The following is a 72,089-nucleotide window of genomic DNA, read 5'->3' as shown; positions in this document are numbered from 1 at the left end:
AAGTGTTTCACTAGTTCTTTGGGATCCTTTTAGAAAAAATAAGTGTAATATTTGAAAAAAAAATGGGTTTGCCCATAAATGGTTGGGATTGGGGCTCCTATGGACCATGATGGGTCAATTTACTATGCAAATTAACACAAGTATTTAATTATCAATCCAAGCTTCTAAGCTTGGAAGCATGTCCAAAATATATGGATTTCAGTTGTAGTCAATTTTAGAAGATGAAATATAAAGATTGAAAGAAATGCATATTACAAATATAAACTCTAATTAAGTAATTTCCAATTCACTTAAATAATATGTGGGGTGAGGCTCCTAACTTAGGAGAACCTGGTTGTCCTTCCCTGCGATACTATTTCCATGAAGATAAATCCAAAAGCACTAAATAACAATGCTTTATGATGCAGAAGATGTAAAAGAAGAGGCTCACAATTCTTGCTTCAAACCAGAAATGCAGAAATAACTTCAAATAAGAAAAGGAGAATGAAATTTAGTTTTAGTTCAAGATCAAATAGAAGGGGAATTTAACTTAAATTCCTGTGTGTCCCTTCATATGTAGATTATAATTAAACCAATATTCATTCAGAAATCATCACACATCTAAATACATTTGAAACAAGAACTAATTTATGAAAACTATGAAAATTTAACCAAGAAGTGCACTTAGCTTGGTGTGGGGGCCCTCCACCCTTGCCTTGCACACTTGAAGAAATATCAACTACAACAACTTTAGTAAATCAACCAAGCATGAACAGCAAATTGAAATGAAATAGGTTCTTCAATTAACTTTCAGCCTTCAAAGCGTCTCAAAATCAAATTACATAAATTCTACATGCTTAAGCCTTCAATAGTCTTGGCTTAAATAGAGAAATAATAACAAACATGACTAAAAAGTCTCTAAGAACCTTATCAATCCTAATCCCATCTATCCTCGTCGAATCCACCCATTCAGTTACACAAAATTTGGAAAAATACCAAAAATCACTAATTTTGGCCTATTTCCTAGGGATTTCCTAAATGATTGGTCCTGTTTGACCAGCTTTGACTGGGCCAGTTTATGCTCGGTTTGACCAAACCAATAGGTACACGTCCATCCTTAGTTCCTAAGATTTCCATATCTATGCTTAGCTCGTGCCCAGGTATCCTGCAAGTATGACTTCAATGGAGCCATTACGAGAATTTTCAATTATGTCCAAAAATACACTAAAACCCCAATTTTTACTAAAATTTCTAAAGATTGAAAAACTTAATGTAAGTACCTGATTATGAAAAATAAGGGTAAAATGAGTCATAAGTAAGTGGAATGAGGTGGAAAATGATGGTAAATAAGTGGGTTTATGATAAACAAAAATGACCAAAATTGAGGGCCAACATCTCCCCCTTGCTGATGTTCAAGCATGTCCTCATGTTTGCCTCTGCCTCTTTGATATTTTCTCCCTGTATGCTGACTGGCTTGCTGATGTCCGTTGTAGTATAGTGGTAAGTATTCCCGCCTGTCACGTGGGTGACCCGAGTTCGATCCCTGACAACGGCGCCAAAATGTTGGGCCAATTTACTATTCAAATTAACACAAGTATTTAATTATCAATCCAGGCTTGTACGCTTGGAAGCATGTCCAAAATATATGGATTTCAGTTGTAGTCAATTTTAGAAGATGAAATATAAAGATTGAAAGAAATGCATATTAAAAATATAAACTCTAATTAAGTAATTTCTAATTCACTTAAATAATATGTGGGGTGAGACTCCTAACTTAGGAGAACCTGGTTGTCCTTCCCTGCGATACTATTTCCATGAATATAAATCCAAAAGCACTAATTAACACTGGTTTATGATGCAGAAGATGTACAAGAAGAGGCTCCTAACTAAGGAGGACCAAGTTGTCCTTCTTCACAATTCTTGCTTCAAACCAGAAATGCAGAAATAACTTCAAATAAGAAAAGGAGAATGAAATTCAGTTTTAATTCAAGATCGAATAGAAGGGGAATTTAACTTAAATTCATGTGTGTCCCTTCATATGTAGATTAGAATTAAACCAATATTCATTCAACAATCATCACACATCTAAATACATTTGAAACAAGAACTAATTTATGAAAACTATGAAAATGTAACAAATAAGTGCACTTAGCTTGGTGTGGGGGCCCTCCGCCCTTGCCTTGCACACTTGAAGAAATCTCAACTACAACAACTTCAGTAAATCAAACAAGCATGAACAAAAAATTGAAATGAAACAGGTTTTTTAATTAACTTTCAGTCTTCAAAGAGTCTCAAAATCAGATTACATAAATTCTACATGCTTAAGCCTTCACTAGTCTTGGATTAAAAAGAGAAATAATAAACAAACTTGACTAAAAAGTCTCTAACAACCTTATCTATCCTAATCCCATATATCTTGGTCGAATCCATCCATTCAATTACACAAAAATTTGGAAAAATCCCAAAAATCACTAATTTTGGCCTATTTCCTAGGGATTTCCTGAATGACTGGTCCTGTTTGACCAACTTTGACCGGGCATGTTTAAGCTCGGTTTAAACAAAACAATAGGTACACATCCATCCTTAGTTCCCAAGATTTCCATATCTATGCTAGCTCATGCCCAGGTGTCCTGCAAGTATGACTTCAATGGAGCCATTACGGGAATTTTCAGTTCTGTCCAAAAATACAATAAAACCCCAATTTTTACTAATATTTCTAAAAATTGAAAAACTGAATCTAAGTACCTGATTATGGAAAATAGGGGTAAAATGAGGCATAAGTAAGTGAAATGAGGTGGAAAATGATGGTAAATAAGTGGGTTTATGATAAACAAAAATCACCAAAATTGAGGACCAACAAACCATAAAGGAGATTTGAAGACATATAAGAGTAGATGATAACACTTGGAATACAAGAGGACAACACTTGCCAACCTAAAATATTGATAGAGTTTGCAATACAAAGGGATGAAATGACTTAAACTTAGATGGAGAAAATGAAAAAGCCAAAGATGAATGAAATACCTACTCACGATTGATAAAGGGATCTATCTCCTAGTTACTCGTTGATGAAGGCCTTTTATGTTGGTCACCTTTGTGCAGTTTAAAAATTGTATATGCTTCTTTACGAACTAGATCAGTTATAGTAATTAGAGCTTTCTTTAACCATTCATCAATATATCCTTGTAATGGAGAAATCGTCAGTTCTGTTTAATCTTGAGATGGAATAGTTCATCCTCAAAATTTCTAATTTCAAATCCTATTTGTTCCACCATTTCATTATATTATTCATTTTATTCACCAAGTGGACTATCCAATTTTCAATTTCTTCTTCTGAGAAGTTCTTCAATTTATTTTCCTTGGACTTTTTTAGTATGTCTGGTTGTTTTAATATTATATCTTTGGTTAGCAATGTGGAGTCTTCTTTTAGGTGTGGGCCATCTCATTCCTTAACAATATAAATATTTTCTATGGATATGTTACTTTTGTTTGAACTAATATTTCAAAATTCATAAATAATTTATTTTAAACACTTGATTTTTCTTAACCAACATGCATTTGTTTGTTTTGGTTGATTTTTTTAAGGGAGTTCTTGCTCCCTTACCTAAACAAGATTAATATTTGAAACCTATAAGATGAATATATTCAATGAACCCTCATATAAATTTTCATTATTTTATAATTCCTTCTCCAAGGATTTCTTGAAATTTATATTCATGTTGGCAATATAAGTGTTGGAATCTATAGCAAGTTCCGAATTTTTTAGGATGATCTAAATCCTCTTCACAATGTTATTAACAAAATCCTTAGTTGTAGTGTTGAAAAATATTATTCCTCATTTTAAATTCAAACTATATTCATGAATCTCCTTAGTGCTCTAAACATGATTGGTATCAAATATGGGTTATGGGAATGGGGGTATGGGGAAGAAAACATCCTCTTAGTCTTTATTCATTTGTTCAAATGGAGATTCTCTTTCCCTTTCCAATTAATGGAATAATTTAGTGCATCTCCAATAACTTCATGGAACTCAAAGGCATTGGAAGGTCTTACCCCCACAAAGTCAAGGGCAAAGTTCCATTTTTTAACAGTCACTTTATTATGTAGGTTGACCTTTTCAATTTGTAACTTTTTGGAATTTTGGTTGAAAGACATAATATGAAGCAATTATTGATTTGTCCTCAAATGTCACTATTTTTTCATTCAATTCCTTGGAAACATCTATTATTTCCACCATCTATTGTTTTACCTAACTAAGGGTAATAATATTATCATCAAGTTCCATCTCATTGGGAACAATTTCATGAACCTCAACTTCAATTTAGACTCCCTAATATTATCTCTATACCTTTTCAAATTGAAGGAAATTTTATGTGATTTATCAAGGGGTTTCTTAGGGAAATCATTCTCTCCTCCATCCCTAGAAGTACTAGTGGTTCTTATCCTTTAATAAGTATCAAAAGAAGTGCATGCCCTACTTATTGAAATAAAAGCACTTCTTTGTGACAAAATAGGAGAGCTAGTTCCCTTATGATTACCTATCTATCATTTCTTCTTGTATGGATCATTAGTGCTCTCAAGAGTATGAGCATCATCTTGAAAAAGATGACTATTGAGTGCCAGAGACACTATCATGATATTTTTGAGTAGTTGCTTCTCCTTCATCAAGTATGGATGCTCTATTAAATATCATAGGGTATCCAATAGAGATAAAATGTGCAAAAAATAAACCACTTGTGTCGAAACCATCATAACTTGGAGCATCTTGCATCTAGGAGTTGTTAACGTGTTCAAAGAATTCATTAATGTGGGAACTGTTTGTGATTATGATCTCCCCTATTGTAATAAGAAATGTGATAAATTTCTTCTTCTTTATTTGATTGAAGAAGTGGAACCAATACTTGTATTTTTTGCATATTTCTTCCCATCCTGAGGTGTTGACTGTGTCAAGGTAATATGGATCTCTTCATCTACTCGACATGTTTGTTTTTATAAGCGTAACGAATAAGTGGCATCGTTTATAAAATGATATTTTGTTCATCGACTACTGATGAGTACAACATAATTAGTAAATATGCCTTGATTTTGCATATAATAAAGTTCCTTTTATTAACTCAAACTACCATGTCTTCGATATCATAAGCCAAGTGAAGAGATTATGATTAAAAACACGGTGAGCGATATGATGGAATGGAGACTTTAATAATACTAGAAAATAGTATCTCTTTTCGATGGGTTCGAGACGAGGAGAATGACACATGGATAATGGGATGGTTGGTGAGGTGTATAACATATGGATGAATAATATGGATGGTACATGGGTGAGGACATAGAGCACAATGTTGGAAGTCATAAAAATGGCTAAGTGTTTGAAACTCACTACTAATGCAATATGTATTGCAGACTGGTGGAACTTTGGAACTTCAAACTTACTAGTTGCATAAAGGAGGTCCATGATTATCGTATATGAAATACAATTAAGTGTTAAAGTAGTGAAAAATGTGGGACATTGAGCATAAAGTGAGTGTTATGGAACTTCAGGTGGGTAAACTTCATAAGTAAATGATCAATATTTCAAGGAGTTCAAAATTAGTGGTTCAAAATGGGTGTTGTAGGATTTTAGGCATAAAGTGAGTGTCGCAAAACTTTGGGTGGGAAAAAATTGAAGGAAATGCATGCCTTATCTCAAGAATGTTGCCTTAACAAATGCACACCCTACCTTAGGAAATGCACACCCTTCCTTAGAAATGCATGACTTGCCTCCAGAAATGAACACTTTTCTTGTGATGCTTCAACAAATTAAATTTTGACAAATTTTATCTAAACATATTTTAGCAATGATTCAATCCATAGTTGTCCACTAATGACCAAATCAGAACCTAGTCCTCTTGTAAAATATTCATAGAATCCATTTGGAACTAAAAATTGCTTATTGCTTATTATGAGTTGTGGGTATCCCTTAGAAACCTTCTTAAATTATTTTACGCGAATCCATGAATAGTGGAGGTAAGACATTGAATTCTACTTCACTATTACATACTATTTGATTATTGTTTTAGTTGAAGTCCTATAGGTTGAATCTCATCATTGTTTAGCATTTGATGGTCTCATTTAGCAATCTAAAATGTTATTAACCTCGGATAGGAGATTAAAATATTTGATCAAATGAGGGTAACTACATATGCCACAAGGGTCTAGTTTTGTTCATGGAATCAATAACTTAAAATGAAATACAACAACACGTCTACTACAAATTCAGATGCCTAAAAACTAGTTAGGGGCCCTATGTCTAATGCATCATAAGAATGACTTTTAGTGTACAACATAAATTTATTTTATTTTTAACGCTTTTCTCTTGTGTTGTAACTTTGATGTGATCATTGAATATCTAATGGAACATGCCCTCTTGTTTGTCTCTATTTTGATGAAGGGTTGTCGAGATGTCAACACTCTTCCAATGGGCAACATAATTCAACAAGTTCAAAATTTCCTTCCTTTCGATAGTTTTAACGTCAGAGTTAACATCAATATTGAGATAGACATGCAACAGGTCAAGCATAACCAAAACACCATGTGGTAGGCTTGATTAGTTTTCAATACAATAATGAGACATGTTTGCTGTTAAGAATTAACATAAGCAATAAAAGACAAGCAATGTAGCAAAAAATTCTAAATTCCATTGTATTATTTTGTATCGATCCCAGAATATGAATTCATAATACATCAATTTGACATTCAATATCTTCTAGATCTCACTGAAATATCATTAGTGGATCATGACAACATCTCATCAATATAAGGATTAAAACTCATGAAAATATAGTCACACACTTTTTTATTGTTAAGGGACTCACAATGTAACATTCATCTACATTCTTATGGATGAGCTCATCAAAATTTAGCAGATAAATTTCTCCACAACTACCACATGGTAGTTTTGATGCATTAGAAGTATGACTAGTTGTTGTGGTTGTTAGAGTTTCAGTGCCACGGACTTCGGTATGGAAACATGTAGGTGATCGAACAATGCTTCCCTGAAAAATCCACATGGTTGTTTGTTTTGTCAAATGCATGAGAGCTATATGTTTATATTGGAGGTCCAATGGAAAGGATCATTGAAATTTTAGTGTGATCAAATCACTCCACAACTCCTACATGGGACGTTTATACGTTGAATATACAAAAACAAAGTATGAGGGTTGTTATGTGGAATCTACTACTCTGGACAACAATATCTTCCCTATGCCAGGTGGACTAACGTAAAACAACAGAAATACAAAGGCACTAATGTTTTCCATAAAGTAAATAGATAACAGGATGAAGCCTACCTGGAATCTGTTGCATGCTTCGCTCCTTCTTTGACTTGAATGCTCCAATCTTAGCTCCAAATGCTATTTTAGAACCTGCATAGTCAGATAAAACAAGCCAAGGATCCACGAAATCTGTGCAACATCCTCTAATCAATTTATTCAATAGATCAACATGGTATCGAAATATATGAAACCATAATATCATATATAGGAAAACAAAGAACTCTTTGCATTAATAGAAATGGAGTGAGTTATAGACAAAAATAGGTGTTGATCCTATAATAGAGCTCCTTCAAGTTGACTTGTCCTTTCCTTGTCACAAAGTGCACCTCTAATCACCCTAATGCATGGAAATTTATCTTTCACAACAACAACATAAGGGTAGAATCACTCTCCAAAAGCCAACAACAACCCACCAGGTTCTTGTGAAATGAGGTAAATATATAGGAAGGAGAGGTAGTTCATGAATTCTTATCCATTTACCAATCTAGGCTTGAGATCCAACAATATTTGTAAAATTTTGCTACTGTAGAAATCAAAATTATGCAAACTCTGCTTATAGGCACGATTTCGTGGCAAACAGGATGCTACAGTTTTTTGTAGCAGATAGGTTGCTACAGGTTTTTTGCAGCAAACAAGTTGCTACATGCTTTTGTAGGAAACAAACCACTACAGGTTTTTTTCAAGAATATCTTAGCAATCATTACAACATGGGAATAATGCTTTCTGACCATGTTGGACTCCCAAAAATGCTACAAAAAGTCACCACAATGCATTCACATGAGGTAAGACGTGTGTGGATGGGATGAACTTGTAAATATGGAGTTAGTGGCTAACAACAATATGTCATTTTATGCATTCACTATAGTTGGTGCCTATGTAGCAAGATAGAGTTATTGTGCGAATGGATTGATCACCATGTCCTCCTCTTACTATCTTTATTTCTACGTTCCCACCATTATAATTTCCATTGAACAACAATGATTACATAACAAATATAAATATTTTTTAAAAGTAGATTAGATCCTAAATTATTAGACTTTCGCACACACACTAATGAAAAAATTATAACTAAGTAATAGCAAAAACTACATCTATAAATACAACATTGTGTTTTAAAAAAAAAGACCCTTTCTATGTAAGATCCTTAAATTGCTTGCTATTAAATACTTTGATTGTGAAATACAACTGAAATTTTAATTTTCTTTCCAAATTGTGTTGTCAAATGCATTTATTAAAATATAGTTTAAAAAAAATACAAAATATAAAAATGAGCTAAATTAGTATTGATAATTTATGGCATATTTATACTCTAATAGATGTATGGCAATCAATATAAATCCATCAAAATTTTATTAACTCTGAATAAAAAGTTATATCGATAACTTTAGTTAATCCCAAGATTATATTGATAATCAAAAGATTATATCGATAACTTCAATTAATCCCAAAATTAGACTTTTTTTAATGAAAAAGTATACAAAAAATGAATGCCAATGTAGCAAAAGTGAGGTCTTTCGTATCCCAAAATTAGAATTTTTTAATCAAAAGATTACATTAAAAAAATGAATGCCAATTTTGCCATAGCCATATGTTATAGACATATTTGGGCATTGCAACCCCAAACACATATGTCCATAAAACCAAGGGCTTCCAAGTCCCTAAAAGTGTTGTTTCATACCCTAAAGGAGCAAGGTCAGCTGATTACATCATCTCCCAGAAGTTCTCCATGAAAAACTACTCAGAACTGGTCAAAACTGGACCATACAGACTGCTCAGTGCTAAGGGTGCGATGCATCTCACCTGCCACATGCAAAAAGTGCGATGCATATTGGAAATCCCTTCTGTAGGGTGCGATGAGCGAGAGCAGACAAATGGCAGAAGCAGTTTGCTAGGTGGAGACCCTGAGAATCTTCTAGAAGTTGCTCATTTGACACTTGCCTCTCTGAATTCGCCCAGGGATGAGTAAGAGATCATGAAATCTCCAAGTGGAACCAAGAACTATCAGAGAGATGACACTAATCAAAATCCTAGAAGCTGACTCACCCCCCTGCAAACATCTATATATGGATCCCTCATCCTAGAGATCCAGAGGTTGGAATCTTGTATTTTGCAAGGAAGTGTTGTTGGTTTCTCTGTGCAACATCGTATTGTTGGGTGATCTAAGCTTTTCATGAGGTGAAGAGGGCTTTCATGCTGGGAGGATGGCGCTGGGTCAGACCAATGGGTTGTAATCCTCTCTTCTACTACTTCTATAAATAAAGCTAATTAAGTTTTCCTCCATATTCTTGTATTGATATATGCATTTGTATGGTTAATGTACATCTGATCCTATATTGTTTATGGTTATAGATCTCTATGCTTTGATGGTATTATGCTGCTTTGACTCTATAGGTGCTCTTTGAAGCGGGACAAGTAAGGAAGGAGTGGCGAATTTCTGTCAAAGGGGAAAGGAAACAAGCGAAAGACTAAGGTTGGTACTCTCTGCTTCTTTCTCATCTATCTCTCATAAAGGAAAACACAAGTGACTTTAGTTTTTTTGTTTCTAAGATAGCTACCCGTCTTAGTGGGACTAGCAGCTCTGAATGGACACTAGTTTTCCCGATAACAAAATGGCGACTCCGCTGGGGAGTGAATAATTTGTTTGCTTGTCTCTAATTGTTTTCTTTATAAACTACAGACGGAGCCTGAAGTTAAGCCAGCTAGCCTTCGAACTGCATTTGCTATGCAAGTGCAAAGTAGATCAATGTTGCTTCAGTCTATCTCCGGGTTTTGTTTATAAACTGAACAACCAACTTGCAAACATCCTAAGTGCCCTGGTGGTAGCTCAAGTAACCTCATTAGATCAGCCCCTATACTTTGTGTTTACTGCCTATCATTAGCTCAGCCTAAATCCCTAAACTAAGATGCAAACTGTGACCAAAAACCAAGTGAAAGTCTCATCCCTGGATCATCGCACTGTCTCCTTTTGACATTCTGGATGCATCGCACCTCCCGTGTGCAGTAGGTGGGATGCATCCCTGTTTCCCTGTGTTACAGGTGCGATGATCAGATAAGATTGTTTCTGCCTCCAGATTTTGGTTTTTTCTTCATTGTCTTCAGCTTTATTCAGGAGTTTTGCTGTCTGTGATCAGTATACCACTATTGAAACTCCCTTCCTTTGCATTATTCAACCTCCATTGTACAAAGAATTGTGAATGTTTTTATGTATTTTTGGCCATTTATAGTTATCTTTAGCAAATAGTAGCTTAATTAAACTGTCGTCTTTCGATTTGAAAGTGTCGCAAGTGTCGTTTTCAGTCAAAGAAAAGAGTCTTCCTCTTTTTGATAGTCGATTACACTTTTGCCATTGTTTTTGGTTTGAATCATCTTTTCTTTGAAGTGTCGAAAGAAGTTTTCAAATTGAAATTGAAAGTGTAGCTCTTAGTCCTACTTTCGTTTTTTGAATTTAAAATCGCAAAGTGTCGTCTTCGACTTCCTTTCATCTTTTGAAGAGAAAATTGTTAGTATTGTCGCTTTGAAAGAAAAGATAGTTCAGATTTGTACTTAGCATTCTTTTTGTCATTCACACATTAAGAAAGCGGAAAATAAATACATGCATGTGCATTTACATTTAGACTGCTTGTTAATTTTGATTTAGGAAAGTGCATCTAGTGTGTGCTCTTTGCTCTATGTTGAAGGAATTTCGCTTCTCTTTCCTTAGTAGCTAGGATTTTCATTGCAAAAATAAGAGTAAACGACTGTTTATCATCTTAGATTGCATATTTAGGAGTTGTATATCTACATCACATGGTGAACCTTAAAGGCAAACTTCTTAAGAAAGATCAACTGTAAAATAAATTCAATGAACATAAAAACGCTTTGGAACCTAACGCACAACATTTAGAAGTCTAGGCTAGAGATGTATTTCGGCGTCGTAAAGCCTGGTAACTGTCGCTTTCATCATAGGTTGGGTGATTACTCCTCTTTGAGACGACAAGTACCAGTACGGACTTGTGCTCCCACGTACCATCGAGTATATATTGGAAGACCACAATAGGTTATATCCTTTATCCTTAGGAAGCCGTGTCTGCCACCCTATCAATCGCAATGCACTAAACACTACATTTGGGAAGATTGACTGCCCTACCGTAAAAAGTATTTTGCGATTGGTTTGGTAATCCCTCTGTCTAGATTTCTAGAGTAGTCACTTTCATTCCTTTTCAGACTCCTTAAAAGAAAAGGTCCATCTGAGCACTTGTCACTTCAGGCTCATTAAAAATCGAAGGCGACTAGAGTCATCTTTAGCTTTTTCTCGACTCTTAAAAATTGAAAAAGCAAGTTGTGTCAAAGCATCTAAAATTCATTTAATTCAGAATAACATTCCCCCCCTTTTATTTTGAGTTGATCAAGTAATCTGCAATCGTGGAAGAAAGTCAATCAAAACCCCGTCGTTCGCGGAGACTAGCGAGTCAACCATCTTTGACCCCAAAAACGAAACCATCCTAGTCAAGACGGTCTCGTTTAACTGAGTCCAATTCACTTGATTTATTTGAAACTTGTGTTTCAAAATCGTCAGAGACTACAGTTACTCCAATTATCTCTGGTACATCTGCCTTTACAGAAGAAGTTCCGTAGTTACAAGAGGACATTAGAACTGATCCTAGTGTAATAGTAGACACCTCTATTCCTGAAGCAGCTCCACCTAGGACTGATCAAGAAACTGAAGTTCACTTACCTGAACATCTAGAAGTTGAATTCCAAAATTCAGAAGGTGTCACCCCTCCAGTATCTGTCGTTGCAGAGTCTGTACCTTCTTCGGCACCAGAAATATTTTATGGACCTGACGGTCTACCTCTTCCACCTGGATTGATTGCTATAGAAGAGATAGTGGAGGATCTTCCACCCAGTACTCTAGTGCATTTTGGAACTGGGATCCACTTACATACTTCTACTACAGAAGTTAGTTCTTTTTCATCGCAAGTTCCTGTCGAATCGCTAGGAAATCTTTTGGATAGACTAAACATGTCTGAACAACCATCAACATCTAGGACTGTGTCGACCGACACAGCTACGGCAGAGCTTCCTGCTGTCATTCCTACAATGATTGTTGGTATACCATCTGTCCCGGAAAGTTATCAACAACAAGCCGGAGTCCAATCAGGGACTGTTTCGACGACATGGTCAGTTCCTATTTCTTCATCCAGATTCTCATCTGGTATTTCTTATGTTGAAACTCAACAAGTCGATCCAATGTGCCTTTAAAGGCCAATGTACCCTTTAAGTACCGGATTGCCACCATATGGGGGGAAGTATGCCTTTTCATTGTTCCCTCCAGGAGAACAACCATATGAGAGTTTACAACAAGGTTCAGGTCAAATTGGAATTACATCCAGTGGTTGGGTACCAATACTACCTCAACAACCAAGGGTTGTATATTCAATGCAACCAGTCCATCCTATGTCAAATATTCCCACTACACCTGCTATTGTGACTGTATCACAAGTACAAGCAATACCTATTGTATGTCAACCTCAAGTTTCTCGGGTTGCAATACAACAACCTCTTGTCTCAGCGATTCAATCACAACCTCAGGTTAGTGCCTCCTTATCTGGAGTGACTCAGGCTCAAACAAGTACTATGACTCCTCATCTTGGTCAATCATCCAATATTGGACAACAGCAAATGGTTCAGCAACCATGGCTGGTTCAAAATCAACAACTGCAATTCCAGCAATCATATCAATGTCCTGAGCAACAAGTCTTTGTAAGTAATGGGCAACTGCATTTCCAAAGCGGTTATCAACAACCATACTATAATGGTTATGCCCATCAACCTTATCAAATTTACCAGCATCAAATACATTATGATGATATGCAAATACCCACTGCTCAGGCGATTCCATCTTATCCTCGGTATGCTTTGCCTAACCTAAATCAACAGTTGCCCTTTGTAGCAACTCTAGAATTACCAGATCTAAACCGGTTGATGAATGATCCAATTGCTTACGCCCCTTGGTGGCCTGCGATTCCTCATAAACTTCCCTCTGATATTCCTAAATTCAATGGAAATCCAGGTGAAGATCTGTCGAATCATGTGATGACATTCCATTTGTGGTGTTCATCCAACACCCTGAATGATGATTCAATCAGGCTTCGCCTTTTTCAGCAAACATTAACAGGTCCGGCAGCTAAATGGTATATAGAATTGCCTAGAGCTTCGTTTGATAACTTCAACACCCTTGCCACTACCCTTTTAACCCATTTTCAGCTACCCATAAGGTACGAAACAGGGATAGAGCTCCTTACCAACTTTAAACAAACGACAACCACTCACATATTTGATCATATTCATGAGTGGTGGCGTCATCGAAGAATGGTAAAGATGTACGTTCCTGATCAACTTTTATCTAAATGGTTTATAAAGTCGTTGTTACCCTCTATTACGGAGGATGTGGCTAAGGGAGGAGTTGTCATCGAATAGCAAGTCATTGCTCGTGCACAATATTTAGATCTGATCTATACTCAGTCTGGCACACTCTACGACAAAATTCTTGACGCTCCTAGACCAGAATTTTCCGTTCCTCCTCCTCCTAAATCAAACAAAGACTCTCATGCTGGCGATGGCGTGATAGGTATGAAAAGCACGAAAACTGCAAAGGCTACATCTAAGAAAGCCCGTACGGTTTCTAGTCAAAAAGCAGATGAAGAACCTCTCGCCTTGGAGGTCAATGTCGTGTCAACTGACAAGGGCAAAAATCCAAAGCAACCAGGGGGCAAGAAGAAAGGGAAAAATAATAAGAAGAAATAGGAAAATTCACCTCATGAAAAATCTTCTGAGAACCATATTGGGCAAAAGAAACCTCATTATCCATGTTACATATGCGACAATGAGCATTTCATGAAAGATTGTCCACATAAAGCTAAGGTTATGAAATTTTTAAAAACTTCAAATACCCTAGCGGTGTTGACTAATCCGTTTCCGAACCCAGAAATAAACCTGGTTGCTAGTGATCGTGCTTCCCCATCCCAAGTGCTTATGTTATCCATCTCAAAACAGCAAAATGATGCTTTGATATCAACAAGGAATAAAGATTATGGAAATCCACAGTCGTCGAACGGCAAGGCTACAGATCAACCCGGTAGTTCGACAACAACTTCGCCAGAAGTTGTTCCACCAATCATTCCTGAATTAACAATAAAACTGCCTAAGGGAGTAGTACATAAATCGACGTTTAATCCTTGTGCTCGAGTAGCACAGAATTATAATATAGTGGAGGATCTGGCCCAATCGCCATCCGCTATGTCGACACTTGAAGTACTGTAGAATTTCCTCTCCCAAAAATAGGCTTTGTTATTAGCGATAGGTGGGATTAATCCAGCAAATTCCAATCTAGTGGCCTTTAATCATAAAGGATACGAACCTCAGTTACCGGCCTAGCTCCCTTTCTTCATACAGGTAAAAGCCCTCAACAAAATTGTTCATTGAACAATCGTTGATGAGGGGGCATCTACCTGTATTATTTCAATGAGTTGCTGGAAAACTTTAGGCTCTCCACCCTTGTCACAATCATCAACGACATTAAAAATGTTCGATGGAAGAACATACACGCTGTATGGGATATTAAGTAACTTGCAAATCGAACTGGGGGGCAAGATAGTAGAAATTGAAGTCGAGGTCATTGATGGAAACCTTGACTACAATATCCTACTAGGCAGGCCCTAGATTTATGCTATGGCTGCTATTGTGTCAACATATTTTAGAAAGATTGCATTTCCCTTCCAAGGTAAAATTACAATCGTTGACCAACTAACCTTTTTCCCCAATAGTTCGCAAGTTACTGGAAGCATTCCATTGATCCATGGAAGTTCTCAATCACTTCAAAATATCGGAGTAGGTCTCCTAAAAGACCCTTCCTTAATGGGTACTTTTACCCTCCCGCCTCCAAGTAATCTAGCAGAAGTGGCCACGGTGGAAACCTGTCACATGATATCTTCTACATCAACAAAGATGAAGAAGAACTATGACCATTTTGATAGTGTGGATCATAGTGAGGTATTGCCCACAAGCCCTACCATACCTACATCATTTGACAATCAATTCAGTGATGTTGTACATTATGTACTGGGGGCATTGGAACCAGATCTTTCCTTCATGACCCCTTATGAGTTGTGATCAAAGGTCGGCAAAGGATATTTCGTTTACTGGTGTCAACCTTGTTAAAAAATGAAACCAAGGATCTAAGCAGAATTCCTTGTCTTGTGTCAAGCTCGTTAAAAAATGAAACAAGGCTGAGCAAAGTTCCAAGTCGAGTCTTTCACTTGATCTCGTAAAGGAACCTTCATTACATCCACTTAATTACCGCGAGTAGTCTGGTGAATGTAACGAAGCTTAGGGGGCATGCACCCTTGTCTATTTTGCGGAAAACCCCAGTTGTAGAGATAATTTTCCCTGTAAGTTATGTGATCGGTCTCAGTGACCTTTCACCTTTGTCTATTTGGCAGACAAAGTGCAGGAAGTGTTTTGTCTAAGTATTGACAGAAAATCATCCTGCTTAACCACAGTAAGTTTCCATATGGTTACTGAAGACTTTTTATGCTGGGGGCATGCAAACCTTTTTTATACAAGCAAAAACGACCAATTTCATTTTTAGCTTTTTAGCTTTCTAGTTTGGTCGTTCCTAGCTTACATAAAAAAGGAAACCACAAGCAGTTTTACGCAAAGTTCAAGCTCGTTAAAAAATAACCTAGCAATGAGCCTATGTTCCACCAGAGTTTAAGCTCATTAAAAAATGAACCCACCTTCGGTAAATGACCATTGCGATCGCATAATTATCAGCTTTTAAACCTTGGTCGTGTTCTTACCATCACCTCCACTCTTTTTTAGTTGATCATACGCCTCCATTTGATTGTTTACCCCTTTTGAGGAACAACTGCGATGAGTGATCCTATTAGCCACTTTCTCTACACTGTCGTGATTGAAAAAGTTCCAAACCTTATCTGGAACCAGCTGCTATCCGAAAAACATCACTCGTTCCTCAAAAAACGAGTCTCCTTTAAGCTCTTTTCATCTGACTCGTAAAATATGAAAAGATTGCCAAGCAATTGGCCTCTCCAGCTCATTAAAGCGATCGGAAGTGCTATCCCTCCTCTAGATTTTAATCTTTTTGGACCTGAGGGATTATTACACAAAAAGATCAAGCGTTTGTCTTGTTCGGCTCGTTAAAACTATCAAAAAGTCATCCCTTTCGCATTGTTTTATACTTTTTTGGACTTAACGGATTATATTACGAAAAAGGAACATTGGAGTTTCCTTTCCGTCTCTTTTCAGACTCTCGAAAATTGAAAAGAACCGAGTTATCCTTGTTGTTAAACTTGTTAAAACAATAGCGACAAACATGTCCATGCATACAAGAGCGAGTCTCACGGTCGCTAGGCTCGTTAAAACATAGCGACGAGTTTGCCCGAAGGGAAAATTATAGAACAAGCATATGCTATCCTCCTCAAGCTTGAAAAAAATAAAGAGGTACTGGTCAGAAATGACTAGGGAAAAATTGGGAAGAAAACTTGAAGAAACTTTATTGATAGCGGGTCGCTCTTGAACATGACACTTCCACTCCATCACCATGATTGATTCAAGTTGGGTTATTCCGTTCATCGGCCATATTACCATTGGTCCACCGTACCATCCATTTTTGGGGTTAATGCTACCAATCCATTTCAGTATCGCTGATATGTTCAAGAGAAGTCACTTAGAGAATTCACCAACCCAGCTTGTGTCTCATTCGCTACAATACCTTCACGCTTCATTCTTTCATGACCGCCACCCTGAACCTTGTACCATCAGATCATTTTCACCTCCACAAAATCATTTGCTTTGTTTTGTGTCATAGATGTGGGATTCATTAAGGCCCTCCTACGACGGGTCACTTCTTGTCGACATCAGCTCATTATCCAAGAAGTCGACCTAGGAACAACCCTTTCTGTACTTTGAAGCTTGGATGCCTCAATGGCAAGTTTCTCACTTTCGGCGACAGGTTTACATTAATGGCCTTCGACCAAAAGATTTTGCGTGGTGTTTAACATCGACTCATGTATTCACACCATGTGAATTGTACTGCAATACCTTGAGGGTCATTATCATTATCGGTGATTCCTCTCGCGCCTGTTAATAGCTTACATCATTAGCTGGTAATCAGGCGATGTCTTTCCATGTTCGACGCCAGAATATCTTTTCACATGGACCGACTTGTACTTCGAGCGAAGTTTGAACGAGTTTTGAAGACCCCAGATCTAGTTTCATCCATCCGGGCTGCGATATATTCAGGAAAATAAAGACATCAAATGTAGATCATTGCTGCAGAGATAATCATCCAAGCCAAAGGATGATGGCTCTACCAGAATCATCAATCTGCCACACAGACGGTTGTATGTCCTATGTACATGAAAATGAATTTATAAAGTTGAGCATGGGAATGCCCGCCTCAGCTAGATCATGAAAATATTATGAAGATAATGTAATGTATTGTATTGTATCTTATTACAGGTCACCCTCTAGTTCAAAAAACCTCGGATCCTCATGATAAAGCATTTCACCCGACATCAAAAAGATTTACGACCTCATGCTTTAGGGGGAAACTGTTATAGACATATTTGGGCACTGCAACCCCAAACACATATGTCCATAAAACCAAGGGCTTCCAAGTCCCTAAAAGTGTTGTTTAATACCCTAAAGGAGCAAGGTCAGTTGATTACATCATCTCCCAGAAGTTCTCCATGAAAAACTACTCAGAACTGGTCAAAACTGGACCCTACAAACTGCTCAGTGCTAAGGGTGCGATGCATCTCACCTGCCACATGCAAGAACTGTGATGCATACTGGAAATCCGTTCTGTAGGGTGCGATGAGTGAGAGCAAACAAATGGCAGAAGCAGTTTGCTAGGTGGAGACCCTGAGAATCTTCTAGAAGTTGCTCATTTGACACTTGCCTCTCTGAATTCGCCCAGGGATGAGTAAGAGATCATGAAATCTCCAAGTGGAACCAAAAACTATCAGAGAGATGACACTAATCAAAATCCCAGAAGCTAACTCACCCCCCTGCAAACATCTATATATGGATCCCTCATCCTAGAGATCCAGAGGCTGGAATCTTGTATTTTGTAATGAAGTGTTGTTGGTTTCTCTGTGCAACATCATATTGTTGGGTGATCTAAGCTTTTCATGAGGTGAAGAGGGCTTTCATGCTGGGAGGATGGCGCTGGGTCAGACCAATGGGTTGTAATCCTCTCTTCTACTACTTCTATCAATAAAGCTATTTGAGTTTTCCTCCATATTCTTGTATATCTCTGAATCTTGTATTGATATATGCATTTGTATGGTTAATATACATTTGATCCTATATTGTTTATGGTTATAGATCTCTATGCTTTGATGGTATTATGTTGCTTTGACTCTACAGGTGCTCTTTGAAGCGGGACAAGGAAGGAGTGGCGAAGTTCTGTCAAAGGGGAAAGGAAACAAGTGAAAGACTAAGGTTGGTACTCTCTGCTTCTTTCTCATATATCTCTCATAAAGGAAAACACAAGTGACTTTAGTTTGTTTGTTTCTAAGATAGCTACCTGTCTTAGTGGGACTAGCAGCTCTGAATGGACACTAGTTTTCCCGATAACACCATAGTGAGGTCTTCTGTATATCTTGGAGCAATATACTCAAGAGAAATGTGGTACTCTCAATGTCAGCTAAACGACTCGTTGTGAAGTGGATGTAACTAGAGATACATCAAGCTTTATATTTTTCCAATCTCATCTCAACTGAGCACGTCGTCATTGGTAGGGAAGAATATCGTTGGTCGTTTGTTTGATTGCAGGGTGCTATTTCTACTGGTAGTTGGTTGTTCTTGGATTGCGGGGTGTTGCTTGTACTGGTGGTGATAAACAATACTGCATTAGGGATGTTGAGCAACAGGTGGATGTTGGGGATGAGTGTGGAGGTGCGGAGTAATGAGTCCAAGTATCGGGGTGCTTGGTTGTAGGGAGCCATGGTGTCCATCTATGTGCCACATGGGCGAGCGCATAGTTACAAGATACGCTACCAACAAGAATTTCAATTCCTCATGGACAACAGACAACCCTTGACACAAGATGATGTGTCATTCACCCAAGTCAGACCCATTCCTCCCCTCTTGTCAGAAACATGCTCTTACTCCATTAGGGATATTGTTGAAGTTTATGAAGATCATTGCTGGTGGTCGGGCTTCGTCATTAAAGTGTTTCATGCTGCCAATTGTTTCTTAATTCATAATCCTCAGACGGGCTGCTACAACAAATTTCCTCTCTCCAAACTACATCATCCTCTACAATGGTCCAAAGGAAGTTGGTCGCTCTTGTACTCAAAGGTTACACCTTTATTGCAATTATATTTTCATATTTTTTCTTCTTTTCTATCATTTTTTCTGTGATGAACTTTATATGATATGGAATTTCAAATTTTGTATGATATGGAGTTTCCAACTTTGTAAACTTCTTTTTGTGCCTAATAATCATGAAGTTACATTTGAATTCTAAGTTTTTACCCAATTAAAATCAAAATCAATGGCTATTTACTTTTCTAAATATTGTGAAATATGCAATACATTTTACTTTTGTAGCCACTATGAAATATGTAATACATTTTGTTTGAAGTTGAGTTAAGGCTTTAGAAAATGATAACGATATTGTTAATTCATGCAATGTTGTTGTCCATTCTCACAAATTTGAAACTCTGTCCATTCTCACAAATTTAAAACTCTGTTGCATCCTTGTACACGATGGGCATCCAACATACAAGTATGGTGGATTATGATTATGGTTCATATTTTCACATCCCTGCCTTGCCCTACCCTGCCCTGTCCTGTGTGCAAGCATTAATCCTTGCCTTGTAAGGTGAATGTAATTTACTTCAACTACTTGTGTAGTGTAGGAGAGATGGATGATTTAATTGCAAAATTTTAGCCTACTAATTTTTTTCTTAGTTTTACTAACTCTCTCTCAGGAGCCAACACTTGTATTATTATGTTTCATAGTCAAATTATGAGGACCTTGAGTCCCTCCATAATATAATGGATAATGTATTTTTTCCGAGTCTTATAGCATTCAAGTAATGTCATCTACGATGGAAACTGTCCTGTGGTTGAAAATAGTGAGCAAAATTCCATAGCATCATGTCTTGGGGATATGCAAACTAATGTGCAATCCCAAGAGCAACCTGAAGAAGAAGTAAACTAGCAGAGAAGACTGTGTGGCTTGATAGGAACGAGGGTAACACAAGAACGTTCAAATTTACCTACCAATTAAATGTTGTACATTTATTCCTTCCCGCTAAATCGATCCGTTTCCAAATTAATGGCTCCCCATGCCTGAACAATTATTATTCCGTTATAATCCCTCGCCATTTCCACTATAAAACCATCATAGGAGCTGACTTTTCTTTCCTTTCATGATTTTATTTTATGTGTGGTTAGTTACAAGGCGAATTTACAATGATTAGGTGTTGTTTGTCAATCATTTTCACGACATAATACATTCAATTTATAAATCGGGTGACCTATTTCCTGATCATCCTTAGTTCAAAATGTCTACGCAGAAGGGAAAAGGAAAGATGGTTGAAGAAAACCCCATGAATCCCCCAATCCCAAACCTTGACAAAACTCCTTTGATTGACACCCAATTCAAGATTTCTAGCACTGATTGTGAGTTTGATTTATACAAATTTCATAATTGGGCAAAGCAAAAATACCTCAACCACAACGATGATTTGAGCATCTGGGAATCCTTTCTCCCTCAATTCATTTTTTCCCAAACCCATTTCTTCCCTGAATTCTCCACCTGGTGTCACCTTCGATACCTCCCTAGCAAGAAAGCAGTCATTGCCCAGAATAACGAAATTATTTTCTCTATCTCTCCTGAAAGCATTTTCCAAGGTTTACAAATAAATCCCCAAGCCTCCCTGCATCCCTTTTGCTTTGACTCATTGATGGATTTATACAAACAACTTACATTTCCCCAGAGAGCTCATATTTTTTAGTGTTTTCTCCATGAAAATGTTGAATTACCTAGAACGAACCCCCCATACCCTGTTTCCATTTTCCCAAAGATGTCAAAACAGGTAATTTCGATGGTCGCTCAACTACTTGGTTATTATACAGATCATTGGGTAGATGAAGTAGTTTTAGGATTCTTGTCATTTTTCTCAGTGGGACAAAAGCCTTCAGTTTTGTTTAATTACAGTCAATTCTTATCTAATGCCATCCATGATCAATTTATGAAATTTAAATTTGAAGGAGTGTTTAAGTATCAGTCATTGTTAGTGTACCTTTTGTTATATTGTCAGCAGACATATTCAAATTCCAATTGCAGAATATGGACGAGTAGGGTAACCCTTTGTCAGTTATCCATTGGACTTCATTGGTCAGGAGGAATTCAAAGGAATACACCTATACAAATTTTGTGGACTAGTTTCTTCACACTTCTTTATGTTTGTTATGAAGTGACATTATACCAAATATATCTCTAGAAGTCAAGAAGGTCTTACCCCTTTTAGAACAGTAAAAGGTTGGAGATTGGTACTTATACTAGAACTACATAAAGATAAGGATTTATTGATGTGAACTCCCTCCATATCGCCTACCAATTTTTGTACCAATAAAAGTATTTTCCTTAGAGTATGTGAGATAGATGCTTAATATGGATGAGTTACATTTTGTATCCAACAAGAATAAATTACAGTTTAAACTAAAATCACAAGTGGGCCCTTACATTGTGAACACCAAAGCAGCAGTAAAGGAGGTGGAGGCAGTTCTGAAACAGATGAAATTCAAGCTCATTTTTACATGGTCCTATGACCCCTTGGGAGTAATCTCTAAGCTAAGGGTTGAAAAAAAAAGTACTCCATGTCCTCATACACCAAGGCCAAAGATAGAACAATATGCAAACCAGGAGGAATGGGTAGAAAACGCATTGCAGGAGGCTAAATAACAATTGGTTAGTCAGTCATTATTACAAACTCCCATCCCTAAATATAAATAAAGCACGAGGCCAAGGGAAATCATGTCACCTACCAACTCAGAGACACAAGCTGCAAACTTTCTTGTTTCTAAGAGAAGGAAGAAGGATCACCACCAAAACTAATAATAGAGCTAATCCTCAGGTGATCAACATTCAGGAAGAATCTTCAGAAGAAATGGATACACAGGAGCAAACAACTTTGGTTTTGACATACACTCCTACCACCTCACTCCCCTATATAGAAGAGATAACTCAGTCTCTTGTTTCTTCTACTTCTCAGGCTCCACCACAGCCAAGTATTTTTGCTAGGTACAGAGAGATTAAACTAAAGAATGAAGCTCTTAAAGCTTCAACATACTCAGAGTTCTGGAAACAAACTGCCACTACTCAGCACAAGCTATTGTCTGCTTTTGACTCAGAAAAGGGACAATTTCAAATGGCCTTTTTGGAGCCCAAGGTTGCAGCCCCCAGGGGTGTTGAAGATTATAAGGCCTCAATATTTTCAGTTGACACTAAACAAGTTCATGAAATCGATCATATCGATTTGCATAAGCAGGCAGGTGAAATGATTTATTCAACTTTGACCAGCTTTGCCATGGTTGCTTCAAAATTGCAAACTTCACTAAACAACGTGCACTCACAACTGAAGATCGAGAGGATTTCCTCTATGGCTAAAGCCACTAGAATTATAACATTGGAAGAATTAGTTATTAAACTAGGATATGATCCTAGTGATGTCAAGGCAATAGAGGAAGTGATCAAAAGAAAGAATGTTGACATTCAGGCTCTTAGAAAACAACTCAAACTCCCAACTATAGAACACCCCCAGACCAAAGAAGTCACTAGTTTGGAGATGGAGAAAGAAAAGTTGTTTACTTTAGTAGTGGAGCAGAATGCTCATATACAAAAAATGGAACAAGACATGGAGGCACTACTAAAAGAAAAGGAAAAATGGGAAGAAACAAGTGCAACAACATGTACAATATATCAACAATAGAAACTATAACTTAGCCCCCATTACAGATATCAGTTTCAGATTCCTTGAAAAGGCTAACTCAAGCTTTGGGGGGAATTGTCATTAATAAACAAAGAAGTAGAGAAACTTTCAGTAGCCCTAAACAAGATGGAGGAAATTAAGATAAAGGCAGATAATGCATACTTGGTAGAAGTACATAAGAACTTCAAACTTATTCGGCAAATTTAGAAGTATGAAGACTAGTCCATCATTATTCAAATGTTAGGAGAGGCAATGAGCAACATTTGGCATAACATAAATGCTAACATTATAGACTTATGGCTCTCCATTCAAATCATATTTGAATAAGAGGAATTGGTACGAAGAGTGAAAGCAACAATAGAGTAGACAAGAGCTGATATTGAGCATAGGCCAGAAGAAGCACACAAAATCATCAGGATGTTAAACTCTAAAACCAGAGAAGAGCTTGGAGAGCTCAATATATGGGACAGAACAGAAATAGTGATGGAAGTCAAATGAGTATTGACTAAAAAGAATTTGATGGTGCAATTGGAGAACTAATATAAAGAGTTGGAGCTACAGGTAAAAAGATTCAATAGAAATTTTTCTGTATTGTAGGAAAAGGGACTTCCAGAGCTTAGAAACTCTAATGGAAAATTATCAAGAACAACTATGAAACATTGTTTCAGATGTATCAACGTTTGCAAAGGCAAAGGGAACCATCAGTAGAGAAGCTTTCCTACAAGGCCTGCAATATGAGTTGAATATACAACACGAAATTCATCATTTATTTGTAAATATGCCAACTTTTCAAATTTACACTGAGGTGGATGAAAGATTTAGGAGCATGGTGAATTTTTCAATCCCAGATGAAGAAACGTGGGACCAATTACTGGAGTTGGTTGAGCAAACATAAATCGGAGACCTACAATTTTGACACAAAAGCAGAAGCAAGGAGTTGAAAAAGAGCATAGTTAGCAACAAATTCCCTTAAAAATTTCAACAGACAGCCGAATTTGTCCAAGGCTTCTATTTTTAGTTATGTTTTAGAGAAATATGTACTTTTGTTAGAATATCATTTTGTAATGAATTCCTTTTTGGAATCCTAAAGTACTTTAGTAAAAAGTCTATAGATATATTGTAATAAGGCTTAACAAGGGTTGGAACTTGCATGAGGAAAGGAGCTATATTTTGATGTAAGTTGTGCATTGTATTGAAGTGATCAATTTACAATAATACAGAGAGTTTTTGTTCCAGGATTCCTGTGTCAAGCAATTGGTGATGTACTTTCTCATGTGAAATTGTTATTTTCTAAATTTTCCATATGTTTTTTGTCTCTATTGTTTCAAGAAGATAAAGGGCCAAATTTTCTTAAGTGTATTCTGCTCTGGCTTGTAAACAATATCAATGTTTTGAATCTGATGTTAAGTATAGAATCAATCCCAGCATGCTCTATATTTAATTGAACTTAAATAATATTCATCCTACACAGTCCACAAATACTTTAAAAGATCCAAAAAATTTCCTATCCTACTATGTTACAGCTGCTCTGTCATTTTTGTGTTTGATCAACCAAAGACTCATGACTCCATGCCCAATTGAATTTCCTTGCAATTTTCAACCAAATATTAAAAAAAAACCAATCTCAGAACTCAATAAATAGCCTAATACCTAAATACAGAATTTAAATCAGAAAGACAAACCCCTCTCTGAAGCTGGAAGGGCTAGATCCCATCTTTGTAAGTGGTTTTTCGGTTACCTTTGGGTTTCTCTCCACAACCTAGGGAAATTATGGAGTGATAACATATTCATTGATGACATACTGGTATATTCTAAGAATGAGGAAGAACATGTGGAGCATTTAGAAATAGTGTTGAGATTTCTAAGAGAGAACCAGTTGTATGCTAAACTTAGAAAGTGTAGCTTCTTTCAGATTGAGGTACATTACTTGGGGCATGTTGTCTACAAGGACGACATAATAGTAGATCTGGAAAAGATAAGGGCTATTAAGGAGTGGGAATCTCCTAAGAATGTGGATGAGGTGAGATCATTCATGGGATTGGTAGGTTACTACAGGAGGTTCATCAGGAAATTCTCACGTATTGCATATCCTATCACATCATTGCAGAGGAAAGGTAAGAAGTTCAAATGGACAGAAGAATGTGAGGTTAGTTTTGAGCAGCTTAAGCAGTTATTGACACATGCACTAGTGCTAAAGATTGCGGATCCAAACAAGGAGTTTGTAGTGTGTAAGGATGCTTGCAAGATATGACTTGGTGGAGTTCTCATGCAAGAAGGACAGGTAGTGTGTTATTAGTCACAGAAATTGAATGAGCACGAGCATAACTACCCGACGCATGATCTTGAGCTAGCAACGATCATACATGCATTGAATATGTGGAGACACTATCGTCTGGGTAGGAGGTTTACATTGATGAGTGATCTCAGTGGGTTGAGGTATTTGTTTAACCAGCCGAATCTAAATGACAGTCAAGCTAGATGGTTGGATACCCTTAGTGAGTTAGACTTCGAGATCAGATACATCAAAGGGAAGGAGAATCGGGTTGTTGATGCTCTTAGCATGAAGGTACATGTAAATCATATAGCATCTATGAGCTCTTATGGGATAGAGTTACATGATAAGATCTTGCAGGCAGGACAACGGGATCACAAATACATGGAAATCATGCACTAGTTACAGCAGAGCAAAGGTACATGTATAGGTACATGTACATGTACATGTATAGGTACAAGTGCAAGTACAGGTAAAATTACAGGTGATTAGGATACATACTATCGTATCATGGTAGATGGTTTGGTGAGATTTATAGAGAGGATCTATATGCTGAATTGCAGTGAGCTCAAGAAGCTTATCTTGAGGGAGTTTCACATCAAACCATACTCGGATCATCCAGTATATCAGAAGACATTGACGATGGTAAATATGTTCTACTATTGGTCGAATGTTAAGAAGGAAGTGGCAGAGTTCATGGCTAGATGTTTAAATTGTCAACAGGTAAAGGCGGAATGTAAGCATCGAGGTGGTTTACTACATCCTATAGCAATTCCGAAATGGAAATGGGAGGTAATTTCCATGGATTTCATTACAGGTCTTCCGAGGACAGTGAGGTAGTATGACTCTGTTATGGTCATGGTTGATAGGTTGAGAAAGGTATCTCACTTCATTCCAGTAAAGACTACATATTTAGCCAGTGAGGTAGCACAGGTATTCATCATAGAGATAGTGAGACTGCATGGTGTTCAGAAGAAGATTATGTCATACAAGGATGCAAAGTTCACTTCCAAGTTTTGGAAGGAGCTATTTACAGGCTTGGGTACAAAGTTGGCCTTTAATACATCTTATCATCCACAGATAGATGGATAGACAGAAAGGGTCAACAGGATCTTGGAGGATATGTTGAGGATGTACATGATGCACGAGTAGAGGAAATGGGAGGAGTATCTTCCATTGGTTGAGTTCGCATACAACAATGGTTATCAGGAGTCATTAAGGATGAGCTTTTTCGAGGCATTGTACAGACGAAGTTGTAACACTCCCATCAACTGGAAGCATCCAATGAACAAGGTACTTATTGGACCAAATATGTTGGTGGACATGGAGCAGGAAATGCAGGTTATAAAGAAGAATCTAAAGGCAACACATGATAGATAGAAGAGTTATGCGGATCAACATAGGGTATTCAAGGAGTTTCAGGTTGGGGAGCATGTGTATTTGTGCATCAAACCCAAGAAAATCTCTTTAAGGATTGGATCATGTGCCAAGTTGGCACCATAGTATTGCATGCCTTTCGAGATCCTTGAGAGGATTGGAATAGTGGCATATCGACTTGCACTGCCTCCAACAGTGAAATTCCATGATGTTTTCCATATTTCATTGCTTAAGAAGTATATAAAGGATGTTGATCATGTTATTGATTGGTTTGTATTGCAAGTGGAGCAAGAAGGAGAGTTCCAGCTGGAGCCTTAGTGCATATTGCAACAGAAACATCTCATGCTCAGGAACAGAGCCATAGAGAAATTTAAAGTGCAATGGAAGCACTTTGGGCCTGAAGAAGCTACATGGGAGATGGCGGATCATATGTGGGCCCTGTATCCTTCATTGTTTTTTCGGTTGAGGCAAAGTATTTTTGGTTCATGTTGGTATATGTTTGGCATATGTTTTGCTGTTGTTTTGGTATATGTGTGTAAATACCACCATGAGCTAAGTTATAAAGCTCCAATAAGCAGTATGGTTGTTATCTTGTCATGTTGTCATGATGTTTTCCTTTTGAGCAGGTCTTTAATTGTAAATACTACAACGGGCTAATTTATAAAGCTCCATGAACAATGTGTTTACTTTTCAATGGCTTTGTTGAGGTCTTGGTGTGGTTTAACACCGAGGATGGTGGGGAGGGTTCTGTAACAACCCTGGTGAAAATTTCATGTAATAAAAGTTAATAGAGGAAAAATAAGACCACAGTTAAGGGACACTTGTTCCAAGCTGAATGATTGGCAAGGATATCCCAGTGGGCATCATTGGATGTATGTTTTGGTTAAGGAAATTTGCAAAGGCATTAAAAGGCAAAAAGGAATTTTTGGCACATTTATTTATGAAAATAAAGGAAATTAGGAGAAAAGTAAGGTGAAAGGTCACATGTTGCATGTGAGGAGGAAATGAAGGAAAATAATGGAAAATGAAGAAAATAGAGGCCTCATTAATAAAAAGGATTCTGATGATCAATTGGTAACATTTTGTCAGTTCAAGTTTAGAGCTCTCTTATTATTCTCTCTCTCTCTCTCACTCTTGGTCACTTAGAGTTTTCTTGGAGCACTCTAGCTTTGTAGCAAGGAAGGAAAAGCAAGCAAAGGGAAAGGAAGGAAAGCAATATCAAGCAGATTTAGCAGGAGTACTTGTAGGTAACATTTTTCATGTGTGATTTCCTAGTTGGTCTGGACATGCATGGCTTTGCATGTTGGTGTATGGTTATCTTGCTATCAGTGGCATGGTTTTGTTGGGTTATGACAATGGTTTTCAGCCTAGCCTTGTCTCTTTCTGGATGTCATGGTGTTCGGATGTTTATTTTGGTTTTTGAGCTTTGGTTTGTCAGATGGATTTCGAAATCCAGGGTAGAGGTGGTCTCAAGTTTCATTCCCAAAGGCTTAGGAATCCCTTGATCGATTTTTTGCGATACACGGTAAATCGTGAGGGAGGAGTCTCAATTTAGGGCCTAGTGTTTCAATTTTGGATTGCGGTAAATCCTGAGAGACTTGTCTCGGTTTAGGGCCTAAGGATACGGGATTGGATTGCAGTAAAGTCTGAGAGACAAGGAGATAGAAAAATCCTGAAGGATAGTGATGGATTTTGGATGGCATTCCAAGTTCAGTTAAGTTGTGATTGGAGCACCAGGTTTGGTGTGATCATGGTTTGGTGAGGGTGGAGGCGGTTTAACCTTTGGATTCCCTTAGTTGTTCTTGGTTTGGTTGTTTTATGAGATCCCACATTCATGCTTGGAATATGGCATTGGGGTGAATGGTTAAAAGAAATATTTGGTTCATCCATGTCTATGGTTAGGTGGTACGTGGAAGTCCCGAACCTGGTCGAATTTTCCTATGATTAATAAAAGCTAAGTTATCTTACTTTTTCACTTGTTTATATGTGGATTTAATGGTTGTCATATCTATGATATTTATATGGTTTTATGCTGGTTGTAAGCATGGTTATATGATTGGTTCATGTCATGGTTATTTCATGTATTTACTTGTAATTATTAAAATGATGGATGCAAGACCTAATTGATGTTATAACAGTTCAATGGAGAAGGTGGTGATCCTTCTGGTTATGTTTCATAAGTGCTTTCAGTCATTCATGCTCTATCTTGTATCCTAGACCTGTAGGTTGCATTGATGCCAAGTGTTTGACAGAATGTCAGTCCCGGTTGGGGATGCTCAGGGCTAATCCTGAGGTTGGTTTTGATTTATTAGCATTGTCATCATGTCTTTGATGGATTATGGAGGTTGTAACAAGTTATGGGAAGAGGTCAGGATTCTGGGCTAGAAAAGTGGCTCAAATCTCGGGGACGCTTACACAGGTATGCTGAGAAGAGTCCATGGACGCTGCCACATAGGCATGTGAGTGTGACTCTGGGTTTCTGGATGTTGTAATTCCTATAGCATGAGAGTGACCAAGGGTTAAAAGGCTTAAAACATTGGTGGGACCTAGGGGCAGGATGTCTGAGTGGAAAACATGTCTCCTAAGGGTGTTGTTGTTGATGTGGATGGGTTTGATTGATGTGTTCTGTTGATTCCATTTCCTTAAGGTCTATAAGGAGGTTGAATCCCTTCTAATGGCCTCTCTCGTCACATGTTTACCCCGGCTGACCAGTTGCTTGGGTGGATATGGGAGGAGGGGATGTTATAAAGTTGAAGTGTCTTAGATCAAACAATGGAGGTGAATATTGCAACAAAGATTTTGATAAGTACTGTTCAAAGCATGGAATTCACAAAGAAAAGACAGTTCCAAGAACACCACAAGAAAATGGTGTGTCAGAAAGGATTAACAGGACAATCATGGAGCGTGCAAGGTGCATGCAGGATTGCCTTTACAATTTTGGGCATATACTGTAGATATTGTTGTTTATATAATAAACAAAGGGCGTTCAAGTTCCTGGATGGTGGTATTCAAGAGGAGGCATGGACAGGTAAAAAAGTAAACTACTCATTTTAAAGACTTTCGGCTGTGAAGCCTTTGTCCACGTTAATAAAGAAAATATAACAAAGCTTGAGACAAAATCAAAGAAATGTACCTTTATTGGATATGGTGTTAATGATTTTGGTTATCGCTTATATGATTATGAAAATCACAAAATCATTAGGAGTAAAGATGTCATATTCAATGAAAAGGTATTATATAAGGATCAGATGCAGGAAAAGTAACAGGAAAAAGAAAATAGAGAATACACAATGCTTGATGAGATCAAAGAAAAAGTAAAGGTGCCTGAAAATCATAATGATCAACAACCACAAAAACAACAACAACCACAACAGATCCAAGCACCTCAAACACCTGAAAGTGGTGTTAGAAGATCTACTAGGATAAGTAGACCCCCTAAACGATGCTCTCCTTCATTATATTATGTATTGTTGACTGATTTTGGTGAACCAGAATGTTATGAAGAAGTAATGCAGGTAGAAACCAAGAAGAAGTGGGAGCTAGCCATGAAAGAAGAGATGGACTCCTTGGTACATAACCAGACTTGGGACTTAGTCAGGTTGCCTGTAGGTAAAACAACATTGCAGAATAAATGGGTTTACAGGTTGAAGGAAGAAGATGGAGGTAGAAAAAGGTATAAAGCTAGACTTGTGGTGAAGGGGTTTGCACAGAAGAAAGGTATAGACTTTGATGAAATATTTTCTCCTGTTGTTAAAATGACTTCAATCAGAACTATTTTAAGTCTAGTAGTAGCAGAAGGTTTGCATCTTGAGCAGTTAGATGTAAAGACAACCTTTCTCCATGGGGATTTGGAGGAAGAGATCTATATGCAACAACCACAAGGATATGAGGTCAAAGGGAAGGAGAAACTAGTGTGCAGGTTGAAGAAGAGCTTGTATGGCCTAAAACAGGCTCCAAGGTAGTGGTATCTAAAATTTGACAAGTTTATGTCTAAACAAGGTTATATTAAATGTCACTTTGATCATTGTGTTTATCTTAAAAGGAAAAATGACGACATCTATATTATATTATTATTGTATGTAGATGACATGCTTGTTGTAGGGTCTAATATGTAGGAAATAAATGTGCTCAAATGAAAATTAGCAAATTCATTTACAATGAAGGATTTAGGTGCTAGAAAACAAATCCTTGGTATGAGAATAACTAGAGACAGGAAAAATCACAAATTAACATTGTCTCAGAGTGAGTACATACAAAAGGTGTTGGAAAGATTTAATATGCAGAATGAAAAAACAGTTAATACACCTTTGGCTAGCCATTTCAAACTAAGTAAGGAGATGTGCCCCAAGACTATGGAAGAGATAAATTATATGTTTAAAGTTCCATATGCATAAACAATTGGAAGCTTAATGTATGCAATGGTCTGCACAAGTCCTGATATTGCACATGCAGTGGGAGTTGTAAGTAGGTACATGAACAATATAGGAAAATATCATTGGATGGCAGTGAAGTGAACTCTCAGGTATTTGATAGGTACCACAAATCAGACATTATACTTTTGTGGTTCGAATGTTTCTCTACAGGGATATGTTGATGTAGATATGGCAGGTGATAAAGATAACATGATGATCACCACAGGGTATGTGTTTACTGTAGGTGGAACAACTGTCAGTTGGATTTAAAAAATGTAGAATGTTTTTGCACTTTCAACGACGAAAGCAGAGTATGTTGCTACTACAAAGGCTAGTAAAGAAATGATTTGGTTGTAAAGGTTTATGGATGAATTGGGTAAGAAGTTGGAGATGAGCAGGTTATACATTGATAGCTAGAGTGCCATTCATCTTGTAAAGAACTCATCATTTCATTCCAAGGCTAAACATATACAACTCAAGTAGCATTTCATATGGTCAGTGTTGGAAGATGGACAGGTGAAACTGGAAAAAATACACACTAGCTAGAATCCTGCAGAAATGTTAACAAAAGTTGTAGCGAGGGAGAAAATGAGATTCTGCTCAGTGTTAATTGGTCTTCAAGTATGATGATGAATATGGGAAACAATTAGGTCCAAAGTTGAAGCATTGTCTAGCAAATGAAGCAACGATGGAGTTGTTATAATCAGTCTCCAAGTGGGAGATTGTTGGGTGTGGAGCCTGATTATATTCTTTATTTAGAGGTATTGCCGCGTTAGACCTCAGTTCCTAACGAGGTAGCAACACCGCTTGTTTAATCGTTGTAAGGGGGGTCCATGGGGGGGTGTGAAATTGAATGCTAATCAATGAATGAGGATCAAGATCCATTGCATGGATCCCTCATCCAACACCCAACATCTTCATAATGTAGTTACATAACATCCAAAATTGGTTCAAACACTTCAGGGATATTCCATGTGAACCATTGATTAGTTGGATCGTGTTTATAAATTCCTCCAAACCAAAATAAGAACAATCTGATAATTAGTTACATCAATAAAGACTTACGATGCTATGATCCGCATATATTTATCCTTTGGATGCTTGCTTTTGAAGATGCTATTCAAGATCGATTGTGTATTTAAATACTCTGTTGGTGTGCACTGAGTGTTGATGGCGAGTATTGTTGTGTTTGTGCAAGAGAAAATAATCATGTAATTAATTATTGAAATGGCTAGATATAATTGGAGGAGCTTGTAATTAATTATTGGCACCCAATGTGACAAATCACCCTCTAATAATCAGAATTCCTTCCTTTCACACATCCCAACAATATTTGTAAAATTATGCTACTGTAATAATAAAAATTATGTAATACTTTGGTTATAGGCACGATTTCGTGGCAAACAAGTTGCTATAGTTTTTTCATAGCAAACATACTTGAGTAGGACTAATGGTTAAGAGCATGTGTTTCCTCCTAAGAGGTCACGGGTTCAAAACTAGAGGGGGGTAGAGTATGTATGCCTTCGTAGACTTAACAGTCAAATCGTTGCGCGGAGGTGGGTCCCTTGTCCCACAAACAAGGGGGTCTCATACACCAATTTGGTGTCTGGCTTGGCTGTGACCTTCAAAATAGATACTATTATATTATTATTATTACTACCATAGGTTTTCATAGCAAATATGTTGCTAAAAGTTTTTTATAGCAAATAAGCCGCTATAGGTTTTCGTAGCAAACATGCTGCTATAGGCTTTTTGTCAAGAATATCTTAACGAGCTTTACAACTTGGGAATATTTTTTTCCCACTACGCTGGACTCCCAAAAATGCTACAAAAGGTCACCACAATGCATTCACACGAGGGAAGACATGTGTGTGGGTGGAGTTAGTGTTTGACAACAATATGTCAGTTTCTACATTTAGTATAGTTGGCGCCTATGTAGAAAGATAGAGTTAGTGTGTAAATTGGGTGATCTCCATGTCCTCCTCTTATTACCTTTATTTCTATGTTCCCACCACTATAATTTCCATTGAACAATAATGATAAGATAACAAATATAAATATCATTTTAAAATGGATTAGATCCTAGATTATTAGACTTTCGCATCAATAAATTTTCATATATATAAAATAACCAAGAAAATTTATTATAATGAAAATGTTATAATTGAATTAATAGGGAAAAGTACATCCATAAATACAATATTGTGTTTATACTTGAAAAAAACCAATAACAACTATTCAAAACTCTTTCTATGTTGGATCCTTAAATTGTTTGTTATTAAATATTTTGATTATGAAATACAACTAAAATTTTAATTTTCTTCCAAATTGTATTGTCAAATGTATTTATTTAAATATAATTTAAAAAATATAAAAATAAGTTAAATTAGTATTAATAATTTTGGGGCATATTTATACACTAATAAATGTATTGCAATCCATATAAATGTATCAAAATTTTATTAATTTTGAATAAAATTTATATGGATAACTTCCATTAACCCCAAGATTATATTGATAACTTAGTTAATCAATTTTATTATTTTGAATAAAAATTTATATGGAAAACTTCCATTAACCCCAAGATTATATTGATAACTTAGTTAATCAATTTTATTAATTTTGAATAAAAATTTATATGGATAACTTCCATTAAGCCCAAGATTATATTGATAACTTAGTTAATCCCAAAATTATATTAATAACTTAGTTAATCCCAAAATTAGATTTTATTTTAATGAAAAATTATATAAAAAATGAATACCAATGTAGCAAAAGTGAGGTCTTCCATATCCCAAAATTAAAACTTTTTAATCAAAAGATCAAGTTAAAAAAAAATGAATGCCAATTTAGCCTTAGGCATAGTGAGGTCTTCAGTATATCTTGAAGCAATATACTCAAGCGAAATGTAGTACTCTTAAGTGTCAGCCAAACGACTCGCTTCCAAGTGGATGTAACTAGAGATACACCAATCTTTATATATTTCCATTGCCAATCTCATCTCAACTGAGCACGTCGCATTGGTTGCGAAGAATATCGTTGGTGGTTTGTTTGATTGCCGGGTGCTGCTGCTACTACTGTTGGATTGCCCGGTGCATTAGGGATGTCGAGCAGCAGGTTGATGTTGGGGATGAGTGTGGAGGTGCGGAGTAACGAGTCCAGGTATTCGGGTGCTTGGCTGCAGGGAGTCATAGTGGCCATCTATGTGCCACCTGGGCGAGCGCATCGTTACAAGATACGCTACAAAAAGAATTTCAATTCCTCATGGACAATGGACAACCCTTGACAGAAGATGATGTGTCATACACCCAAGTCAGACCCATTCCTCCCCTCTTGTCAGAAACACGCTCTTACTCCGTTGGGGATATTGTTGAAGTTTATGACGATCATTGTTGGTGGTGGGGCTCAGTCATTAAAGTGTTTCATGCTGCCAAGTGTTTCTTAATTCATAATCCTCAGACCCGCTCCTACAACAAATTTCCTCTCACCAAACTACGCCATCCTCTACAATGGTCCAAAGGAAGTTGGTCGCTGTTGTACTCAAAGGTGACACCTTCACTGCGATTATATTTTCATATTTTTTCTTCTTTTCTATCATTTTTACTGTGATGACCTTTATATGATATGGAGTTCCGGTTTGAATCATTAATTTGTTTATAGCCAAATCCATACAAATACAATTGGAATTGGGGTTAATTAATGGATATTTATATTCAGGTTCTCTTTTAATGGATTATAAGTGTTTGAGTAATACAGAATCGTTAGAATTCTTTCCTTTTTAGGTAGTTTTGTAAACCTAGGGTTATTATGTAGGAGGAGGTTCAATACATTAATTGCTGCATTCACGAGGGCTATAATGAATGGACTAGTATAAATCTCCCTCCATGATTTATATATATATGTGGAGTATGGAGTTACATTTGAATCTTAAATTTCACTAAGCTGAATTCGAAATCAACGTACATCTCTTTTTCCCACATGGAAATCAAAGAGAACTTTGAAATATTCTTGTTTCAAGTTGAATTAGGGCTTTAAAAATTGATAGGTATATCGTGCATTTATGTGAACTTGGCATTGATTTATCTGTGCATTAATGAGCTTTTGTTTTCGAGAATTTTTTTAAAAGAGGAGCGTTTTAAACTTCTTTCTGTGTCTAATTATCATGAAGTGTGAACTTGTATTTGAACCCTAAATTTCATCCTGTCAAAATCAAAATCAATGCCTATTTACTTTTCCAACTCAGTTTTAAATTTTCCAGAGAAGGCTTTAGAAGATGACAGTTGAATTAGGGGTTTTAAAAATGATAAGGATATTGTTCATTGAAGCAGACACGACACTCGTTTATCTACGGCATTAATGAGATTTTGTTTCAATGTTTGTTTTTAAATTAGTTTATTAAATTTCAGATTCAAATCATGACTTCATACTTTTTATGCAATTAGGAGGGTCTGGTCTGGTATATCATTGATTTAAATGAACTAGTGTAAACTTCTTTTTGTGCCTAATAATCATGAAGTTACATTTGAATCCTAAGTTTTTACCAAGTTAAAATCAAAATCAATGGCTATTTACTTTGCTAACTATTGTGAAATATGTAATACATTTTGTTTGAAGTTGTGTTAAGGCTTTAGAAGATGACAATGATATTGTCGATTCATGCAATAATGTTGTCCATTCTCACAAATTTGACACTCTGTTGCATCCTTGTACATGATGGGCATCCAGGATAGAGTATGGTTGATTATGATTATGGTTCATATTTTCACATCCTTGCCTTGCCTTGCCCTGCCCTGTGTGCAAACATTAATCCTTGCCTTGTCTTGCCCTGCCCTGCCCTGTGTGCAAGCATTAATCCTTGCGTTGTAAGGTGAATGTAATTTACTTCAACTACTTGTGCAGTGTAGGAGAGATGGATGATTTAATTGCAAAATTTTAGCCCACTAAAATGTTTTTCTTAGTTTTACTAACTCTCTCTCAGGAGTCAGGACTTGTATTATTATGTTTCATAGTGAACTTAGGAGGACCTTGAGTCCCTCCATAATACAATGGTTAATGTATTCTTTTCCGTGTCTTGTAGCATTCAAGTGATGTCATCTACAATGGAAACTGCCCCGTGGTTGAAAATAGTGAGCAAACTTCCATAGCATCATGTCCTGGGGATATGCAAACTGATGTGCAATCCCAAGAGCAACCCGAAGAAGAAGTAAATCAGCAGAGAAGACCGTGTGGTTTTATAGGAACGAGGGTGACAAGGAGAAATCAAGAATGCTCAAATTTCCTCAATGCTAGCCGAGTTGTCAAAGATTCAAGACGGTCCAAGTTTTTTAATCGTGGAAATGGATTAAAGAATGTTGAAGCCCTGTATTTGAGAAGGAATTCTCCTACCCATCCTTTGAAAGGAGTCAAAAGACCGTATGTCCATGATGACAGAAGAGATGGAACATTCAGTGGCATTCAAAATGGAAAACACGATGATGTCAAAATGTTCAAGCGTGGAGATTCAACAGAAGCCATGGAGCAAAGGATAAAAACACATGAGATTGAGTTACTGGTATATCGTTCTGTGTTAAAGGCCTTTTATGCTCAGAATCCAATTTCCTTAAGCTTTGAATCTCATTGTTTGCTGTCCAACCTCCGTACTCAATTGCACATTACTACTGATGAAAATATATCCGAGTTGAAAAGAGTCACTTCTCAGTCCTAATGTCAGATGTTTGCATCTTGTAATAATATATTTTATGGATATATCAACAACAGGGAGCCAAAACATTCTTAGGGCTCCAGTCAAAACAGTTGACCTTTCAAACTATTGGTTAATAATAAAGCTGAGTACATTCAGAGAATTGGACTCTGAATCTGAAGCTTTTATTTGACATGATTTCAAGATGTCAATAATTCAGTCGAATTTCTTGTTGTTGCTTAAAGAGTGCAGTGGAGATGCACATTTTCACTTGAAGTATACCCAGAAAATTAAGTCATATCTCCAACATAAAAAGATATCCATTCTTTGGACAATTTTTTTTTTTAGAGATTTAGAATGTCAAAAGTGAGGGCAGTTGGCAGAAAATCCCTGAAGAAACATGTGAAGAATGAATGTAATTTTGTAACTTTTCAAAGAAGTAATAAAATTACTATTTTCTTTTCTGAGAACAAAAAAAGGTAGAGTAATGATGTACATTCTCATGACATAACTTGGAGTACACCAAGAAAATTAATTTGGAAGCTAGACCTAAGCAAGAGGTCAAAGTATGGGCAATGTTTATGACCTTAATTAGGCTTTGGCTGAATTGGATAGGATAAAGTATGTTAACTCACTCAATAATCCATGAAAATATGATTCGATTGTTGTTTGTGTCAAAAATATATCATTTTAATTTTTAATAGAGAATTGAAATTTATAAACTTCATTGAAACTTTATATTTCTAATATTGGAAATATAAAATATGCAGTAAGCATCTAACTTCATTTACAGTGAGCCACAACCACGTCAAACAAAGCTCTGGTTTCTTTGGTCCACATTCCTAATTACCTTTAACTTTAAATTTATTTTCCTGGCCATGGAGTGTTGTCATTGAAAAATATAAACTTAGAATTAAGTCCAATGTTCAGTTATTGCATACCTGATTTGCTTCTTTTGACAGGCTTCGTTCTTGATTCTGCAATAACCACTTTTGGTTTCTACTTCTTGTACTGTGTGACTGAAAGGGCAAGCCATGAACAGTCAAGTTTTTTTTCTTATTATCTTAAATAAATTTGAAGATCCCTATACTAAACAGTGCAAACTTTAGGCAAGTCAAATGCATGTGGACTCTGGAGTCCAATCTATCTGATGCAAGTTTATTGGGAGAATTAAGAAAGTTGCTTTCTAAACCTTTTCATGCTCAAACAGCCAGTTGATTCTGTCCATTCACCACTAGCTTTGTTGTGGCATCTGACAACATCCAAAATATTTTCCGGGTTCTTAAGTTTAATCTCTATTGGAGTTATTTGGCTGGAGATGCCTGTTTGAATTTATTCAGTGCTTTATAAACCTTTTGAAGCGCTAACAGCCAATTGATTCTGTCCATTCACCACTAGCTTTGTTGTGCCATCTGACAGCATCCAAAATATTTTTAGGATTCTTGAGTTTAATCTCTATTTGAGTTATTTGGCTGGAGATGCCTATTTGAATTTATTCAGTCATTTTCAAGCTATATCACAATATTGTATTCATCTCTTATGCGGTTGATAGATTGTTACTGCATAGATGAATACAATATTGTATTCATCTCTCAATACTTCAAAATGTCTTACTATGACTGCATGTCTTCCAAATTAAATTTTTTGAAGGATGTTTTTGCAGCTATTGTTTAAGTGGGGTGTGTTAGAATTTCTTATGCTGAATTCTCAAACGAGGAGGTGTAAAGTAGTTTTGTGTTTACTTTGCAAAAACCAAATATGTGCACCACTTTACAGTAAGTGTAAGAAGAGGAATTTATATGAGAAGAAAAAAAGGAAGTTGTGGAAAGATACAGTGTTGTGTCATACACATCAAATACTATTTATGGTAGACCTGTGAGCTTTGGCAGGAAGAGGTTGAGCTCTGTTTTTGGATGCAAGTGTAACATAACATATCACCCGCCCCTCATGGAGAGTGGTTTGTGACATGTCATCCTTCTCCCCATAGCAAGGATGCTTTCTTTTGTGATGATAGAACTAATAAGGTTATAGGGAGTTGGGACAAGCTTCATAATGGTTTACGTTTCAAATCGTGTTTATAAGAGAACTAATGTTTGTGTTTTTTGTTTTTTTTTTGTTTTATTTAAATCTATAAGAATCGACAACTGGGTCGGTTTTGTACTCGCGTGACATGGTACATGGGGTGGATTTTAACTGCTACCACTCTAACCTATAGGTGCCTATGTTCACCCCTCTGCAAACATGGGTAATTGGGGGATTTGAACCTTGAATCTCATAATTTACATAACACTTCGTAACAGAGCCATCACCAATTGAGCTGCTTCCCATGGTCTTGTAAGAAAACCAATGTTGTGATAACATGCCTAAGCTTGAAAAATACTTCTTTCTTCAAGAAAAAATCTGTTTTTAATTGAAAATTGAGTTTGATATTGATGTTTGTGTTGTAAGGTACGCTCAGCAACAGCAGGTTGTACAAGGAACGCAAGAAAATAACCTCTACATACTTATCACTGTAGTACTATTCCCATAGCGGGTCATCCTAGTCTCAACGCATTCATTAAGTAAAGTGGAGTTGTGACACTGTAGAGTGGGCCATCTACGTAAGCAGAAACTAGCAGAGATGAGGGGGCAAAGCTTGGTTACGGGCTGGATGCGAATTCATCAGAAAGTTTGTAGTTGTGTGTAAATTACCTTTATGGGAAGCATCACTAGGACAGTTCCTTAAAGATACCAAGGTCCCTTTTAAAGGACTTCTTCAACTGATTCACATAGACAGCCACATATGTGAGGCACTGCAAACTGTATGACATGGTGGTGCAAGTTATTTTGTTACATCCAATGATGATACATCTAGCAGAATGCCAATTTCCTTTCTTCAGAATAAATGAGAAGCTTTAAATTCATTAAAAATATTCCCAACTTTGGCCCAAAATTAGACAAGGACATCTTCGGGAAGCTTAGGTGTGACAATTGCAGCAAATATTTGTTTATAGTGACTACTAAGTGATGACGGCCAAGAATGGAGTAAGATCAGCAAATCTAAGATATATATTGCAAAGTGATAAGGGCCAAGAATGGAGCAAGATCAGCAAATCTAAGATATAGATTGCAAAGTGTAAAGGAGAAAAACTTGCTTAAAAAGCAGAAGATGATATTTTCATTAACTTTAGGTTTCTATGTACACTTGAAACAGAGATGTGCACTTGCTTGAAAGAATAAAGAGATTTTGAAGATGAAAGCCTCTCTTGGAAGAACGCAAGAATTTCTAAGAAAGTTACAGATCTAAGGTGCCATACAGATATAGGAATTACAAACACAGTAGATGTCAATTTCTACCAGAGCATCTCATTAAGGACAAATCACTACAAGGCAAACTGCTAAATTACACACTTATGTTATGCACTACAATTCATGAAGAAAACTAAAGGTCTTTATCGTATAATCCTTGCATAAGATGAATTTGTCCCTAGTTTCTGTCAAAAGTAGGGAAGCCACTGCTTAAATGTGTATTGTAAGATCCACCTATCTTGGGAAGACACGCTTGCTTTTCTACAGACAAGATATATTGAGTCTACCTGTTTTTAGTGGTCATTCTCTTGATATTTAGCACGTTGTCTTCTGGACTAGGAGGCTGGAAATATGGAATAATATCTTGGACATTCACAACTTGTACCCTGTGTTCTAAAGATATAATTTGAGGTTGCTAACATTATCCATATAATTAATTTTCTGATAAGATGGTATGTTGAAATAAAAGGCATATAGTCTAATGCCCTCAGGGTGGCATATGGACTATCTAATTGGACATGGTTGGTACTATACACTAGTAGGCCAAATTGAACCTATTAAAGTTGGATTGCCTTTATAACTCGAGTGTTATTTTCCAGCATATGTTAATGGGTACATTATGGGATGGATTAGTTGGTCGACCCTTTGTGTGGCATTGATGGTTTATGAGTACTTTAAACGTATGTGTAACTTGGTGGAGGGATTTGTTCCGTCCTTACTTTGTTCTAGAGTTGCATTCTATGAGTTTCAGGGAGTAGTCAAAGATCTTGATGTCAGGGGGATAACACATCCTGTGCTATTATTGACAGAGTATTCAACTCAGGCTTCCAACATTTTGTAGATAATAGTTTTCCCCTTGAATTGGATTCACATGTAGATTTTGGAGGATGCATTGGGGATGGAGGGCAGTTGGATGGGCATTTTTAGTAGTTCCTATATCTGGAAACTTTGTCTTTCTTGACAGCAAATGACAGGGTATTTGGATACCCATTGGGAAGACAGGCCTATGCTTCAAATTCGGGGTGAACTTGAGGAGTTTATATTTTAGAGAAATTCTATTTAATAGAAGTTTCTATTTATGGGAATTTCTATGTTTAGAAGGTTCTGAGAACAACATAAAAATTATATTTGCAAGGACCTAGTTTGGAGATTAGCCCATGGTTCATATTTCAATTAGATTCGAGATTGGATTTTTTGGGTCTATTTTTGGTAGGTGGATGATATTTCAAGCAGGGTGATTATCTTTTTGAGTACCCAATATGGCATAGATTATTCGGGTAAAATTTAGGCCATTCCAAACATTTTTATTTTTAAGGCCCTATTATGATTAATGTCAACAAGGCTACACATAACTTTTTAGTGCATTCAACATCATTGTATGCCCAAGGTCACAAGTTAAAACCTTGTAACAACCATGTGAGGCCTTGTATTTGTTTTCTTGGATCTTGTGTTTGGTTAGGCCATGGCTAGTCCCTTTGGGTACATCTTTTGTTCCTTTGGTAGTGGATAGGATAGGAGGTAATTGGATGGACTTATTTAGGACTCATAGTTTTAGAGGAACCTACATATGTAGCAGTGATCACCGGTGTAGGGGCTAGTCCATCCTGGGTTAGTGTGCATGTCTTATGGCATGGTTGTGTCTATTGAATTTCTACGTGGCCTTGGCCTTGGTGCGGTATTCCTCAAATAGTTTTGTAACATACCCCCATCCTAGTCCTCCTCAAAACAAAGGTTAGGAGGAGGATATTTACTGTGCTGACCCAAGATCCAAGGTGTTGTTATGGAAATGGGGTCTACAAATTTTGATCTTCACAACTAACTTAAAACCTTAGTTGGACATCATTGTGGCATTCGTCTTGCTAAGATGAATCCGGTGATATAAAATTTTACTTCAATCTGGCCTCTAGATCAAAATATGTGACCATTGAAGTTCCGACGAATTAGGGAGTGCCACACCATCCTTCTGACCACGTGGCTATACTCCCTTGGCTAATTTCCCAACCCCACTTGGCATTTATTTGTCAGTTGTTGACCTATTCATGAGTTGGGTTCCACACTCGAAGCTATGCATTAATATGCAAATCCTACATATATCTATATACTATATATATGTATATATATATACTAGTTGATGGGCATTAACTTTCGACACTTTTCCCGTCTCCTGGGCTTGTTACCCTAGCTCATCTCCCTTTTTGTTAGTTTTATAGCATCAGATAGGTGTTCTAGTGTCGAATTTGGTTAGAGAGGCTAAAGAACACAAGATCTCCAAAACCTAGAAAAGTTCCAGGAGAAAACACCTAGAGATAGCTCAATTAAGTTAATTGATCAATAATTAAATATTTCCCAAGTCTAACTTGGGAAAAATGATTAATTAACAAAAATTAATTGAGAAAGGTGAGATTTCTCGGGAAACTCACATGGATCAAGTTGGAGATGTTCTTAGTCGTTGATGGGGATCTAATCATGGCCGTTGGTTCACCAATGAGAGATTATAAGAGCAACTCGATGGGTAGATGGAGAACACACTCTAGTAGTGTGAGTTCCTTGGTAGATCAAGCTACCCAGTTGCAGAGATCAAGCAAGGGAGAGAAGTTCGAGCCAAAAGGAAGGCAGGAGTGAGATTGAGGGAGTGGCAACAAAGTATTCCAGCAAAGATTCCCATCAACAAAGCAACAAAACAGGGAGGCCGAAATATTTATGCAGGTAGGCTGAATAGCCAGTGTGAGCAGCCAGAAACCTAGTGTGAGTTGCCAAAAGAGAGTTTGTAGTATTGCTAGAGGTCAAATTGAGCTCTAGAAGGGCAAGCGAATTTCTTCGTGTAGCAGAGGGAGGCAGGGCGACTCACGTGGAGCCAAGCTAGCATGTTGTATGATTTTCCCAAGCCAGGAAGTGCGAATTCCTGGAAGCCGAGTTTCTTAGTGGGGTTTGAGCAGGTCAAAGGGAGGCCGAGACAATTTGCATAAGGGATAAATAATTTCTCCAAATTATTTTAGCAGAGATTTTGTTGGAGGATTGCTAGTCTGGCATCCAAATTTGTGCTCAGAATTTTTGCTGTTTCATATAATAATAAAACCTTCATCTATTGCATTGGTTTTCCCACATTGGGTTTTGCCGGGGACATTTGTCCAAAAATAACGGTGTCAATTTTATTGTGTGTGTGCTATCATTTTCTCAATTCCAACATTTTATTTTCCGCAACGTGTTTATGTTGAAAATTGTAGTTGTGATTTTATTCATTGTTTGTCATAGCAAATAAACTGCATTTGATATTAATCAGTTACAAGAATAATTTCCAGTTGCTGCAATAGGTTGAAAATTTCACATGGTATCAGAACAGTGTTGAAGACAAATCAGAAGCTCAAAATTGAGGAGGAAATTTGTGCAAGTTCAGAGGGAGTTCTGTAGCACAATTTATGGGTCTGCGCAGAGGGCCAACCAGGTAGTTCGAATTGTTGGGCAGAGGGTTTGATTTCTAGTTGCAGGTGCAGGAAAAGTTCAGACAATCTTAGTAGCAGTTCCAACAGGCAGTGGTGTTGTTGGGTGAGCAGATTAGTTAGTTTGTTGAGCAGATCTGGGCATTGTTGTTTGCAGCGGCATTCGGCATTTGCAGTAGCAAATCAATGCTGAGTGGAAGAGAAATAGCACACAAAATTATACCCTAGATTTCTTCAGTAAATTTTCTAGAATTCTCTAGTATGGCCATGGACAAATTTGATATTCAGGGGGCTACAAAATTGTCTTCCAGATTGGAGGACAAATTTGCTTGCTTAACTAGCTCAGCTTCACAGGGAGTCTAGTATATAGACAGTGGAGCGTCAACTCACATGATAGGAGTTAGAGAATATTTCTCCAGCTACAATGAGGAGGAGATGGAATTCCAAATAACAATGGGAAACAGGACGAAATGCACTCCAGTTGGGAGAGGTACCATTAACATTTAGAGGGAGTTAGGAGCTAACACCAGTGTTACAGATATATTGCATGTGCCAGGATTGGGTATGAACCTGATTTCAGTATCCTAGTTACAGGATAAGGGATATGATGTCCACTTTGTAGGGAAGAAGGTGTTCATCAAACACTAGAACTGGAAGAAGGTGAAACAAATTGGGGCATGAAGCAATAGATTGTACAACTTGCAGTTCGACTCTCCAATGGAACTAGTGAGCAATGGCAGTAACAGTGGGAAAGACTTGAATGAGTTATGGCATAAGAGGATGGGACATCTACATCATGGAGCGCTTAGAATGCTCAAGGAGACTGTAACAGGTGTTGCAAAATTAGGCACGGAACATGATTATGTGTGCAAAGGTTGTGTTCTTGGGAAATATGCTAAGGCAACATTCCCAAGAAGTGACAACAAATCAGATGGTGTGTTACAACTTATACACTCAAACATATGTGGCCCTATGTCCACTAGATCTCTCAAAGGGTACGAGTACTTTGTCACCTTCATTGATGATCATTCCAGGAAAACTTGGATCTATTTTCTGAAGACCAAGGATGAGGTCTTCGATCGCTTCAAGGAGTTTAAGGCTTTGGTGGAGAATGCGACAGGGAAAAAGATCAAGGTGCTTCGCCCAGATAACGAAGATGAGTATACAAATAGTGACTTCACATGTTTCTGTGCGAAGGAAGGCATCAAGAGGGAGTGGAAAGCTCCATTCAATCCACAACAGGATGGGGTATCAGAGCGGAAGAACAGGTCTACATTTGGGGTTGCAAAGGCGATGTTATATGACCAGGATTTGCCCAAGTTCTTATGGGCAGAGGCATGTAACATGGTTGTGTATATTCAGAACAAGGTTCCTCACAGGGCATTGGGGAAGATAACACCAAAAGAGTTCTTCTTAGGAAAGAAGCCAAGAGTCAGTCACTTCAGGATCTTTGGTAGCATAGATTATTGCCATGTACCAGATGAGAAGCATACCAAGTTGGATCAAACTGCAGAGAGGGGATATTTTTTTGGGTATTGCAGAACTTGTAAGGAATATAGGATCAATGTTCCTAGCAGCAAAAAGATTATATTGAGACAAGACGTGAAGTTTGTGGATGATAGAGCCTTCGAAAAATATCATGAGATGCCAACAGGTGATCAGAGTGAGCCAACAGAAGCTCCATTGGTCCAACAGCAGGGGCAACCGCTAGGACTGCTACTAGCACAGTCACAAGGATCCTGTACAATTACTAGTACTGACATGCCCTTAGGTGCAGGAGAGCCAATGGATTCTTAGTAAAATGGAGCAGCAAAGGTAGGACGAGGAGTTGGTTGATCCTCCCACCACTAGTGGTCAAACCAGCAGGGAAGTTCATTAGACATTGAGAGATGCAGAGGAGTTCACTGGAGCTCCCAGGACGAACAAGAGAGAACGTAGATATCCAGATAGGTACCAAGCATTGGTGGCACAGGTTGTAGAACCTTCCAACTATCAGGAGGCCGAAAGGTGTGGGTAAATTCCATGGTAGAAGAGTATAGTTCTATCATGACGAACGATGTTTGGGAGGTGGGGCCAAGGCTTGAGGACAGGTCAATTGTGGGCTCTCGACGGATCTATAATATCAAGTACGCTGCAGATGGTAGCGTGGAGAAGTACAAGTCTAGGTTTGTGGCAAATGCGTATGCACAGAAAGAAGGTATAGACTATGAGGAGACCTTTGCCTCAGTTGCCAGATATACTTCTATCTAGTCGGTTATATCTCTAGTAGCGCAAATGGGATGCCAGATTCACTAGATGGATGTCAAGACAACTTTCTTGAACGCAAGTGATAGAAGAGAAGGTATATATAGAACAACCAGAGGGCTTCGAGAGACATGAGAGTGGCACGCATGTGTGCCGATTGAATAAATCTATATACAGGCTCACGCAGGCTCCTAGGGCATGGTATGGTCGAATTGACAACTACTTGCAGCAGAGGGGATTCGTCAAGAGTGACGCAGATCCCAACCTTTACTATTTGATGGTAGAGGATGAGCCACTCATCTTGGTGTTTTATGTGGATGACCTCTTCTTGATAGGGTCATTAGGGCTCATAGAGGACTGCAAAAGCAACCTGGCAGCAAAATTTCACATGAAGGATTTGGGGTTGATGCATTACTTCCTAGGCTTGGAAGTATGGTAGAAGGACGGGGAGATCTATCTTGGTCAAGGGAGAAATACTACAGAGATTCCGAAGAGATTTAGTATGTAGGGTTATAGACCCATGTCTACGCCTATGATCACAAACTGGAGGAATATAAATGCATCAGAGGACGAGGATGTTACCCCACCTTGTATAGACAGCTTATCGGTCCCCTCATGTATCTAGTCAACACTAGGCCAGATCTCTACTTCGCAGTCAACACTCAGTCAATTCGTCATGGGACCGAAGAGAGTGCATTGGACAACAACAAGGCACATTCTGAGGTATTTGCGCAACACAGTCGAGTATGGACTGAGGTATACTCGAGGTGACGGTGTCAAACTATGTGGATTCATAGATGCAAATTGGGCAGGCAGTTCAATGGACAATAACAACAAATCAGGGTGTTGCTTTAGTATTGGATTAGGGGTGGTTTCTTGGTGCGGTAGGAAGAAAAAGTCAGTGTCACTGAGCTGTGCAGAAGCAGAGTATATGGAAGATAACACAACCACATGCGAACTATATGGCTTTGGAAGCTACTAGTGAGCTTGTTTGGTCAAAGGATGGAAGCGACCCGTATATAATGTGATAATCAAAGTTGCATCAGTCTCTTTGAAAATCCAGTGTTTCATGATAGGTCGAAACACATAGATATCATTTTTCATTTCATCAAAGATTGTGTGCAGCGTGGAGCATTCCAGCTACAACATGTTCCCATAGAAGTGCAGGTTGCAGACATACTCAGGAAATCTCTAGGGAGTGCTAAGTTCATCTATTTTAGAGAACAAATGGGTATAGTGGAGAACCCTTTTGAGTAGCAAGGTCAAGAGTTGGGTTCTTAGTTGCAAGAGTTGCAACAAGAACATAATGAGATTAGTTGCAGTGCAGAGTAGTGTTGGCAACAGTATAGGTGTTATAGTGCATTGTCAGCAGTAGCACAGATGCAGGGTGATTCAACAACAAAGTGGAAGATGAATTAGAGTATGCGCAGTGGCTTAGTGGGCAGTGGCAGAGTGTCACAGTTGTCAGACATCAGTAGCGTATGGGGTGGATGTTATGAGATAGAGTAGGAACACCTTCCTCGCTAAGAGGGAGTGTTAGTTTTGTAGCATCAGATAGGTGTTCTACTCTCGAATTTGGTCAGAGAGACTAAAGAACACAATATCTCCAAAACCCATAAAATGTTCCAGGAGAAAACACCTAGAGATAGCTCAATTAAGTTAATTGATCAATAATTAAATATTTCCTAAGTCTAACTTAGGAAAAGTGATTAATTAACAACAATAATTGAGAAAAGTGATATTTCTCTAGAAGCTCACATGGATCGAGTTGGAGACAATCTTAGTTGTTGATGGGGATCTAATCATGGCCATTGGTTCACCAACGAGAGATTATAAGAGCAACTTGATGGGTAGATGGCGAACACACTCCAGTAATGCAAGTTCCTTGGCAAATCGAGCTACCCAGTTACAGAGATCGAGCAAGGGAGAGAAGTTCGAGCTAGAAAGAAGGCAGGAGTGACATTGAGGGAGAAACAACAGAGTATTCCAACAGAGATTCCTAGAAACAGAGCAACAGATCAAGGAGGCCGAAATATTTCCGCAAGAAGACCGAATAACATGTGTGAGCAACCAAAAACCCAGTGTGAGTTGCCGAAAGAGAGTTTGCAGTGTTGTTAGAGGTCAGATCGAGCTCCATAAGGCCAAGCGAATTTCTTCTAGTAGCAGAGGGAGGCAGGACGACTCACTTGGAGCTAAGCTAGCAGGTTGTACAATTTTCCCAGGCCAGGCAGTGCGAATTCCTAGAGGTCAAGTTTCTCAGTGTGAAAATTTACAAGTCTAATTGCTGCAACAGGAAATTTATTCTTCTAACTGTAAATTAATTATGCAGTTTATTTGTACAACAAATATCAAATAAATCACATTGCAATTTTTCACCATAAAAATATTGTGGAAAATAAAATGTTGGAAACTGAGAAAATGCTAGCACACATAAAAATGGCACAATTATTTTTGGACAATTATCCTCGGAAAAACTCAACATGAGAAAACCAGTGCAGCAGTTGAGGGTTGTATTATTGTGTAGCAGTGAAGTTCTGAGTACAACCATTGGATGCCCAGCTAGCTATCCAATCATCAAATATCTGACAATAATAATTAGAGAGAATTTTTCTCTCTCTTCACAAGCAATCCCGACATTTGGCTCCCTTAGAAAATTGGTTGCCCAACCCTGCACAGGCTCTTTTGTGCCAATGTTGCGCAGGCCCTCACACATGTGGCTTTGTTCTACCTTTGATCAAGCCGTCCTGCTTGTCTCTACTACTAGAAGTGACTCTCCGCACCTTTGAAAGACTTTCTTGGCCTTTGGAAGTTGAATCGACTTCCTCTCTAGCTAAATCGAACTACTCTGTTAAAGCTTCTGCGCAAAACCCGCGCAACCTCAGGTGAGATACCTTTGTCACTTGTTGCTGCCTCTTCGGAACTAGAAATACTCCTTTGAACTCACTGTCTTTGCCCATCATTGACTCTACGTCCCCTCTTTGGCTCGAACTTCTCTCTCCTGAATCACTGTAGCTGGGAAACTCAACCTTTGCCAAGGAATTCGCTCTTAAAGTGTGTTCTCCATCAACCCCATCGACCTCCTCTTATAATCTGTAGTTGAGACTTCAACGACCAAGATTAAATCTTAATCAATTGCAAAAATCATATCTAAGTTGATCCATATGAGTTTCTATAGAATTTTCACCTTTCTCAATTAATTCCTATTAATTAACCAATTTTCCTAAGTTAGACTTAGACAAAATTTAAATGTTGGTCAATTAATTTTATTGAACTATCTCTAGGTGAAAGTTTTAGAAACAATTTATGGGTTTTGGAGGTCTCCTATGTTTTAGCCTCTTTGTAAAGTTTAAAACTAGAACACCATCTGATGCTACAAAAACTAACACTCCCTCTTAGCGAGGAAGGTGTTCTATTGTTGCACTGCTACAACATCTTGTCTTTGCATCATCCCCCGATACACACAGCTAATGTCTGACCATTGTAGCTGCCTGCAACTCACCATCAACCACTGCGCTAACTCTGATTCATTTGCTACTAGCTGTAGTTGAACCATGCTGCATCTATGCTATCGCTAACACTGAACTGTACAACTTGTACTGCTGCCAAGTTTGCATATGCATTGCAACCCAAGTAACACTTCCTCTCACTATTAGTGTTGTTGTTGCAACTACTGCAACTGAGAAGTATCCAAAATACTAAATACTGAATCAACTGTGTCTCTTTGTTGCGGCTGTCTCCTGATTCTGTGACTGTTACTAACCTCTACATTGTATACTGGGAAATTTGCATTGTTGTTTACACTACACCGTTCCTCCTACACTACTATCAACATTGCTCTGTGCCTCTTAGCATCTCACTGCAACTAGTTTGCAACTGACACTGCTCCTCCTGTTACTGAATACTGTGGGCCCTTGTAGCGAGGTAATGATCCATGAGGAAACACCTGTCTGATGCTCACCTCGATGGACCCTGCTTGAACCTCTGCAATTCTGAACTCTGATCTACTCATATTGCTGTTGCTGTTGCTTTGTTGCTCTCTCTGCATTGCTGCTGCAACTACTACAATAATGAGTCTCATCTCCCCAGATCCTGAAGTGTTGGCTTCCATAGGGTTTCTCCCTTTAAAGCTAGACTCCCTTTGAGCCTCGATCTCCCTCTAAAGAAGAATAGGGAAATCTTATACTTCCTTCTAGCAAAGCCTCTCTACTGCAACTCACACTCATGTTAGCATGTTGAACTGGACTACGTAGTTATTCTGCGGAAATATCTATCGTCTCTGGAAGCCCTTTCCAGTAGAAACTCTGCCACTTGTTGCTCTCTTGTAGCAACATGGACTGGTTGACTGTATCTGGATGGAATTGTGCCTTTCTCTCTGCAACTGGCCAATTCGTACTGCCTCCCTCGACTTTATCTATTGGAATAACTCGACCTCCTTTCCTCCTCTAGAAAACTAGAAACCTCTTTGGTTGGAACTACACCTGCTTTCTGCAGTTGGCCAATTCATACTACCTGCATCACTGCAACTATTTTGCAACTATCTCTTGAGTATTGATTGCAACTAACTATGCAACTGTCATCCCAATAACTGACTGCACCGCTGACACTGAACCTGCTACTATGATACTATGGGCTCCTGTAGCAAAGGTGATGGTCTCGCTGCAACAAATTGGAATTAATCTGACTGAACTCCTTGTTGCAACTGCGTTGGACTCTGCCCATTTGGCACACCTGGAGTTTCATACTCCCCCCTGGATTTGGTGCTCCACTATCTCCTTTTAAGCCTAGTCCCTGGATGGGACCCTTCTTCGCTTTGGAACTCACACTGGATAATTCATACTTCGTCTGACCCCTGTTTGGATGTTGATCTGTTGCCCAGATCTCCATTCTGGCTAACTTGTACGACCTCCTCTGGCAATTTGCAAAATCTGTGAAACTCAAAAACTAGGACATAAATCAGGAAGTTCCCTCTCTTCCTTGCAGCCCTGCCGCTGCTACTCGCACACCTTGAGGATTGCATAGATCTGCTGCTATTTTGCCTCTGGATGTCCTTCTCTGACTACTGTACTCCCTTTAGATGCTCATTTAGACTACTCGCTTAGCCTTTCATATGTCCTTCTCTGGGAATTGACACACAATATTAAATCTCGACAACTTGAACTCGATACTTTGGCAACTTGCACGACTTGTTGCAACTGGAATTTGTGGATTTCTGAAACTAGAGACCCTCTGAGAGAAACTCCCTCTATGTGTGCAATTTCTCTTCCATGATATTGCTATTGCAATCTGCTGCAAAAACCAACTGCGCCTAAACAAGGGATTTGCTCTGCAAAAAATACGAGTTGCTCACTTTTTGCTTGTTGGAATCACTTCCTACACAAATAGACCCTTCCTACACTTTGCAACTTGAAATTCAACCCCCTGTCTAGCAATTCGCAGCCTCTAGGAAATTCATGTTGTTGCTCCCTCTGAGCCATGAAATTCTCCCTCTTCGTCTCTGAGTCGCTTGTCCATCAATCGTGATCTGATACCATGTAAAAATTTGCAAGTCTAATTCAAGCAACTGGAAATTTATTCTTCTAACTATAAATTAATTATGAAGTTTATTTGCGACAAAAAATATCGAATAAATCACACTGCAATTTTTCACCATAAAAATATTGCGGAAAATAAAATGTTGGAAACTGAGAAAATGCTAGCGCACACATAAAAATGATACAATTATTTTTGGACAATTGTCCCTGGAAAAAGCCAATGTGGGAAATCCGGTGAAACAACTGAGAGTTTTATTATTATGCAACAATGAAATTTTGAATACAATCTTTGGATGCTCAACTGGCTATCCAATCAGCGAATATATGAGAAAAATAATTAGAGAGAAATTTTCTCTCTCCACAAGCAATCCCGACACTTGGCTCCCTCAGAAAACTGGCTGTCCAACCCTTGCATAGGATCTTCTGCGCCAATGTTGCGTAGACCCTCACACGTGTGGCTCTGTTCTGCCTCTGATCAAGTCGTCCTGCCTGTCTCTACTACTAGAAGTGGCTCTCTGGACCTCTAGAAGACTTTCCTGGCCTCTGGAAGTTGAATCGACTTCCTCTCCAGCTAAATCGAATTGCTGTGTTGAAGCTTCTGCATAGACCCTGCGCAGCCTCATGTGGAATACCTTTGTCACTTACTATTGCTTCTTAAGAATTGGAAATCCTCCTTTGGACACACTGCCTTTGCCCCTCATTGTCTTTGCGTCCCCTCTTAGGCTCGAACTTCTCTCTGTTGAATCAATGTAGCTGGGAAACTCGAACTCTGCCAAGGAATTCGCTCTTCAAGTGTGTTCTCCATCAACCCCATCAACCTCCTCTTATAATCTCCATTTGAGACTTCAACAACCAAGATTAAATCTTAATCAATGGATGAGATCATCTCTAAGTTGATCCATGTGACTTTCTAGAGAATTCTCACCTTTCTCAATTAATTCCTATTAATTAATCAGTTTTCCCACATTAGACTTGGGAAAAATTTAAATAATGGTCAATTAATTTAATTGAACTATTTCTAGTTGGAATTTTCACAAACGATTTATGGGTTTTGGAGATCTCCTGTGTTTTAGCCTCTCCACAAAGTTTGAGACTAGAACACCATTCGATGCTACAAAAAATAACACTCAGTGGGGTTCGAGCAGGTTAGAGGATAGCAAAGACAGTTTGCAGAAGGGATAATTTTTTTCTCCAAATCATTTTATCGAGATTTTGCAAGAGGATTGCTAGTCTGGTATCCATATTTGTACTCATAATTTTTTCTTGTGCATGTAATAATAAAACCCTCATCTGCTGCACCGGTTTTCCCACATTGGGTTATTCCGGGGAAATTTTTCCAAAAATAATAGTGTCAATTTTATTGTGTGTGCTATCATTTTCTTAGTTCCAACATTTTATTTTCCGCAACATTTTATGGCGAAAAATGCAGTGGTTGTTAGTTTTTGTAACATTAGATGTGTTCTAGCCTTGAATTTTTGTGAAGAGGTTAGAATGCATGAGATCTCCAAAACCCAGAAATCGTTTGTGGAAATTCCACCTAGAAATGACTTAATTAGATTATTAGTCAGTTTTTAAATATTTCCTAAGTCTAAACTTAGGGATTATGACTAATTAATCAAAATCAATCAAGTTAATTTGTGAATGTTCTATAAAATCACACGGATTGACTTCAAGTTAATCCTAACATCGATTAAGATCTAATCTTGGTCATTGAAGTCTCAACAGAGGATTATAAGAAGTCGATGGGGCTTGGAGAAATCACTTCAACAATTCGATTTCATGAGCAGATCGATTTCTAGGGTAGCAGCAATCAGTTGCCGGAGAGAGAGCCAGTGAGATCGAAGCGGTGAGAGAGGGGTAGAGACAGTAAAGCGAGAGGAAGATTTCCAAATCCGGTGAGTGCATTTGCAGAGAGGCAAGTGAGCCACACTGAGGCTAACGCAATAACATCTAGAGGCAATTACGAATCTGTTGGGGAAAGCTGAGTTTCAGTGCCAAAAGCCGGGCAGAGGTTCTAGAGGCCAGGAGAGACATTTTGCCAGATAGCAGCAGACTAGACAGCTTGAGGAGAAGCTAGTTCGAGTTGAGTGCAGAAGTGACTGTGCTAGGGTGATGCAGTCGCTACGCAGAGCCAATTTGGACGGCTCAATTTGAGCTGAGGTCAGAGCCCAGATTTGCCTGTGGAGTGAGGAGATTTCCTCACTAGATTTTTCTTGCCAGTATTTCTCTATAGGATTGCCAGTTACGATATCCAGTTGTACTCAGATTATTTCACTATTGCTTAATATTAAAATCCTCAGCTGTTGCATCGGTTTTCCCAAGTTGGGTTTTTCCTAGGAAATTGGTCCAAAAATCACTGTGTAAATTTATGTGTGTGCTAGCATTTCTTCCAATGTTTATTCTTCTGCAGTTTTATTTGTGTAGGTTGCAGTGTGAGTTATTCAGTATTTGCTATAGGAAACAATAAATAAATTGTTAATTTAAAATAACAATTAGGTGAATAATTTCTAGTTGCTGCAATAGGATTTGGGTTTTCGAATTTTCACAGTTGTGATTTTATTCTTTGTTTGTCATAGCTAATAATCTACACTTGATATTAATCAGTTACAAGAATAATTTCCAGTTCTTGCAATAGGTTGAAAATTTCACACTTTGCATTTCAGCAATCTGCTTCGGGGTTGACCCTCTAGGCTAACCCGTCTATGGGTCCGCCTAGCTCCAAGAATGACTTATCGGGCTTGCGTGCATGCCATTGCATCCCAGGCTTACATCACCTCGCTCATCTTATGCGTGCTCTCTTCATACTTTTGGGGAATAACCTTTGGGCTTTGGTGTAACATGTGGCCACACCTCCCAGCACACACTTATATTTGGTTGGTCCTTCACTAGTGTCAAGCTAATGGCTTTGCTAACTCAGCCTAGTCCTTGTTGGCCCGACTCTTCTCTCCGTGTAACTTTTAGTGGGCTTCTGGATTGTGACCCCTCTAGGCTTTCATCATCCCAGACCCTTGCCCAACCATCGATCGCCTTCCCCACTTAATCTTTACCACTTATTACACTGGTCTTGCAATGAGTTAAGTTGTGCAGTCTTACAACTAACAATGTGGCCTTGAAACCATCTCTTACTTAGCCCGGTAACTCGTTCGAAGGCTAAGGAAACAAGATAAGGCTCCTTCTGGTGCCATTTGGGAAAGGGATTCAACCATGGCTCAACCATGGTGGTTCTAAGCGAAACAAGGGAGATGTATTCCATTTAGGCTACACCAACCCATCTTAAGGGAGCCTGACTTGGCTTGGTTGCAGTGGTTCTGTAATTGCCTGGACTCGTTCAATCAACCTCTTAGAGGTCTATGGTCCCTTTAAATCTTGATGATTTGTGGTAAACATGTGTTATTGCTCCAGAGATTTCTAGGTCTATTTGGAGGAAAATAAACATAATTAAACATATAAAGAGAACCATAAGGCATTCAAAACTGAAGAAGGTTATAAGGAGATCTGCGTTCCACAAATAAATAGGAAGTCTCCTACCCAATTTGATTTACAAACAAAAACTATATGTTCGGGCTCAAGATTAACATTATTACAGGCCTATGGTCAGCACGTTTAGCCCGATTCAATTAGGGCATAACCTACACAACTAGCTATCATGTAAACATTACTACAGGCCCAGAGCCAACAAAATTAAATATGCAATGTTCATTCCACATACAAAGGTGTGACTCAGTGCATGCTGCACCAACACAGATGGTTTAATATGCGTGTTTCCAGCACAAAAGCATTAGCAAACAAGACAACAACAAGGAACACATTTATCAGAGTTTCACCATTCCAATCATAGCGAACCACCAATCATTCCTACAGTGAGTACAACACCAATTTAACAATTCCCTGTGAACTTAATAACTAGGAATGCATTTAGAAACATTTATCTGAAAACAATACTATAAATGGCAATGGAGATAGGGACCACAACTCTCTACCCGATCGTAAACAGCGACAGCGAAGCCTTACTTTTGCAACTGTCACTTCTGAGCCGGATTCCAAAGCTTGAGGTGGGATGCTTCTAAGTATTTTCAATCAACCAACACAGTTGAAACAAGATGTCACAAGGCCCTCATAGCCTTCATCCACCAGCTACGCTCCTTATAACTCATACCATTCTGGCAGAAGAACAATCATGCCAAAAATTTACTATGTAGAGATATCCATCTCACTGTCAGGAGAAGAGAGACACTATCGGGAAGGTTCAACAGTGGTCAAGTTGCCTACAGGTGAGAAATCACTTTTCTAGATGGTTCCACAGTGAGTCAAGCACCAGAGTTTCAGCCCCGAGGCACTCCTGGTGGTACAAAAACCCTCACAATCACCTATGTGATTCTTCTAGTTCGACGGCTTCACAGACCCCAAGCTTCTGGCACATCCTTCTTCCTTACAGGCAAGCCTTGCTCTCTAAAACTGATTACTAGCTAGCCTCCTGCTGAGGTTTCCACAACTGGATACCACTCTTTTCATGGTTCGATTCAATGTAAGGATTTTTTTCCCTTTCGACTCTCTCTGTGTTTTCTACGTAGCAAGTCCATACATTGCGTTCTTGGCTAATGTTCCATTCTGCTTCTCTCTCTGTCCACATGTGTGGGACAAGGCCCCCTAACAACATGCCCCTTGTTTCCTCTTCATGACTTGTGCAACAACCCATCACTTGATAGCGTAGCCCATGTTGCTCTTAATTTTTCCGTCCTTTTCTTTGCTTGTTGTTGGGCAAAAGAACACTTGGGTCAGTCCTTTTCAGTGTGGAAAAAGTCTGCAAAAATCGCGATTTAATCCTAAAAATGCGATTTTTTAAACTAAACGATTTAATCCCCCTACTTTTGGTGACTTTTTTGGAAAGGAAAAAATCGTGATTTAATCGTTAAATCGGGAGTCGACCCAAAAAGTCGGTCTCCCTCCCAGGCCGCAGATAAAGAGGCCTCAAAGGCGAAAATGATATAATTTTCTGCTGTTTAATCTTAAGGTAGAGAGTGGAATCTTTCAAACATAGCCCTAGAAATTTGATGATAACGTTGTGCTATGCAATTTTTTTTGTTGTTGTATCTTAATTTCGCGCATTATAGTTGGTTGGTGTTACTGATAAAATTAATTGTTTAGTTGCTATATTCTGTTGAATGTTGAAACATATACGACTATTATTGGTTTGCTCTTGCTGGATGTTATGTCTGCAAAACAATAGGGATCTATATGAGATGTGCAAAAAAATATAGAGAAGAGACATTAGCCAGAGGCTAAGCTGTCAGAAGGCTGCTATAAGAAACTGAGAAGACTATGAAAAAGAAGTGCATAACTACCTCGATGAGCATGATTGTGAGACATAAGAGCAAGAGGACAAGGAGTATCCATACTAGCAAGCAAGGAAGTGTAAATAGCTGAAGAACATTCCCAAGAATCAACATTGTTATGATCATATTTTTTGTGGATAATGTTGAAAAACATTGGTGATAAAATGCACTTAGAATGCAGATTGCAAGAGTGTAACATGCTTTTAGTGATCGAATTCACATGTAAAGAATGACATTGTAGTAAAACATTGAAAACACCTCTAAACTATGACTTTGACTCTAGATGTTAAAAAAATTAAAAAAAAAGAATAATTTTGTGTTTTTTTAATTTTGTCGACTTGTTGCCGACTTTTTCAAAAAATTCCCGACTTACGAGTTTTTCAACTTTTGGACCCTTGCCGAATTAATATTGACTTCGACTTTTTCCACATTGGTCCTTTTATTTCAGTTGGATTCAATGCATAGTCAACACATTAAGTTGTTTTCCACCCACCAGGTTTGTTATTAAAGAACAGTCATTTCCTCAGGCAACCCCCTTCCTCGAGCAATGGAATCTTTGCCCCTTTCCCAGCTATTTAGAATAATTGCAATTATTTACAGGAGGAAAAAATGTTAACCAGGGGATATCACAGCCCCTCCCCCTTGAGGGGGAACACCGTCCTCGGTGTTCAATAGCCTTAAACAAAACAAACACAGCTGATATGGATCTTTATACATAGGTTTGTACAACATTTATATTGCATTTACAAATTTCTTCACTCAGCAAATAGGAAAGGATATGTTTCCCTCATCTAGTCAACCATTTCCCATGTGGCTTCCTCGAGCCCAAAGTGCCTCCATTGCACTTTGATTTGCACTATTACTCGGTTTCGGAACATGAGCTGTCTCCAATCCAACATATATAGAGGTTCCTGCTGGAACTCTCCCTTCGATTCCACCTGTAACACAGACTAATCAATTACATGATTAACATCTTGTACAGATCTTTTAAGCAATGAATTATGGAAAACATCATGAACTTTCATTGATGGTGGTAAAGAAAATCTACGAGCGATAGGCCCTATCCTTTCAAGTACTTCAAAAGGCCCACAAAATCGTGGTGCCAACTGGACACATGACCCAATCTTTAAGGAACCTTTCTTGGGTTTAATCCGCAAATAGACATGCTCCCCAACTTGGAATTCTTTATCTACCCTATGCTGATCCACATAAATTTTTTGCCTGTCTTGTGCCACCTTCAAATTCTATTTGATGACCTGCATTTTTTACTCCATTTCTTTTAACATATCAAGCCCATTAAGGACCTTATTCACTGGATGACTCCAGTTGATAGGAGTATTGCAACTCCTTCCATAAAATGCCTTAAACAAGCTCATCTTTAGAGATTCTTGGTGCCTGTTGTTGTATGCAAATTCTACAAGTGGAAGATACTCTTCCCACTTCTTTGGCTAGTGCATCACATACATTCTCAACATGTCTTTGAGAATTCCATTTGTCCTTTTTGTTTGTCCATCTGTTTGTGGATGATAAGTTGCACTGAATGCTAGTTCAATCCCCAAACTTGCAAATAGTAGCTCTTTCCAAAACTTTGAAGTAAACTTAGCATCTCTATCTGAGATAATCTTCTTAGGAACTCTGTGCAATCTTGTGATTTCATTTATGAAGACTTGTGCCACTTCGTTGGCTGAATTAGTAGATTTCATTGCTACAAAATGAGCCACCTTGCTCAGCTTGTCAACCACCACCATAATTGCGTCATACTGTTTGGAAGTTCTTGGCAACCCAATGATGAAGTCCATTGAGATCACTTCCCACTTCCATTCCGGAATGGGAATGGGTTGCAACAGACTTGCTGGATGTTTGCATTCAACTTTCACTTGTTGGCATTCTATGCATCTGACAATAAAATCAACCACTTCCTTCTTCAAATTAGGCCAATGATAAAACTTTTTGATGGCAGTGAGTCTTTTGGTATCCTACGTGGCTGAAGTACGACTTATCATGGAACTCTCTCATGATAAGCCTCTTCAAGTCATTATCGTTTGGCACATAGATTCTATTTTTTAATCTAACTAGGCCATCAGGTGATATTCTTTATCCTTCTCACCCACACTATCTTGCCATAGCCTTGCTTTTATTTGCTGATATTTCTCATCAAGTTGTCCAACGCTTTTGATTTTCTCTTCAAGATTGCTTCCATAAGAACTTATAGTTGCTAAATGGTTTAATTGCATCCTCCTGCTTAGTGCATCTGCTACCTTATTCTCCTTTCCCTTTATATATTTGATTTCAAAATCAAATTCACTAGCGTGGCTAGCCATCTTGCTTACCTTGCATTTAACTTGGGTTGTTCAAATAAATGCTTCAACCCTCCACGATCAGTCAGTGGGGTGAATTTTCTACCAAGAAGGTAGTGTCTCCGCATCTTCAGCGCATGGATGATGGCAACTAATTCCAAACATGAGTCACATAATTATGCGCATGTTCATTTAGCTTGTCAGACTCGTAGTGCACCAATTGACCTTCTTGCATCAAGACTCCACCGAGCCCTTCCTTGAAAGCATCCGTGCACACAATAAAATCCTTCTCAAGATCTAATATCCACAACACTGGTGCTTTGGTCAACAACTGCTTCAATTGATCAAAGCTTATGCTCTCTTAGCAGTTATAATACTGCTACCAAATGCTCGTTGAATTCCATTCAGATTTAAATTCTGGCCTGCGCTTGGAATGAGTATAGTAGTGTTTCATCTTTTTGATGGCGTCGTTCAATGTCTGAGGCTCATGGATCTCAATTTGATCTTTGAATGATAGAGGTAACTCGTTGATAAAGCTCTGAACTTTTTCCTTCTCATCTTTAAGGTACGACACATCTTAGCAACTCCAGGAACTTGGTGACATATTCTCCATTTGACATTTGCCCCATTTTGAGCTCATAGAATTATTTTGCTTTGTTTTCATAGCAGCTATCTGATAAATATTTTTCTCTGAAGAGCCTTTCAAACTTATTCCTACACAAGTCCTCTTCTATTATGCCCCTAACATTCTTCAAATATTCCCACCATAGTTTGCTTTTACCTTTTAGACTATAGGTGGCTACCTCTGCCTTCATGTTTTTAGAATAATTATGGATTCTGAAAAACTTTCTCATTTTAAGCAGCCAAGCTTCTGCATATTTATATTTCTTCATCTCTCAGTCAAACATGGGTGGTTTGGCTCTCTTAAATTCTTCTGGTATATTGTCCTTTTCTCCCTTCTTTGATGATGATGACAATGCCTCTTGGTAGGAGAGCTAGAATGCTTACCAGAATGGTGTTGACGCGTGCTAGAGCTTCTCTCTACGGTGCTCATTGGTGCATTTCCTCTCACTATGTCTTTAGTTTCCCATTTGTGCCTCTTCTTGGGCTTGCTACCATTTGCCCCATTTGTTTTCTCGTCTAATGCAAAAGGACTCTTCCTGCCTTTATGGCTAGCCCCTGGCTCATGTTGCCTTTTCCTTTGCAAGTCTGAGAGGCTTTGTAGTATAACTACATTTACCTCAACTTGCTTTTCTTGAGCCCTGACTAGCATTTCATTATTTGCCTTGTATCTCCTAATCTCACCCCTTAAACTCCACAAGGTACCATTAAGTCAGGAGAGTCTGCTCCTCCCCTATGGCCAACTGATCTTTCTTCTTCCCCATCTTGTGTATGGTCAGAACTATATCCTACCATCTTGTTGTTCCTTTCTTGGCTGTCAGGATTTATGACATAGCACCCTTTGCTGTTTTGGATGACCTTCATCTTATGTTATCTTACCTCGTGTGTTGTTACACACACATAGCTGTTAGTTTTAAGCAAAATTCAACATATAACATTTTTTATTACCTTGGCTCATTGCTGGAAATCTATTGGTGCAAGCCTAGTTGAACAATATGTCACAAATTGGCAAGTCAATAATAATGAATTCATATCATTCATTAATACAATGCTAATTACTCAATTCACGAAGTAAGCACGACACTCGTACATGCATGCAATCCACCATAGATCAGATTTCAACACCTAAAATTTGTTTAGTTAATCTTCTAAAAATCAATATGAACTCCCTTGCAGGAACCCTTGCTACTACTTGCCCATGATAGAGCCCATCTAGTCTGAGTGTTAAACCTGGAGGCCCTGATACCACTCTGTAACATACGTCCATCCTAATCCTAATCAAAACACAGGTTAGGAGGATAGTTACTATGCTGACCCAACATCCAAGGTTTCATTATGGAAATGGGATATACAAATTTCAATCTTCACAACTAATTTAAAAGCCTCAGTTAGACATCATCGTGGCATTCATCTCGCTAAGACAAATCTGACAATATAAAATTTTACTTCAATTTGACGTATGGATCAAAACATGTGACCATTGAAGTTCTGACGAATCAGGGAGTGCCACGCCATCCTTCTGACCACGTGACAACCACGTGGCTATACCCACTTGGCTAATTTCCTAGCACCACTTGGCATTTATTTGTCAACTGCTCACTCGTTCATGGGTTGGGTTCCACACTCCAAGCTATGCACTAATATGCAAATTGTACTATATATATGTATATATATACCAATTGACAGGTATTAATTGTCGACACTTTTCCCATCTCCAAGGCCCGTTACCCCAACTCCTCTCCCTTGCACTTCAACAAGTTTCTCTGGGGTTGACCCTCCAGGCTGACTCGTCTGTGGGCCCACCTAGTTCCAAGAATGACTTGTTGGGCTCACATGTATGCTACCTCAACCTGGGCTTACATCACCTCTCTCATATTATGCATGCTCCTCTTCATACTTTCGGGGAATAGCCTTCAGGCTCAGGGGTAAGGTGGAGCCACACCTCTTAGCACACACTTATTTGGGGTTGGTCCTTCACTGGTGTTAAGTTGACATCTTTTCCAACTCAGCCTAATCATTGTTAGTCTGACTCTTCTCTCTGCGTGAATTTCAGTGGGCTTCTAGGATGCGACCCTCCAGCCTTTCATCATCCTGGGCCCTTGCCCAGCCATCGATCATCTTCCCACTCAATCTTATTTGCTCATTACACTAGCCTTGCAATGAGTTAAATTGTTCGGTCTTACAACTAGCAATCAGGCCTTGAAACCATCTCTTACTCGGCCTGCTAACTCCTATTGCGGCTGTGGATAAGGTTAAAAAGCTCTAGGGAAATAAGATAAGGATCCTTCCTATGCCATTTGCGAAGGGGATTCAACAATGGCTCAGCCACGGTGGTTCTAAGCGAAATAAGGGAGATATATTTCATTCAGGCTACACCAACCCATCCTAAGAGAGCGTAACTTGGCTTGGATGTTGTGGTTCTATAATTGCCTGGACTCGTTCAATTAGCCTATCAGAGGTCTATAGTCCCTTTAAATCTTGATGATTTGTGGGAAACGGGTGATATTACTCCAAAGATCTGCAGGTCTCTTTGGAGGACAATAAACATAAATAAACTTATAAAGGCAACCATAAGGCATTTGGTACCCAAGAAGGTTATAAGGAGATCTGTGTTCCACAGATAAACAGGAAGTCTCCTACCTAGTTCAATTTACAAACAAAAACTACATGTTCAAGATCAACATTAACATTATTACAGACCTATGGTCATCACGTTCAAACCGGTCCAATTTTAGGCATATCGCACACAACTAGCCATCATGTAAAAATTACTACAGACCCAAAGCCAACAAAGTTAAATATCTAATGCTCATTCCACATACAAAGGTGTGACTAAGTGTGTGCCCCACCAACATAGATGGTTTAATATGTGTGTTTCCTACACAAAAGAATTAGCACAACAATATTGTTGATTTTGGGTAGCATCGAATGTGCTCTAGCTCCGAAATTTTGTGGAGGGGCTAGAACACATGAGATCTCCAAGACCCAGAAATCGTTTGGAGAAATTCCCTTGTGTGATTGTCTTAGTTTATTTGAGTTCATGATCTGTATGTATGTGTAGTCTGCAATAATGTTTTCATCGTTGTTTAAATAATTAAATAACTTGTTTAATGTAAAGAACAAGTAGGAGATGATAAACCAATGATTGCAGTAGGATTTCTGATGTGTACATTCAAAAATTTTCACATGGCATCAAAGCATTGCAGATCATAGGACACTGAAGACACTAGCCGAGAAACCTGGAGAATTTGCTGTAGAGAAGCAACTGTCCCGAGTGATAGTGTTGTTTCAGAGGCAGAGGAGCAGCTGCAGGAGTGACGCAGAGGCTCACGCAGTGCCTACGTCAGCATTTCGAGCCTGCAGAGGGTGACGCAAAGCCAGAGAGGAGCCCACGCAATGATTGCGTCAGCTATTTGGGCCAGCGTAGAGCCTGAAAGGTTCGAATCAGCCAATTGTCGGGGCTAGAGGAGCAGAGCAAATTCGATTTGAGGAGTTGGTGGGACGCTGTTTTTGTTGGTGCATAACAGTGTTTGTGGAGACGAAACCAAGGTAGAGGGAGTCACTACCTTGACAGATTTCTAGCCAAATAAATCTAGATCCGGGTTGTAGTAGCAAAGGAGGATTGGAAAGGAGTGATTCGACATTTGCCTTGAGGATTTTTGTGAAGGAAATTAGAACTCAGAGAGAGTCTAGAGGAGCTTGTTCCTTAGAGGGTTTCTTGCACCAAAGAAATCTAGATCCAACTTTTGCTAGATTGACAGCAGGCGAGGGAGAAGAGAACTAGTCCTATTTTGGAGCAGAGATGGCAATGAATGGGATGAGGGATCAGGACAGATTGGATGGAGCATCCAATTTTGTCATCTGGAAGGCCAGGATCCTGGAAATCCTAGACAAACATCGCATCAAGGACTATGCCTTGAAGGTAGTTGTTGTGCCAGTCGACGTTGATCCGATGAAGAAGTATGAGGAGGCCCAGGCTAAGGTCAAGTGCATGATCCTAGATGGCGTCAAAGATCATGTAGTACCACATATTGCTAAGAAGGAAACAACTAGGGAGATGTGGGAGGTGCTGACCACCTTGTACCAGGGCTCTTCCGTCCAACGGAAGATACTATTAGAAAATCAGCGTAGACAGTACCAGATGCAGAAGGGAGAGGAGATCGATCCCTTCCTTCTCAGTGGCAAGGGATTCGCGGCCAGTTGACTTCCATGGGGTCTACACCAGATCCTGAGTTCATGGTCAGGACTGCCCTAAATGCAGTCACTGAGGACTGGGACACTTTTGTCCAAAGTATCTTGGGCAAAGCAACTCTCCCCAATTGGGAGGAGATGTGGGCAGCTCTTCGACAAGAAGAGCTCAGGGGGTTGACCAAGACAAGGAGTAGCGACAAGGGAGCCCAGGTCAAGAAGGAAGAGGAGGAGGATGCAGCTCTCGCATCATCGGGATAACAAGAGCAACAAAAGAGAAAGAAGAATGACATAACCAAGGTCAAATGCTTCAATTGTGGGGAACTGAGACATTATGCCACTCAGTGCTCCCGAAAGAAGGGCAAGAGGGAGGCTTCTGAATCAAAGGCTGCTCTAGTGAAATCTGACAAGAAAGGCGAGGATGACAATTGTGCTTGAGTGCTCATGCACCTCTGGAGAAGAGGTGGGGCGACATGGAGTTGTAGTCGAGAGGACTACATAAGCGGGCAGGGTCCTTGAGGTTCCCAAACTCTTGGATTACTTACAACTATGGGAGTCCCTAACGACAGTAGAAAAATGATGGGTGTCAGTTGGAGCAAGGTGTGATGGAGCGACAATGGCATTGCTAGAGTACCAAAGTCTGAGGCAACGCAGTGGATGTTGTAGTAGTGCGAGAGGCACAGAGCAGTTTGCAGCAGAGGGTCAGCACAGATTAGCAGCAGAGGTAGCTTCAGCATCACGAGGCATCCAAACTGACTAGCATGTCAGTGTTTGGATGAGGTTTTAGTTACTTCTCAAGAACTGAGTTGCAGTTCAACAGTTAGCAGTGGCAATGTTAGGGGCAGCAGGAGGCAACATTTTTGAGAGGGAGCTGTAATACAGATGTAGTAGTGGCAGTGGCAGAGTCATGGGAAGCAATACAGGAAGCAGTAGTGCAGTGGATGAAGGGCATAAGGCCGAGCATCAGTAGCACAGAGGACCGATGCAGTAGATCAGTGTAATGCTTCTATGGGGAAGTATCGCTAGAGCACATTCCTCACTAAGAGAGAGTGTTGATTTTGGGTAGCATCAAATATGATCTATCTCTGAAATTTTGTGGAGGGGCTCCAACACATGAGATCTCCAAGACCTAGAAATCGTTTGGAGAAATTCCACTCGGATGATGAGTTATTAAAATAATTAATATTTTTAATAGGTTCCTAAGTCTAAACTTAGGAAAATAAAAATATTAATGGGTAAATAAGAATATGGGTGAGAAACTTCTAAGTGACGAGGATCAAGTCTGTTTTAATCTTAGCTGTTGATTAGGGACTTAATCTCGACCGTTGATTCATCAACAGAAAAAGTATAAGAGGAGGCTTGAGGGTTAGTTGGACACACACACTCGAGAGATCAAAGAGTTCGATTTTTCTAGGGCAAGGTTTGCTGAGAAAATCGAACAAGTGATCTGTTGCAGCAGAGGGGCAAGGATAGTTGAGGTCAGAGGATCTTCTCCGGGACCTCGAATACACAGCAGAGAGAGGTAGAAAGACTCCAGAGGAGGCAGCGCAGACCCTGTGAGGCTGATGCTGGGCCAGGAAGGGCCCACACATTTCCAGCGAAAGGGAAGAGCCACCCTCCAGTAGAAATCTGAATTCAGCCTGGGGAGCAGCAAAATCAGCCGGAAAGGCTGACGTCAGAGCTTCAGGACGCAACACAGTGCTGGTGCAGTGCCCGAGTGTGCTCCACACAGGCCCACGTAGCTACTGTGTAGGGGCAGCGCAATTGTAGCAGGGGACGATTAGTCCAGTTGCCAGAACGGAGAGATTTTTGTGGTGTGAAGTGAGGTAATCTCACTTAGGTTTCTGCTAGTATATTTTTATCTTTGTAACTGGATAGCTGAGAGTGCACCCAGAGTTGTGTTCAGAACTACTGCTTAACAATAGAAAACCCTCAAAGCTGCTGCATTGGTTTTCTCGCATTGGGTTTTTCTGGGGACGATTGTCCAAAAATAACAGTGTCCCTTGTGTGATTGTCTCAGTTTATTTCAGTTCATGATTTGTATGTATGTGTAGTCTGTAATAGTGTTTTCATTGCTGTTTAAATAATTAAATAACTTGTTTAATGTAAAGAACAAGTAGGAGATGATAAACGAGTGATTGCGGTAGGATTTCTGATGTGTAGATTCAGAAATTTTCACAAAGACAACAATAAGACACACATTTATCAGAGTTTCACCATTCCAATCACAACGAACCACGAGTCATTCCTACAGTGAGTACAACATCAATTTAATAGTTCCTTGTGAACTTAATAACCAATAATGCATTTACAAACACTATTTTGAAAACAATACTGTAAATGGCAACTGAGATCAGGACACCAACTCTCCACCCAATCGTAGACAACTGCAACCAAGCCTTACTTACAGTGGTCAACCTCGAGTTGGATTCTAAAGCTTGAGGTTGGGTGTTTCTGAGTATTTTTAGTCAACCAACACAATCGAAACAAGATATCACAAGGCCCTCACAGCCGTCATCCCCCAGTTAAGCTCCTTATAACTCATACCTTTTGGCAGAAACATAGTCATGCCAATAGTTTACTATGCAGAGATCTCCAACTCACTTTCAGGAGAAGAGAGCCACTATTAGGAAGGTTCAATAGTGGTCAAGCTGTCTATGGGTGAGAAATCACTTTTCTAGGTGGTTCCACAATGAGTCAAGCACCAAAGTTTCAGCCTCAAGGCACTTTTGGTGGTTTAACAACCCTCACAAGCACCTATGTAATTCTCCCAGTTCGATAGGTTCATAGACCCTAAGCTTCTAGTGGATCCTTCTGCCTTATAGGCAAGCCTTGCCCTCTAAAACCAATTACTAGCTAGCCTCCTGCCAAGGTTTCCATGGCTGGATACCACTCTTTTCAAGGTTCGATTAATTGTCAAGATTTTTTTTCCCTTTTGACTCTCTCTATCTTTTTTACATAGCAAGCCCATACAATGTGTTCTTGTCTAATGTTCCCTTCTAATTCTCTCTCTGTTCGCATGCGTGGGACGAGCCCCCCCAACAACATGTCCCTTGTTTCCTCTTCACGACTTGCACAACAACCCATCACTTGACAACGTGGCCCATGTTGCTCTTAATTTTTCTGTCATTTTCTTTGCTTGTGCTTGGGCTAAAGGACACTTGGGACAGTCCTTCCATGCACTGTAGGCTAATTAATTTGTTTTCCACCCACCAGGTTTGTCATTAAAGAACAACCATTTCCTCAAGCAATGGAATATGTGCCCCCTTGCTCATCTATTTAGAATGATTACAATTATTTACAGGAGGGAAAAATGTTAACTAGGGGATATCACAAATTCTCAACATGGAAGTCTCATAAAGTCAACTTTTCACATTTTTGGAAGCAATTCACATTTCCCAATGCAAGTGGTCTTAGAAGTAAAAAAGTCAAATTGGTCCCTGCTACCCACCATTTTGTGGGTGATATCCCTAGGAGAATTTTTTCTCCAAGATGGTCCTCAGCCGGCAGCTAGTAGCTCCTTGCAGCCACCAACTAGCTCGTTGTGCCACTTCTCTGCCACTTGAGCCAGCCATGTGGTCCCTCACCCATCTGTCATGATCGTATGTTTTAAGGTGGGCCTGCCAAACCTAAAGGTATGCCTTATCATTTGGTAATTGAGTATTGTAGTTTACTTATCATGGAGGCTTTTGGGCATGAATTAATGGGGGGATTCGGCAGAAAGAGTGGGCTAGGTTTGTGCTCTTGTCCCCTAGACCTCTTTTGGATGTTACCTTTGGACCCTAGTCCCGTGGGATCTCTTTTACTGACCTTTGGGATCTCGGGATGGTACTTCATGGGAAACTCCGATTTTGGTTGCGTGGTCCCGCTCCCTCATCCACATACATCACTCCCTCTCCACTCATTATAACCCCATTCTTTATTTCTCCCACCTGGGTCTACATTCCTCCATTGGGTCCACATAGGGCTAGCCTCCCCTTCCCCTTTGCCCACACCTTGGGTTGGGCCTGGAATGATGCCCCGGAGGTTGATGTAGCTGAAAAGAAAAGTAAAAGCATAATTGGCCACATTCAATAAGAAAATGTACCACAAAATGCAAGAGATGGTCGTGACAAACACATTTAGCACGTGAGAAAAATCTAATGCATGAAATCTCCCCCATTCTCATGGCCATCACCCTGGTTCCTATAGGCCCTAGATGAACCTCTTTCATCATTCAAGAACCCATGATTGTCCCAATCCCTAGTGGGAAATGAACCGCCTCACCTCAAAGGGGGTATCCACTGCTATACTTTACATATCATGCTCTTGCTCGAGCCTTGAGCAGTTAACAATGAAAAATCATAGAAGGCAAAAGGAAAATGAAGAAGGGTGGAAAAATCAAGGTCGGGGTGACTCATGTACCATGATTGCTCCCTCCTATACATTACATACCCAAGTGTGGGCTTCCCCTTTATTAGCTACCCTTGTACCTTGGCATGTGACCTAGGATTTCCCCCTCCATCCCCTACTCCTTTCCATCACTTTATCACATGCCACCACCATTTGAAGGATGTAGCTTGGACATTTCATCCCCTTTAAGAGTAGAAACCACCTAATAGGGCACTTGGTTAACACCCTTGGAGCTTAGAGACATTAGCACATGCCAAAGCCCACTATGGAAGGGCATGCCATTATGAAGTGCCCACTTGTTGTCCATGGTTTGTAAGCTCTTTAACTCAATTTTTTTAAATGACTTTTTGTCCTGGAAGGCAAGGGGACACATTGGTCTTATGCAGGATTACAGATGGTCTCCATTTTGGGTTTGGTCTCCCTATATGGGGTCCTAACTCTCCAGAGGGCTACAGCCTCCACAACAGTAGACAACATTCCATGGATCCCCAAAGATGTTCAAAGATTGCTTGAGTTTCATCTATTTGACGAAGAAGATGCACCTAGTTCACCATGCCCAGTTGGCCCCACAGTTGTATCATGCACTTGGCAGATGTCCCAGGACTTGTATGCTAATGTGGCATCACTTATATTATCATCTGAGCCCTTACAGATGATCTACAATTATTTTCGATTTACTTGGAGATCCATGAGGTTATTTTGTGTGCCCCCACACCCATCAAGAGCACCACAGGTTTATTATTTGGAGAACAAGGGGCCAACCCCTTGTACACTACTTTTGGGACTCCTATTCATCATTATGGTACTTATGGAATTCATTAGGATTCTTATAACACCCAATGACATGTATTATCTATGTTGCACGGGTTTGCGAACCCGGGGATGGAGTTCTCAAACCCGTCCCAGGATCTCGTCCCTAAGTACTGTATTTGGGTATGGGTGTTTCTAAGAAGAACCCATAAGAACTGGCTTCTTCTATGAAGAACCAGGTTCTCTATTAAAATAATCTGGGTTCTTTTGTATTGACGGGTACGGAGAAGCCCGATGATGGGTACCTGGAACCCCAAAATTGGGTTCTTTGGGGTTCATTTAAGTTTTTATTTTTAATTTTTTAATTAATTTAATGGGTTTCCCCTAATATTTTAGGTAGCTAGTTCTTCATCTTGCAAGAGGAATTGGAGTACTTATGCCTTTATCCATCCAGTAAAGAGAAATAGGTTGGGCTCAAAGAAGGCATAAAACTTAGTGTACATTAATAGCACACTTTGTCTCATATCTCGAAAAGACCCTGGCTACAAGGAGGGTCCTTTCAAGAGATGGGACCAATACATAGATGATGCTATGTGTGTGGACGAAGAGATACAACCAGATGGCCTTATTGAGCTACCTCCGGTTGCTATGGATGAACAAGAACCTCAAGTTGAGAGTGATTCCTACCTGGAGAGCATGCTAATTGAAGATCTGAGTTATGTTGATGACATGGCTTGAGGAAGCCATTGTTCACTATTATTTTAGTATTTTAAAATTTCCTAGTTCATGTTTGGAGATGCCTTAAAGCAAATTTTGAATGTAGAATAACAATGGACATATATCATGATTCTTATTAATATGTAAACTCCAATTTCCACTTGATATCAAACTAGAAATTTTGAAATTTCAAAGTGAATGTTGAATGTTCAATGATGTGCATGTTTAAATTTTTAAAGTTTAAATCATAAATATTTTAGTTTTCTTGTTTAAAGTTGAAAAATATAAAAATTCATATATATTATAATTTTTAAAATATAATATTTCTGTATTTTATATATAAATTATAATATACCCCCGACGAACCCACGCACCTTGTTTCAAAAAATGACGTACCCGTCCCCATCCTCGAACACACGTTTCTTGGCAACATAGTGTATTATTGATCATTTGACCTCTTAAGAGGCTTATTCTTTTGTTTATGAGCTAGTTTGTGGGCTTGTCACCAAAAGTTAGTTATTTTGCACATTTTTTATTTTAGGGGCTAAGGTAGGCCTAATTAGCTAAATCGAACTCATTAGAGGTGTATAAATAGAAGTGATGAGGTTTCATTTTAGCATCATCACTTGGATTGGGAACTTTTATTTGTTTAGAGATTTTCGCTATCCTTCTTGGAGGACGAATTTTGGAGCATGGAATGAATTTTGATGTTTGGTTTATTTTCTCATGTCTTGGAGCTTCTTGAATGGCAAATTTTGGATGGTTGGATATATTCTTATACATGTAAGTACAATTTAATGCTATTCTTTCCTTCTATTTTTGTCAGATACATTGTTGCTGGGATTTTGCTATACTAGGGCTTATTTGCTGCATCGATTTATGCGAAGTTGTGGAAATTTTGTTTCTAGATAGTGAATGCTTCATGTATGGGCCATGTATAATGAATGAATGTTCCTAGGAATGTTTTATTATTGAAATTCATCTTGATGAGCCATCTACCTTGCAAAACGAAGTATAAAGTCTTTGACGCTGGTTTCGCTGCTGCCCTAGTGTTAATCGAAGTTGTCTTTGAGGCCTCCTTAACCTAGAAAATTCAAAGTCCATAGCCATAATTCTACCTGACTCCAATCTCCCCAAGGATTAGGCATCGGTCCACCAAAAGTTGATCACCTTAAACCTTATTCATTCTACTCCCTTTTTTTTTCTAGGCCTAGCCCATTAGGTCTCCTAGGGCATCATTTATCTTGTAAACCACCCACCAAAAAAATTGATCTCTTGGCCGCTACTGCGCTGGTGTGTCTCTTGGGTGCCCTCCAATTTTGAAGAAATTTCGACGATGGTTGTTTGAGATATCTCAAGCCCTAGCCTCAAGATTGAATCTTTCCCTTGGTTTGCTTTGGCTAGTGACCCCATTAGGACCCTCACATTTTCTTGCATTAAAAATACTTTCTTTGGTCCCTTTCTCCCTCCGGAATAGGTTAAGCATATCATTGGTTTCTAAACCCTCTCCCCTTGACCTAACCTCTGGTCCACTTGGTCCCGGGTGGTCCCATACACTATTAAGGATAATTCTTCAAGGATCACTTGAAATCCAAGCTTTCACAAGAATTTTAAGGCCCAGGAACCTCCATTATAAGATACATACCCTAAACCTAAACCTTGAAATTCCCCTTAAGCCCTTTCTTGAGAGCTTTCATCCTTGCCTTCCAAAGCAAGCAAGCCACATATTTGAGCCTCTCTTGTGAATAGGCTTCCAGGATCACCCGTCATCCGATCATTGGTCCATCCATTTCGTGATCCTTGTCATAACGGGTCTCCTCCCATCGATGAAAGTCCGTAAAGAGCAGGGAGTCTTAGTCGAAGTGACAATGGGCTATTGCTCCATTGTTGACCTTAGCCTAGTAGTAGCCCTTCAAGGATCCCTTTCTAGGACCCCTGTTGGTTTGAACGGTAACATTTATGGCGCCGTTTCCGGGGAGGAAGCAGGTCTCCCTCCTTATTGGATCATTGAGGAATTGATTCATTGACGACATCTTGTAATATTCCTTTGGCGACTCCACAAACATCCTCCTTAGAATGGAAGACCTTGAAACAATCACCTATCATCGTAGAAAGGATGAAGGACCTCACACTCCATTCTTTGATAAAAGGATTAACATATTGAAAAAAGCACAAGTTCTTCATTCCTCTTAGCTTGTCAAAAATTATTGGGGCCCTATTTAGTTCTTTACCTAAAGATCTTGAT

The 72,089-nt window shown here is 38.7% G+C and overlaps 1 protein-coding gene across 1 annotated transcript; it reads left to right on the top strand.

Annotated features, from left to right (window-relative positions):
- The first annotated feature begins 34,302 nt into the window (after positions 1–34,302).
- LOC149192391 (uncharacterized) lies at positions 34,303–37,460 on the top strand. The gene is made up of 2 exons (XM_089406371.1): positions 34,303–34,912; positions 36,444–37,460. The coding sequence occupies exons 1-2, from the start codon at positions 34,631–34,633 to the stop codon at positions 37,068–37,070; spliced, it is 909 nt and encodes a 302-aa protein (XP_089262497.1). The 5' UTR covers positions 34,303–34,630; the 3' UTR covers positions 37,071–37,460.
- The last annotated feature ends 34,629 nt before the right edge of the window (positions 37,461–72,089 follow it).

The sequence above is a fragment of the Pinus tabuliformis genome, chromosome 2_2, assembly GCF_031772625.1.
Source record: "Pinus tabuliformis cultivar Carrire ecotype Pingquan chromosome 2_2, CPIR1, whole genome shotgun sequence".
In the NCBI taxonomy this organism is placed as follows: domain Eukaryota; kingdom Viridiplantae; phylum Streptophyta; class Pinopsida; order Pinales; family Pinaceae; genus Pinus; species Pinus tabuliformis.
This window is presented reverse-complemented; position numbering and strand designations above follow the sequence as displayed.

Bases quoted from the DNA above. Each gene is read 5' to 3' on its own strand.
- LOC149192391 (XM_089406371.1), top strand. From the start codon at position 34,631: ATGGACAATGGACAACCCTTGACAGAAGATGATGTGTCATACACCCAA. The intron at 34,913-36,443 runs GTGACACCTTCA...CGTGTCTTGTAG, and splicing joins GGTCGCTGTTGTACTCAAAG to CATTCAAGTGATGTCATCTA.